This window comes from Pelophylax lessonae (assembly GCF_965119305.1).
Source record: "Pelophylax lessonae genome assembly, chromosome: 1".
In the NCBI taxonomy this organism is placed as follows: Eukaryota; Metazoa; Chordata; class Amphibia; order Anura; family Ranidae; genus Pelophylax; species Pelophylax lessonae.
Window position 1 is genome coordinate 861685373 of NC_138768.1, and position 72089 is coordinate 861757461.

General features: G+C 43.8%; 2 protein-coding genes across 2 annotated transcripts in view; both read right to left on the bottom strand.

Moving 5' to 3' along the window:
• Positions 1-7682: 7682 nt before the first annotated feature.
• On the bottom strand, positions 7683-54502 carry LOC309550086 (proteinase-activated receptor 1-like; the record flags this gene model as incomplete). The annotated part of the gene is made up of 2 exons (XM_082250548.1): positions 7683-8707; positions 54442-54502. The coding sequence occupies 2 exons, from the start codon at positions 54500-54502 to the stop codon at positions 7683-7685; spliced, it is 1086 nt and encodes a 361-aa protein (XP_082106674.1).
• Positions 54503-60950: 6448 nt separating this feature from the next.
• LOC309550097 (proteinase-activated receptor 1-like) overlaps positions 60951-72089 on the bottom strand; it is a gene marked incomplete at both ends in the record, with an annotated part of 12293 nt that continues 1154 nt past the window's right edge. Inside the window, one exon of the mRNA XM_082250556.1 lies at positions 60951-61975. Within this exon, the coding sequence (XP_082106682.1) occupies positions 60951-61975 (1025 nt within the window). The remainder of the gene's footprint in view (positions 61976-72089) is intronic.

Here is a 72089-nt window from a genome sequence, read left to right on the forward strand (position 1 = left end):
GTCAGTTAAAGTTGCACAGCGCCGAATCGCAAAAAGTGGCCTGGACGTAAGACAGCAAAATCCTCCGGTGGTAAAGTGGTTAAGCAATGATACATGTACAGTTGTCTCTTGTAGCAACAATATAGCCTACACTAGACAGCAAACTACATGCTGGTCTCAAATATACTGTATATCCTCTAACCCACCATCCCCTTATTACAGGCCCTGCTCTTTGGATACGCCATGCAATGCACCACTAAGAGAGACTTCAGACCAGGCATTTAAAGAAGCACAGACAATCTTTATTGAAGAAATGCAAACATACAGGAACAGTTCTTGTAAAGCAGCTTCTCCTATAAAATCCTGTACAGAGGTGCCCTAGTGCCTATAGGTTGGCCATACCCAAATAGCAGCAAAGGTGTCCATTAGAGACAGAGTCCATGATTGGCATCAATCCTTAGGCAATCAGTGCATCTTAGGTACTCAAAAGGCCTCCCAGGTTCCTGTGACCTCAGGGAACCCTGGCTAGACCCAAGCTGAGGCTTAGCCCAGCAGAATAACAGCCTACATTATGGCAGTGTTCCAGCAAGACTTTCTGCATGGTAACTCACCAGGGAGCCCCTATTTATATAGGATGACCCGAAGGGGGCAGTGGATCTCAGAGCTTTGGCGGGAAAACTTGGCCAGCAACATTAACCTTTTCATTCAGGACCCATTCACCGAGCAGGTCACCATGAGGACATAGTGTTCACAACAACACTGTAAGGGCTTGTTTACACTTGCTTCATATTTAACACACATTAAAGCGCCTTCTGCTTCAACATGCTTTTTGATGTGTTTTTGATGCTTCTGTGAGGCTTTTTTGAAGCTTGGAAAATGCCCTGTGTGTGTGCGTTGATTTTCTATTCATTTCAAAGGAGCCAGTAGAACCCCGGGTCAGTAGTACCCCCACTCAGCAGATCCCCAGATCATTAGTACCCCTGTTCAGCAGATCCCCAGCTTATTAGTACCCTCGTTCATCAGATCCCTGCTCAGTAGTACTCCTAGCTTTGCAGATACCCTGCTCAGTAGTAACCCCCAGCTCTGCTGATCCCCCACTCAGTAGTTACCCCCAGCTCTGCTGGTCCTCCTCTCTCTCTGGTCCCTATCACCTCCTGCTATTTTGCTCCCACACTGTTCACCACATGTGACATCTGCTAGTTTCTTCTGCTCGTGTCCCCCAGCTCTGCTGATCTTCTGCCACTCAGTCCTATCTCTCCGGTCATCTTCTGCTTCCCATGGTATACACCACGTGTGCCGTCTGTTAGTTGCTCCACTCTAGCCCGGACCTCGCTCACCTTCCTGCTGCTCCTCACTGCACATCAGATGTGACTTCTGCACCAGACACTCCCAGAATATATACACATGGACCGACTGCTGATGATGCCTTTCCGGTTCACTTGTAGGTTTTCCAGTGCATCCTGGGATTTCTCATACCTGAAATACCTCCAATACAAAGCGAAGCTAACGCTGAATAAAAGCCCCTCAAAGGGTTCAGGTGTCGTAAGCGAGCGTTATCATAGACCTCTATGGAGGCTTTGGAGACGCTCTGAAGCTTTAAGAAAGCAACATGGGGTATCATGTCTGTAAGGTAACCATTTTATTTAGTGACAGGAGCTTTGATTGGCATTCGCAGTGCTTTAACAAAGAGTGTCCAATACCACATTTTGAAGCAAGTGTAAACAAGTCCTAAAGCCTGTTTCACACACATTTTGTCTTGTGTGAGATAAGTGTGAGCAGCAAGCTTTGTTGAAGCTTTTAAAGTACCATTTAGCTCCAGTTTGCAAATGTTGATCACAGATCCTGATGGAATCACTGATTTCCAGTTTAATCAAGCTGCTAGCCGGCTTCAACAGCATGTTGAAAGCCTGCAGAAGTCTGCTAGCAGCTTGTTTAAAGTGGCAGTCAGCACTCCTGTTGGGACATTTACAAACAGGTGCTGAAGGGTATTTTAAAGGCTTAAAGAAGGCTTCACAAAGCTGGCTGAAAACTTTGCAAAAGCTTGCTGAAAGTTTTATAAAAGCTTGCTGTTCACACTGCTCTTATACAAGCTGAAGACCGTGTGGTATCGTCTGTTTGGTTATTAACGTATATACAGTACATACGTCTTGGTTGGGAAACGCCCACTGGCTGAGCCAAACCATAGTACATTAGATCATACAAACCTGCACCAAATTGTTTGCTTGTTGTACTTAATTTATGGTATCATAGGGATGGGGAGCCTTAAGCCCCTTTCACAGGGGCTTTCCGATCAGGTCCACCTGTCAGTTTTTCAGGCGGACCTGATCGGATCCTCCATGCACCCCTATTGAGCAGCGGATGCCAGCGGTGACATGTCCGCTGACACCTGCTGATATCCGATCCTGTCCGTGAAATCCGGACCGTTAGAAACCCTATTTTCCATCCGTCTGGAGGATCGGATCGGATAAGATCTGATGAAAACGGACAGGCGGTCCGTTCTCATCCAATCTCCCATAGAGGAGAACTGGGATCTGACAGTTCAGTCTCTGCAAAGTAAGCAGAGACGAACCTGTCATCCACCTGCTCAGTGGGGATTGGCGGATTGATCCCCACTGAGCAAATTGGACTCCGTCAGACGCACCGCCCATGTGAAAGGAGCCTAATTCACTAAAAGAAAGGAGTAGAAATGCTCACTTCCCATTTAACCACTCCCAGCTAGAGTAATCAACACCTCAACTAGGTGAACCTGCAAATGTAAACTTACAGCTAGATGCAATAGTGAATTCCGATTAGAGTATACCAATTTGCGGTCGCGCTTTTCATATACGGAAATTCCTATATTCTGAATCAATATTACAGAGCAATGTCAGCTATTATGGTTACATTTATTTTTTATGTATAGTTATGTATCTCTTATGTGTTTTAATCTTTAGATTTATTATTAGCCAACTACAGAGCTCTCTAGATAACAACATTCATTTTTTATTCATCCTAAACATTCAGGCATACCTTCTTGTACTCAGCACATTGGTGTAGTGGTCTTTGCTCATGGACAAAGACTGCTAGGTTATGAGTTCTGGTCCCAACTATGCTAACACCCTGTGTGTGATTATTATTTTGCCACATAGTAATACCTTGGCTACATCACATAAAATTGCATGTGAAATACAAAAAGAAAAACAATATGGGTTCCCCCAAAATCCATACCAGACCCTTATCTGAGCATGCAGCCTGGCAGGCCAGGATAGGGGGGTGGGGGTGGACGAGCGAACGCCCCTCCCCTCCTGAACCATACCAGGCCACTTGCCCTCAACATGGGGAGGGTGCTTTGGGGTGCCCCCCAAAGCACCTTGTCCCCATGTTAATGGGGACAAGGGCCTCTGCCTGACGAACCTGGGCTGTGGTTGTGGGGGTCTGTGGGTGGGGAGGCTTATCGGAATCTGGATTTAACAAGGGGGCCCCCAGATCCCAGCCCCCACCCCTATGTGAATGGGTATCTGGTACATCGTACCCCTACCTATGCACCATAAAAGTGTAAAAAAGTAAAAAAACACAGAACACAGTTTTTGACAAGTCCTTTATTCAAAATAAAATGTAAAAATAGTGTCCCTCGATGTAAATCCACCGTAAAATCACAGCGTCAGATGGGGGTGGCGCCAACGGGTGAAGTAACCGGGTAGCCCCCCCCCCCCCCCGCCTAGAAAAGAGCTGTCAAAGCTCCAAATTGGCATATGGCGGGTAGTCTCAAAAGAGGCAAAGCATTTTTTTTTTCTATTTTTTGGGTCCGGCAGGCGGCATAATTGACAATGGATTTACATCGAGAGGCACTATTTTTTAAATTTTATTTCGAAAAAAAATTGTATGAGCAATGGTATTCTGTGTGGCTTGTGAAAACAGCTGTGGGAGTTTGGGTTAAGATATATGTGAGATGGAGAGCAAGGAGTGCATTATCTACCATTTAATTTCAGATGTCAAACAGCAAAGTGTCTGAGCATGCTCAGCGTAACAAGAGATATATCCCAAATGACAAAAGTCCCTGGGCATACAAAATGTACATGGCAGTATCTCTCTCGAGATAGATAGATAGATAGATAGATAGATAGATAGATAGATAGATAGATAGATAGATAGATAGATAGATAGATAGATAGATAGATAGATAGATAGATAGATAGATAGATAGATAGATAGATAGATAGATAGATAGATAGATAGATAGATAGATAGATAGATAGATAGATAGAATATCTGTTGTGAAAACATTGCAGCTTACTAACATTGTTTGACATAAAAAAGGAATAAGAAGCAAGACAAAAAACCAGCAAACACAATTGTCTTTAATAATTAAACAATTCGTACCACAAATAAAATGTATGCTTTTGCGTAAATAACAGAGATGTAAAATTTAAATGAATAGATGACACTTGCTTTTCTATACACGTACGCCTATTTTTTGCGGCTGAGTACTCGTAATCGCATAGGCAAATTTGCTAATTCACTATAACGGCAGCTTACAATTTCCCAGCCGTAGGTTTGTAACTATTTTTAAGGTCTGAGCATATGTGCTTCTCCACAGTCGTAGGCTGTGGGAGAGTTTTTTTACTTTTCACACTTTCATTGAAATTTTTTTTTTTATACATCACTTTTTGAAAAAGTTTCAAAGCAGAACATGTCCAAACATTATAAAAAAAGAGAAAGGAAAAAGGCGTGCTGCTATGGTGAACTAATAACACAACCTCAAATAGAATTGCAGCTCCCACCAATTCAAGCACTCCTAAACTTATAAATGAAATGAAGTAAAACAAAAGTGGTGCGCTATTCCTGTGTGCTAATTCGATAAATACAACCTCTGTGCAAACATGACTTAAATAAATTGATGACAACATGTGAAATAAATATCAATATATCTGTTAAAAAATGCTTCTATTTCAAGTGTATAAAAAGTCCAATAATAAATAAGTTCATATATACGAAAAAATGTGATACAAAAAAAAAAAAAGTTGATCAAAAAAGTTTTTTAAACTGTGTAAAAAGGAGATGTTAAATTCTTCCACCAGTACATCCAATTGCAGAGCGCGCTCATCTGCAGAACACTAAACTAGCGCAGAGTGTGCACAGAGGTTGTATTTTTTGAACTAGCACACAGGAATAGCCCACCACTTTTGTTTTTACTTCATGTCCAAAAAGTTATACCACATCTGTCAGAACCATTTTGTAATGGAACCGCGACCAACACTGTGTTTGTGGACTTCCATCACTATACAGCTTCCTCCAGTCTTGAACATAGGTATCAGATATTTTAGCCACCCCCATATAAAACTAGACGGAACTTAGCTTGTAGAGAACTGGAATCCACTCCTTTATTGAACAGTCTCACACACAATATATATACAGCACAGGAAACCATCCGCCTCCTGATCAAATTACCACACCAGGTCAGGTGCCTGATTACATTATCATATCCCGATGAAATTGTGTACAGAAATATAAGTAACATATCTAAAGAACAACCAACACAAACAGTATTCCACTTTTCCCCCAGTAACTAATAGCTGACAATGATTCAATCAACCTGAGTCAATTAACAAGCAGACTGTCGTCCTCGAGCTCATGAAATACAATACACATTATCATAAGTGTAAATACAGAACGCACAGTAGATAACAGGTGAGTAAATCAGCATATTCAACAATGTAATGGTATAGTAATAAATGCTATTACTCACTGCGCATATCCCTATTGGAAAAACACTGTGTTAAAGAAATTATATAATATGTAGGTGCATCCACTATACGTGATTGGATTGCTGCTGTGGATAACCCGAAGATATAATGTAGGATATTGGTAATGTATAAAATATTACCCACAGCACATTTCCTGTTACAATAAATAGTGTAAATAGTATGGTGAGTTATGCTGTGTTAATGTGACTATAACAATCAGTGCAGCAAATTAATATATGTACACATAAATATGACACAATAAATAATCCGATATTACTGAAAAGTAAAAAATTGCAAAAATATCATAATAAAATCTTGAATGCAATAATGTGCAAACTGTGCAAAGTGGAAGAAGTTCAAAGAGTTATAAGGTGCAAAAAGTGATGTCCATGTAGTCCAAATAATTTATGATGGTTATCCCAACTGGGTAAGCTAGCTTCAATGACGATGTTCCAAAATAACACTTTGTGCAATAGTGGTGACACCCTCCGTGCTCCTGTGTTTGGTGAAATAAGAAATGCAAACTCACAAGATGGTGTTGACCCCCAATACCTTACGGTAAGTGGGTCAATAAGGCTTGTAGGTAGATGTCCAGCGGGGGTCCCAGCCGTCCGTGCCCGGGTGGTCCTGGATCCTCCTACAGGTGAGTGTTTTAAAACACAAATATCGCACTCCTCATGGTGTAGTAAGTTAAAAATCCATATTTATTTTTAAAAAATGTATATGTAAACAGAGATGCGACAATTGTTTAAAATACAGGTATGTATAAAATCGTTGGTACGGGTATAATATAAAAAGACCACTACGGGAGCCCTACGGGACGCAGTTCTGCTGTCTCCCGCTTGATGCACTGGGCTTCCGGCTATGGCGCAGTATGATGCGGTATGCGTTCCACGTACCAGCCTAGAACGAAGCTACGTGCGGCTCAACTTTGACACGTTTCGTCATCAAAAATTGACGTCTTCGGAAGTTCGGATATTTTATACATTACCAATATTCAACAATGTATGGAAGACAGGTGGCTGAGCTGATGATATTAGCATCTGCTATGAGTCGGACTGTGTGTCTCGGTCTTCCTCCAATCAGTGCAACTCCTCCACAGTTAGTAAGCACCCCCTAGGGCAGTGATGGGGAACCTTGGCACCGCAGATGTTTTTGGAACTACATGCTCATGCACTCTGCAAAGTAGTTGAGCATCATGGGAAAATTCGTTTAAAAACATCTGGGGTGCCAAGGTTCGCCATCACTGCCCTAGGGACACACTTAACCCTTTGATCGCCCCTAATGTTAACCCCTTCCCTGCCAGTGTCATTAGTACAGTAACAGTGCATATATTTAGTACTGATTACTCTATTAGTGTCACTGGTCCCCAAAAAGTGTCAGTTAGGTGTCCAATTTGTCCACCGCAATGTCGCAGTCCCACTAAAAATCACTGTTCGCCGCCATTACTAGTAAAAAATGAATAAATAAATCAAAACTCCATAAAAATATTCCTTCGTTTGTAGACACAATAACTATTGCGCAAACCAATCAATATACACGTATTGGGTTTTTATTTACTGAAAATATGTAGGAGAATACATATTAGCCTAAATTGATGATTTTTACATTTTTTTGGGGAAAGTTTTATAGCAGAAAGTAAAAAATATAGTTTTGTTTTTCAAAATTTTTGCTCTTTTCAGCGCAAAATATAAAAGCCATAGAGGTGATCAAATACCACCAAAAGAAAGCTCGACTTGTGGAAAAAGAACATAAATTTTATTTGGGTACAGTGTTGTATGACCGGGCAATTGTCGGGTAAAGTAACGCAGTGCCGAATCACAATAAATAGGCTGATCATTAAGGGGGTAAAACCTTCTAGTCCAGAAGTGGTTAAGGTCATTCTTTAGGCTGAGCAAAAAAAAACTAGGTCCCAATGTTTGCCCATTTCTGTCTGTTGGACAAGATGTACTGTACAAGAAACAGCATCAGATCCAAGCTCTACATAATAGGGGCAGACGTCTCCCCACTTGTTGTTTTTGAGGAGCTATCTGTCTGTTTATAATCAGCTTTGGTTTTGCCAATACACACTAAGCTCCATATGTACGTCATACATTTTGAAGACGCAAAATAATAGATAACAGGGTCAAGACAATAGCTAATGCTACTAATAGCGGCAGAGATGACGTACGCAAAATACATAGAGTCTCCCAAAAGATTATTAAAGTTCAGATAATTAATTAAAAAGAAGATGTTGGTGGGGCCAAAGCAAATAATAAATTCAAAAAGTACCGTGACGCAAAGGAACACGGATCTGGACCTTTTAAAGGTGCTTTGAGTTTTCGGTGAGCTCAGACTTCGAATGGTTGCAGCGTAACAGAACGTTGTAATAATAAGAGGCAACAAAAAGAAAATTGAAATACAAGCAGTGAAATAATGAAAGAAAAAGCTCTCAATGACTGTATACCCCAATATGTCATAGCAAGTTGTAATATTAAGTTGGTCCACGTGAACAGTTAGTTTTCTTATAAAAAGCGGCACAGCGCTGGCAATGGAAACCACCCAGATGAGAAGACAAACATGCCAGGCTCTGCTCACTGTGCGCCATAAGAGAGACCGTATGGGATGGACCACAGCCAGGTACCGGTCTACGCTGATACCGGTCACAAGCAGGATGGAGCAGTACATGTTGCAGTAAAATGCGGCAGTGACAAAGCGGCACATTCCTTCTCCCATCACCCAATTGTTTCCTGAGAATCGGTAAATGATATTAAAAGGCAGCAAGATGACGAAAAGAACATCAGCCATAGCCAAGTTCAACATGAACACCACTGCTGGTGTCTTCACTTGAATTTTGAACAGGAATATGATGATTGCTGTTATATTTAAAGGCAGCGATAGGAGGAACACAACCGTATAAACTGAAGGTATAAATTTAGTCAACCAAGGGTTGAAGAGAAAAGCCAAGGATTCATCTGAAATGGAGGTCTGGTTGTTTCCATCATTAGCTTCATCATCTTCAAAATCTAAAAAAAAAAACAGACAAAGACATTAACTGAATAGGTAAAAGTATTATATTATCTATGCTACAATGAAATCTCAAACATGAAACAAGGTACTGTCCCACAGTGGCCTGAGGCTGTAAGGAGAGTACTTCTCCAAGATAAAATAAGAGCTACCTTTTGGGTGGATGGCTCTTTGTGGTGGGCATCCATCAAAGTTTAAAATGGGCTACCTGCTTGAACTGCTATCAGAATTTGGTTGAACTCCTATCGGGGGTGTACTGTAACTAGAGATCATGGGGATCCATAGCACAATTTGATGGGATCCGTTGCTGACCTTCCTATTGTCATTACTCTTAACATAATGTATGCCTAAAGCAAAAATAAGTAGTAGGAGAGCTGTCAGTGCTGTGGACAGAAGTTGTTAAGGGAAAAGAGAGGCATTAGTGCAGGTAATTACCTTTTAGCATTCATTTTTCATCTTACACTTCTGTCAGTAGGAGTTCTCCAGTCTTTTTCAGCATTTCAGATCTTAGGAAGTCCTTCCATCCCTTCCACTGCCACAGCATGCAAGAGTTGTAGTACCAATAACAATCACCATAACAATATTTAATATTATGACATAATTGATAAAAGATGGACAACTACTCTATAATAGGGATGAGCTTCGATTTCGAGTTGAACATCGGGTGTTCGTGCGTTTGCTGAACACACGAACAAATGAGGCAGTTCGCGGGAAATTCGTCCACCTAAATGCACTACGCAATTGCAGTGCATTAAGTGTTTGTGATTGGCCAAAGCATGCACCTTGACCTGTATAACAGTACATACAGTTTTTTGGTGCAAAGCACCCGTGACCTGCGCTCGGAGTGGTGTAAACTTTAGTCCACCTTATTGAGGTATTAAGAGCCTGCTGCAGCAATACTGACATTTCTAAAAAAAAAAGAAATGTAATTTAAATTTGCTAGTGGCTGTAATGTATTGTTGGCTCCCGGCAATACAGATAAAAAAAACATGAGAAAAAAACGGCGTAGGATCCCTCAGTCCCTTCGGGTTTGGTATGGATTTGGATCTGGTATGCCAATTTTGTAAATAAAAAAAAACGCGCTAGCGTAAGGTGCAGGAACGAGCCCTGCTGTTAAAAAATTTGATACAAAATTCAAATCGCATGTACTTGTCATACAGGTGCAGAAAAATTGGGCCTTGGGTGTTGGTGGTGCCTGAACAGCCCAACCCCTCGCAGTTACTCTTGCTGGGCGCAGGATCGGGCCCTGCTGTTAAAAATTAGATACAAAATTCAAATCGCATGTACTTGTCATACAGGTTCAGAAAAATTGGGCCTTGGGTGTTGGTGGTGCCTGAACACCGCAACCCCTCGCAGTTACTCTTGCTGGGCCCAGGAAGGGGCCCTGCTGTTAAAAATTTGATACAAAATTGAAATTGCATGTACTTGTCATACAGGTGCAGAAAAATTGGGCCTTGGGTGTTGGTGGTGCCCTAAACAAAAAACATTGTTGGAAGCTAGCATAATCAAGATTCAGAAATAGGATAGGCAGCATATGCAGTCTTCAATGGATGCCATATCCCTAGCAAATTCAATCAGTTACATCAGCATCAGAGGCTTAATAGCTGCTGTTTATCCAGGACTGATTCATTTTGATAACTGTTAGCTGGTCAACAGAGTTTGTGGACAGATGCACTCTTTTATCCATCACAAAACCTCCAGCAGCACTTAATGTCCATTCGGAAAGCATGCTGGAAGCAGGACAGGCCAGCAGCTCGATTGCATATTGAACAAGTTTTGGCCAGTGGTCCATCCTCAAGACCCAGTAACCCAGTGGATGCTCAGTTGTAAAGGTCTCCAAGTCTGCTCTTGCCCCTAGATAATCCTGCAACATATGATGGAGACGCTGCCAGTGGTTGCTTAAACCTAACAGCCCTGGGCGCTGAGGACTAAAGAATTGTTTAAAGGCATCAGTCAGCCAGCCGCCTTCTCCACCGCTCCTCCTTTGGCAGAACGATGCCTCAGAAACTCGTCCAGAGAACGTTAACTTCCCAGTGTCTGGAAAAGTGTTACACAAATTTTTCTTCAAAGCGTCCTCAAGATGTTTTACCCCCTGCTCCCTCTGTGAAGGCAGGATGAGCTCTGCAACTTTACCCTTGTAACGTGGATCAAGAAGGGTTGCCAACCAGTAATAATCCCTGTATGTTATCCTCTACATCCATGCTACCACAATCCCCCTCCTCCTCCTCTGGTCCTTTCACAGGCTTTGCAGAATCAGGGAGCCCATGCAGCGTAAGTTTGAGGAGGCATGTGATTCTCGTCCTCTGGGTCACTAATGATGACATTGTCAGGAGCAACCTCTCCCCAGCCACGTATAACTCCTGGGGTTTCTGGGGAATAAAAACCCTCCCTTGACTACTGTATGTTATCCTCTACATCCATGCTTCCACAATCTTCATCTTCCTCCTCCTGCGTGTGTTGTGGCTCGGCAGGAATGTTATCTGCATAAAGGTGGCCTTGTGAAGGAAGGAAGTTCTCCTCTTCCTCCTGCTGTTCTGCCTCAAATGCCCTGTCCATGATTCCACGAAGCATGTGCTCCAGCAGGAAGACTAGAGGAACAGTGTCACTGATGCATGCATTGTCGTGGCTTACCATCCTTGTGGCCTCCTCAAATGTTGACAGGACAATGCATGCATTCTTTATCAGCAGCCACTGGTGTGGTGAAAAGAAGCCATGCTCCCCTGAGCTTGTCCATGTGCCATACTCACACAGGTACTCATTGATGGCCCTCTGCTGCATGTGCAGCCGCTGCAGCATTGGCAATGTTGACTTTCACCTGGTGGGCATGTCACAAATGGGGCAGTTGGTGGGCAGGTTGAATTCCCATTGAATGTCAGGTAGCCGAGCATTGGCATTGTATGACCGCCTGGAAATGACCACTGACTTTTCTGGCCTCTTCCACAGGCTCCTTGTCTACAGCTACTCATTCCGTAGCCTCACCATCATGCACAGAGGAGTCACCTGAGTTATTTGATCATAGTGTCAGTTACATGATGCTGGAGGATGTGCAGCAATGTGATTGCTCCCATGTTGGTTCCCAGGTTGAGGAAGGGAATAACGTGAGCCTAGATAGAGGGCGTGACAATGATGGACAAGAAACTAGCAGTCATGTTGCCACAGCTGCAACATACTGCCAAGTTTACTCTAGTGATGAAGAGGGAGGGGATGATTAGGTCACTGACTGTACTTGGGTGCCTGAGAGAATAGAGGAGGAAAGTGAGGAGGAGGAGGAGGTGGAACAACTCCAATGAAGCAGGATGTGCTCCAGGGGCCACCCTATTGCATCACACCACAGAGCTCCACAGGGGCAGGGTGCTGCTAACGCCTCGCTGACTTCCAAAAGTTCATTGATGTGGGCTTTTTTCAACACATGTGCAGTAGACCACAGCAATGCTGTTTGCAATCTCTGTCTGAAGAGGATCAAGCGTTGGCAGAACACCAGCCGATTGGGCACCACATGCTTGACAAGACATATGACGACCTGCCATGCAGTCCCTTGACAACAGCACCTGAAGACCAACATCATGAAAAAAGCATACTTCACCTTGCTCCTTATCTTGGATTTCTACCCCTACTATACCTCATTAGGGGTGAGCTTTGTGTTTCATATCGAATATAAGTTCAACTCGTAAAATCGGCTGTTCGCCCGTTCGCCGAACAAATGGGCTTCTTTGCGGGAAATTTGAGCGCCCACATCCATAATGCACAGCGCGCTTGCAGTGCATTATGTGATTGGCCAAAGCATGCACCCTGACCTCCATGCTTTGGCCAATCAAATCATCTCTGCCATGATTGGACAAAGGAAAGCTGCTTGTGTATATATATATATATATATATATATATATATATATATATGCCATTTGAGTTTATAAATATCAGGCCATTCAGTATCTATCAGTCAGTTCAGTATAGACCATATATTGCTATCTACATATATATAGGCCACTTGAGTATATATCAAGCCATTCAGTATCTATTGGTTGGTTTTGTATAGACCATACATTGCTATCAATATATATATATATATATAGGCCAAATTAGTATATATCAGGCCATTCAGTATCTATCGGTCGATTCAGTATAGGCCATACATTGATATCTACCAGTGAGGTGGATGGATTATTTTGGCAAAGGAGAAGTGCTCACTTACACAGATTTAGACAGATTTGTGAACAATATTTGAGAGTAATAGGCCTTTTGTGTACATAGAAAAGTCTTAGATCATTGAGTTCAGCTCATAAAAAATGGGGGCAAAAACAAAAGTGTTGCGTCTATAATTTTGTTCAGTGTATTTAATATTTTATCAAACTGCTGCATCCTCTGGCGTTTCACAGTAGCGCTCATTTTAAGCATTATTCCTCGCATGTACACTATATGTGAGTTCCAAATTGTGAAAAAAATTGTCAACGGAAGAAACATTGTATTAAAAAAATAATTTTAACTGATCTTGGAGGTGAGAGGAACAGGATGGGCTGTCAAGCATTTGAACATCATTTCTCCGGAGTGTTAAATGCCTGCCACCACTTATCTCCCTGATCAGAACAGAAATAAGTGCGTGATCAGGCCAAGTTATGTTTTGGATTTCTGATTTTGTAATCTTTTGAAGAAGCTTTTTGTCCACTAGAAATAGGTCAATTCGGGAATAAGAAAGGTGTGGCTTGGAGAAAAACGTAAATTCTCTCGTGGTGGTGGCACTTCTACACATCATAGAGTTCTGAAGAAAGTATGAAGTTGGCCAAGGATGGGTGCCTAGATTTGTTGGACAAGGTCGATGATATATCTAAGTCCACATCTAGCACTGCATTGAATTCCCCACTTAAGAGTAGAAATCCTTTCCAGACAGAGTTGATCTTTTTCCATATTTTATGTAAGCAGGAACGTTGTTTGTAATTGGGGAGGTACAGGTTGACAATAGTATATGTAATGTTGTCAATTTGAAATACTAATATGAAGAAAAGGCCAGAGTCATCAGAAATGGTTTCCAGAGGTTTAAAAGCAACAGTATCCTTCACTGCGATCAGGACCCCACGTTTCTTTTTGCTCATACTTGACACAAATATATGCATTAATCGCTTGTGGGAAAAGTTTGGCGTTTTCAATTTGTTGAAATGCGTCTCTTGTAGACAGATGATATCGCTGTGAAGAGTGCATGTTTCTCTCCATACAGAATGGTGTTTAAAAGGGCTGTTGAGGCCCCTTACATTTAGGGAGGTTATTTTGAGCGGCATAGTATAGATGGAGGTACGCGGTGTGTGGGTTCACCTGTCATCGAGTACCCGAAGTGAGGTTAAGTGTGCTTGTAGAAAAGTTCATCTGACATGGATATGGTAATTGCGTAGTGTGTTGAACTGGCAATAGAGCAAACGTATATCCAAATGGAGACGTTATCGTTGATTGTAATAGGCGGTAACAGTGTACTAGTGAAAAATTTCTCTAGCGCAGCAGTAAGGTACAAAAATAGTAAAACTCGAACCAAAAGGTTGCATGGGACCCAACGAAAAAAAATAAACAATAGCCAACTGTGGCTATTAGCAGAGTCATTGTAGAAAGGTAGCAGAACTACAGAAAGGTAGGCATTTACTACCAGAGAAACGAAAGACTGCGAATTGACTATCGCTGTATAATCAATTGGGGTAACAGTTAATATGTGTACAGTGAGTGCATGACCGGGGCTGTTGAAGTATGCCTGTGAACTAGCTTAACCACTTGCCGACCGCCGAACGACTATCTACGTCGGCGGTCAGCCCCTCACAGGCAAAGTGACGTAGGTCTACGTCGCTAGCCTGTGAGGGTCTAGGGAGCGAGTGCGCACCGCCGGAGGCGCGCTCCCGCGTGGTCACGGACCCCCCCGCACGTGTGACCGGCGGACCCGATGTCCGCCGGTCACTCTGCGATCGTCGGGGGAGAGGGGGAAAGTTAGGCGGCTTGTGTAAACAAGCCGCCTGTCATTCTCCCCGGTGTATGAATGATGATCATACGGTTCTACTATGTAGAACCGTTGATCACTGTTCATACATCTGAAGCCACAGCCAATCACAGTTAGAATCACGCCCCTAGGGACACACATAGCCCCTCCCTCTCAAAAAAGTTAACCCCTTCACTGCCAGTGTATTTTTACAGTAACAGTGCATATGTATGGCACTGATTACTGCAGTAATGTCACTGGTAACCCCAAAAGTGTCAAAAATGTCAGTCAAGGGTCCGATCTGTCCGCCGCAATGTCGCAGTGCCGCAAAAAAAATCGCAGATCGCCGCCATTGCGCGTTAAAAAAAAAACAACAAAAATAACAAAAATCTTTCCCTTTGTTAGTAAACGCGATAACTTTTGCGCAAACCAATCAAAATACGCTTTTTGCGATTTTTTTTTACCAAACATAGGTAGCAGAAAAAAAATTGGCCGAAAATGTTAAAAAATTTTGATTTTTACATTTTTTTTTGGGGGGAATTTCATATAAAAAATGTGAAAAATATTGCTATTTTTGCAAAATTTACGCTCTTTTTTGTTTATAGCGCATGATCAAAAAAATCGCACAGGTGATCAAATACCACCAAAAGAAAGCTCTGTTTGTGGGAAAAAAAGGACGCCAAATTCGTTTAGATACAGCGTCGCACGACTGCGCAATTGTCCGTTAAAGTCACGCAGTGCCAAATCGCAAAATACCCCCTGGTCAGGAAGGGGGTAAAATCTTCCGGGGCTTAAGTGGTTAAGGTGCATCAAGTAATCATTTCTTCTCCACCCCTTACAGTATGCCATTCTGGATCTTGGTGTTGAGCACTGGTGGAGCGGGCACTTTGTTTGTCTTGGGGATCAAGAAGTTTCCACCTCTTTATTAGGTTTAGACCCTCATCCAGAGTTTTGACTTTATAATCTTTTTCTTATCTTTTGTGATGATTAATTTCAGAGGATGGCCACATTTGTATGGTACGTTGTGACTGTGTAGGGATTTTGTGATCGTGTTTAGGTTTTTCCTGTGCAGAAGAGTATGTTGTGATAGGTCAGGTCAAGAAGCCAAGTGGGCATATTGCTGGAGCATTTTATCCGTGTATCTTGTGGCTTTCATAAATTGCTTTTTAATGTGGTAGAAGTGGATTCTTACCACTGTATCTCTGGGCAGGTTGTCAGGAATATGCGGCAGTTTCGAGAGCCTATGTATGCAATCAATTAAAGCTCAGAAGAGGAGGCTTCAGGAAGAAGAGTAGATAAAATCTTAGTAAAGTAGGCCCTCAGGTCGACATTTTGGAACTGTTTCCAAGATACCACGTATCTTCACATTCTTCCGCCTGGAGAGATCCTCCAGGTCAGCAATTTTGGATTGTAGCCATTACACTTCCTTATTTTTTTCTGTATGGGCATCTACAAGGTCGTTAAATGTTTCAGCAAATTCTCCCATGCAGTTTTTATATGGCTAACCCTGTTGCCCAAATCTTGTAATTCCCCTTTTAATTGGTGCATCAAGGATGCCATGTCAGCTTATAGAGAACAACGTAGAGACACAAGCATTTCTTTTAACGTAGTGTCCATTACAGGCTGATTAAGGCCCCTTTCACACTTATGTGACCTAAAAGCCATGCGATTTTACCTCAAATTTGCCGCAATTATGTGCCCGCAACTTTACTGCGATTTTACCGCGATTTTTCTGCGATTTTGACTGGACTTGAAGCAATGTCTATGTCTTTGGACCTCAAAACGCATTAAAATTGTCCCAAAGTAGTGCAGGGACTACTTTGAAGTCGTTGGGACTTGAAGTCATACAGATATGAACGGTACTCATTGAAAATCATGGAGTACGACTTGTCATGCGACCTTGAAGTCCCAAATCGCAGGACAAGTCACACAAGTGTGAAAGGGGCCTAAGTGTGGGGAAGGCTGAGATGGAGGGATGTGTGCTGTTAAAATCCTCTATTGTAGAGAGTGTATGATTAAGTGCAGTTTCTGCTGTATCCTGTGGGGCCATCATGGGCCTCGATTTAGCTGGGCTTGATGAGGGTGTAAAAGCTTGTGATGAATTTGTTTTAGTGCTCTGGGTATGCTGGGTGCTGCAGCCGCTGGCTTCCTTCTCTCCTCCATCCCCACCATACCACAAAGCTGCTGACAGAGAGCTGGTGCCATCTTGGCTGGTGGAGCAAAGCAGGGGCGGGAAAACTCATCTTCCTGGGTTTCCCCCACTCCTTTCTTCGCTTGGACATGTTCCCGTGGGTGAGGGAGATTTCTGGAGCCGGATCCCTGGGTGAGTGTTCCAGAATAACAGCCTGTGTGCCCCAGTCTGCTCTCTATGTGCAGAGCCGCTTTAGCGAGCATCCAAACCATTTGACTGCCAGACACGCCCCCCCCCCCCCCTTTATAGGTAATTCTTTAGTCTGAATTAAAAAAAAAGATCCTGGTGTTCTTTCTTCCATGGACCACAATATAATGAGAATTTTTTCCCCCCGCTGTCTACCAGTGTATTGGGGCATACTTCTTCCTGCTGACTACCAATGCAAGGAGTATTCATCCTCCTACTGACCATCAATGTAAGAAGGCATTCTTAATCCCACTGACCACCAATGTAAGGAGGCATTCTTCTTCCCACTGACCACCAATGTAAGGAGGCATACTTCTTCCCACTGACCACCAATGTAAGGAGGCATACTTCTTCCCACTGACCACCAATGTAAGGAGGCATACTTCTTCCCACTGACCACCAATGTAAGGAGGCATACTTCTTCCCACTGACCACCAATGTAAGGAGGCATACTTCTTCCCACTGACCACCAATGTAAGGAGGCATACTTCTTCCCACTGATCACCAATGTGTAGCCAAGTGAAGACATTGCTTCCAGAATAGTTACGGCTGACATACTGTTCTTTTAAATTGGTTGCTTATTGTGGGTTTCTCCTAAAAGAGTGGTGTGTTGGATTGTGGGAGATGTAGTCAAAAGGAGGACGAAGACTGTGGAAAGTGGGTTGGCTTGAACTATACTCCCAGGGAGCTGCAGGTTCCGCGGAGGATTATGGGAGAGCAGATAAATAAGGGGTGGGGTAGGATGTTCGCTCTCTTGCCTCAGGGACTGCGTGTGGGGTGAATGAGCTGAAGACCCGCTGTGGGGAGCAGAGTGAGCAGAGGCCATGGCCTAACATGGAAACACCTGGGAGAGGTGGCGGATGTCACTGAGGAGTGACTGATCCAGTGCGGAGACACCTGGAAGAGGTGGCGGATACCACAGAGGAGCAACAGGCCTGGTGCGCGACGACTGCTGGACAGAAGTGAGAGATATCCAATTGTAGTGAGCGCAGCAGCTCACGGACAGAGAGAAAGGGCCTGTGACGCAGCACAGAGACAGGGAAGGCTTTGATATAGCGAAGCGGTTCCCATAGGACACTTCTGAGCTTGGATAGTGCGTAGCAATCCGGGAGGCCGCCTCTTTACACATATAGCGATCTATACTGATTTTATCTGAGGCAGAACCTGGATTACAAATACCCCCTTTTCCCTTTGGATTACAAATATCATTCGTTGAATGATTAGAGTTCCTACTGCCGGCGAAGATTAACAAGGCCTTGTCAGGAAGAAACTCATTTAGTTCATGGATAAGGGGGCCCCCTATAGGTGATAGAGTGCACTCTTTCAGGTTAAGATTGAAATGTATATGCAGCTGAGTTAGTTAGACCTATCTATAGTTAATATAGCGACAAACGTCTGATTGTCACTCTCACACATTAATAGGAGAAATTGCATTAATACTGCATACATATTCAAATATTTCTTCAGTTAGATATTGTTATATCTTTTCATAGTTTGTACTATTGTTACATGGGATTCTGAGTCTTGGGCTTCACAGTGATTCTGAGACTTGAAGATTCAGAATACAACTGTTGCTCTTATTGCTTATATTTCCTGCTGTGTTGAAACTATATCTGTTTTAACTCCTTCTCAAGTCAGTAAACTGATATATTGATATTCAAGTGTCATTATTTTTTCTCTGAACTACCATGTCACAACCAATAGTGTCTAGCGGGTTGGAGGTGCCTCAGGGTCAAGGGAGTGTGGAGGAAACAAACATACTCAGCAGCCACTGTGGGGGTCGAGCTACAAATGTAAGGAACATGCTTCCTCCTACTGACCACCAATGTAAGGAGGTATTCTTCCTTCCACTGACCACCAATATAAGGAGCATTCTTCCTCCCACTGATCACAAATGTAAGGGATATTTTTCCTTTCACTGACCACCAATGTAAAGGGTATTTTTCCTTCCACTGACCACCAATATAAGGGGCAATCTTCCTTTATTTGACTGCCAATGTAAGGAGGCATTCTTCCTCCCACTGGCCACCAATGTAAGGAGGCATTCATCCTCCCTCTGACCACCAATGTAAGGAGGCATTCTTCCTCCCACTGATCACAAATGTAAGGGATATTTTTCCTTTCACTGACCACCAATATAAGGGGCAAAAATCCTCCTTTATTTGACTGCCAATGTAAGGAGGCATTCTACCATGTCACAAACAATAGTGTCTAGTGGGTTGGAGGTGCCTCAGGGTCAAGGGAGTGTGGAGGAAACAAACATACTCAGAAGCCACTGTGGGGGTCGAGCTACAAATGTAAGGAACATTCTGCCTCCTACTGACCACCAATGTAAGGAGGCATTCTTCCTCCCACTGACAACCAATGTAAGGAGATATTCTTCCTCCCACTGACCACCAATATAAGGAGCATTCTTCCTCCCACTGATCACAAATGTAAGGGATATTTTTCCTTTCACTGACCACCAATGTAAAGGGTATTTTTCCTTCCACTGACCACCAATATAAGGGGCAATCTTCCTTTATTTGACTGCCAATGTAAGGAGGCATTCTTCCTCCCACTGGCCAACAATGTAAGGAGGCATTCGTCCTCCCTCTGACCACCAATGTAAGGAGGCATTCTTCCTCCCACTGGCCAACAATGTAAGGAGGCATTCATCCTCCCTCTGACCACCAATGTAAGGAGGCATTCTTCCTCCCACTGATCACCAATATACGGGGTATTTTTCCTTTATTTGAATGCCAATGTAAGGAAGGTATTCTTCCTCCCCCTTACAACCAATGTAAAGTGCATTTTTCCTCTCTCTGACCACCAATGTAAGGATGCATTATCCTCTGAGTGACAACCAATGCAATGGAGCTTACTTCCTTCTACTAACCACCAATGGAAGAAAAGAATGTAGACTCATGTTCTACCTAACCATGCCCTTTTAAGACACAGTGACTGCTCAGTGTGTTTTAGCTAAGGTTACTCTTCAGTTTGGCCAAGGGTGTCCTTAGTCAGTTAGAATCCTTGCAATGATCAGCACCTGTCTCCTCCAATGGGCAACAACCCAAAAAAAACAAAAAAAAAAAATCCAATAGCAGGGCATCACTCTTCCTTACTTACAACGTAAATGTGTATCTCATTTAAGGCTAAAATATACTGTATATGAATGAAACCATAACCAGAGGTAGCACCCTCCTAGGTAGTAGGATAGTTACTGTAGGTGTGTTAGTGTGCATTTTTTAAATTTAGTTGCCACACTATAGTCAGTGTGGCTGTAATTTTGGATAATTTAAAAACACAGTTTGGCTCACTGTACTCACCTTGCTTTGTGCACTGGTCCAAATCATTTGGTGGAGGGGGGATTATGGTGTGGGGTTGTTTTTCCGGGGTTGGCTGGGCCCCTTAGTTCCAGTAAAGGGAACTCTTGAGATGTCAGCATTACCAAGACATTTTGGATAATTTCATGCTCCCAACATTGTGGGAACATTTTGGGGATGTCCCCTTCCTGTTCCAACATGACTGCGCACCAGTGCAAAAAGCAAGGTCTATAAAGACATGGATGAGTGAGTTTGGGGTGGAGGAACTTGACTGGCCTGCACAGAGTCCTGACCTCAACCAGATAGAACACCTTTGGGATGAATTAGAGTGGGGACTGCAAGCCAGGCCTTCTTGTCCAACATCAATGCCTGACCTCCCAAATGTGCTTCTGGAAGAACGGTCAAACATTCCCATAGACACACTCCTAAACCTTGTGGACAGCCTTCCCAGAAGAGTTGAAGCTGTTATAGCTGCAAAGCATGGGCCAACTCAATATTGAACCCTACGGACTAAGACTGGGATGCCATTACAGTTCATGTGCGTGTAAAAGCAGGCATCCCAATTCCTTTTAGTAATATAGTGTATACAGTGTTAGAGATGAAAGTCTTATACTATGATGATATGAGTAATAGCCATTGTGGCAATTGCCTCTGTTGGGGTTTGCCACTTTGCATATAAAAACTAAACAAGATATTCTAGCTCCCATCTAAGTGGCACAGCTGTCATCCCGTTCTATCCTAGAGCAACACAAGTTAATGGTGTCAGTGGAGCTGGTCATTAGCATCAGTGAGGAAGGTTCCTTTAGTTTTTCAGTGGAGAAGGGGCCTTTACATTGGTGGTCAGCGGAGAAGGCATTTTTGCATTAGCAGCAATAGAGAAGGGCACCCTAACTTTGGTGGTCAGTAGAAAAGGGTACCTTACATTGGTGTCTATAGAGAAGGCCACCTTATATTGGAGCAGAGAAGTGCCTCTTACATTGGTGTCGGTGGAGAAGACCACCTTAACCACTTGCCGACCGCACGACTACGACTATTTACTGCGGCGGTCAGCCCCTCACAGGCAGAGTGACGTAGGTCTACGTCCCTAGCCTGTGAGGGTCTAGGGAGCGAGCGCGCACCCCGGGAGGCGCGCTCCCACTGCCGAGTGGTCACGGACCCCCCCGCGCATGTGACTGGCGGACCCGATGTCCGCCGGTCACTCGGCGATCGTCGGGGGAGAGGGAAAAAGTCAGGCGGCTTGTGTAAACAAGCTGCCTGTCATTCTCCCCGGTGTATGAATGATGATCATACGGTTCTACTATGTAGAACCGTTGATCACTGTTCATACATCTGAAGCCACAGCCAATCACAGTTAGAATCACGCCCCTAGGGACGCACATAGCCCCTCCCTCTGAAAAAAACTTCACTGCCAGTGTAATTTTACAGTAACAGTGCATATATATATAGCACTGATTACTGCAGTAATGTCAATGGTAACCCCAAAAGTGTCAAAAATGTCAGTCAAGGGTCCTATCTGTCTGCCGCAATGTCGCAGTACTGCAAAAAAATCGCAGATCGCCGCCATTAAGCATTAAAAAAAAAACAACAAAAATGACAAAAATCTTTCCCTTTGTTAGTAAACTTGATAACTTTTGCGCAAACCAATCAAAATACGCTTTTTGCGATTTTTTTTACCAAACATATGTAGCATAAAACAAATTGGCCGAAAATGTTAAAAAAAATTTATTTTTACATTTTTTTTGGGGAATTTCATATAAAAAAATGTGAAAAATATTGTTATTTTTGCAAAATTGACGCTGTTTTTTTGTTTATAGTGCATGATCAAAAAATCGCACAGGTGATCAAATACCACCAAAAGAAAGCTCTGTTTGTGGGAAAAAAAGGACGTCAGCGTCGCACGACCGCGCATTTGTCCGTTAAAGTCACGCAGTGCCGAATCGCAAAATACCCCCTGGTCAGGAAGGGGGTAAAATCTTCTGGGGCTTAAGTGGTTAAATTGGTTTTATTAAGAGAAGACTCCCCCTTGTTGGTGGGGAAGGACCCACACAGGGTTAGTGGAGCATGGCCCTCTTCCTTTGGTGGTCAGAGGTTTTTTTTCCATTATGCCAAACAGAAGCTGCAGAAGAAGCCCTGACTCTTCTTTCACTGAGAGTACCCCAATCAGTAATTTTTTTTTTTATCTGTGTAAAATACACAGGCTCATTAGAGGAAGCCAATGCTGTAGTTGGCACCTATATTTTGTCCACTGGAATGTTCATTATTTCAGCTCAGTTGGATGGATAATGCAATTGCTTTGAAGATTGTACACCTCCACCAAGTATAGTACAGGATAAAAAAAGACTTAATTGAAGAGTTAAAGTGCATCATTAGGCTCTGGACCAACAATCCACTCCATTAGGTATCAGACATGTTAATCACAATAGACACTAGATTAAGAAATGTCAATACATACTGTAAACTTACCATTAAATCCTATGGAACCAACTAGATCTGAAACAAATAAAATAAAAGTACTTTTATTGTTGATTTGAAATTGCCTATTTACAACATGTAAGAGCGGGCGAATCTCCTAAGTGACAGACAGTGACAGATTGCAGGGTTCAGCATAGCTGAACATGCGATCTGTCCCTGTGTCACTCAGTCACCTCCCCCCACACACGTCAGTAAGCACCAGGCATACATTAACCCCTCCCTCTCCAATAAAATTAACCCCTTCCCTGCCAGTGTCATTTTTACAGTAACAGTGCATATATATAGCACTTATTACTGCAGTAATGTCACTGGTACCCCCAAAAGTGTAAAAAATGTCAGTCAAGGGTCCAATCTGTCCGCCGCAATGTCGCAGTACCGCAAAAAAAAAAAAAAAATCGCACATCGCCGCCATTACTCGTTAAAAAAAAAACACCAAAAATGACAGAAACCTTTCCCTTAGTTAGTAAACGCAATAACTTTTGCGCAAACCATTCAAAATACGCTTATTGCGATTTTTTTTACCAAACATATGTAGCAGAAAACAAATTGGCCAAAAATTTAAAAAAAAATTGGTTTTTACATCTTTTTTGGGGGGAATTTCATATAAAAAAAATGTTAAAAATATTGTTATTTTTTCAAAATGTTTGCTTTTTTTTGCTTATAGCGCAAAAAGTAAAAATCACACAGGTGATCAAATACCACCAAAAGAAAGCTCTGTTTTTTGGGAAAAAAATGACGTAAATTTCGTTTGGGTATGGCGTCACACGACTGCACAATTGTCAGTTAAAGTCGCACAACGCCGAATCGCAAAAAGTGGCCCAGACGTAAAACAGCAAAATCCTCCGGTGGTAAAGTGGTTAAGGAAGAACCCCAAGGCCGAGCATCTAATTACTGCTGCTTGCGTGGGTGGGATGTGTACTGTGGAAATTACATGGGATGAATAGGAGAGGGATGGGACTGGGAACCATGGGGTAGGGGAGAAAGAGGAGGGGGTAAAAAGGGGGTAAATGATTAGGGATGGGTAGAGGAGAACTGGAGTGAAACTGAGGGATCCTGGTCTGTAGACAGACAGGGGGACAGAGGGACAGACAGGGGGACAGAGGAACAGACAGACAGACAGGGGGACGGACAGACAGGGGGACAGAGGGACAGACTGGCAGACAGAGGGACAGACAGACAGGGGGACAGACGGACGGACGGACAGGGGGACAGAAGGACGGACAGGGGGACAGACGGACGGACAGACAGGGGGACAGACTGACAGACAGACAGGGGGACAGATGGACGGACAGACAGACAGGGGGACAGATGGACGGACAGACAGACAGGGGGACAGATGGACGGACAGACAGACAGGGGGACAGACAGACGGACGGACACACAGGGGGACAGACAGACGGACGGACACACAGGGGGACAGACAGACGGACGGACACACAGGGGGACAGATGGACAGACACACAGGGGGACAGATGGACAGACACACAGGGGGACAGATGGACGGACACACAGGGGGACAGATGGATGGACACACAGGGGGACAAATGGATGGACACACAGGGGGACAGATGGACGGACACACAGGGGGACAGATGAACGGACACACAGGGGGACAGATGGACGGACACACAGGGGGACAGATGAACGGACAGTCCAGTGTTGCCAACCGCCCGTAGATTTACGGACAGCCCGTAAAAAAAGGGCACTTTTCTCCTGCCCGTAAATGCCCGTAGCAGGAGAAAAGTGCCCGTAAATCTACTGCGGCGGCGGCACTGTCAGAACTGCGCATGTGCGGCGCGCAGTTCCGGAGATCCCCGATCAGACTGCCAGACTCGCACTATTCGTTGGACGAGTGCCACTGCACTGCCCGCCTGCGCCCGCCCCTGCCTCCGCCCCCGCCATAATTTAAGTTTTCCCGCCGCCGCTGCAGCCGGCCGCGCCAGCTACAATGCAGAGTCACTCACTCTGTCTATCTGGAGTGGACTAGGAGATGCTGCCGCTAGATGGATGCCTGGTGGAGTGGACAGAGCAGTTGCAGACTGACAGCCGAGGCAGAGGACTGGTAAGTGCTGGGGCTCCGAGCCTCCGACAGCTAGCAGGAGCAGACTGGAGTAGAGAGATGAGTCAGGGGGCAGAGGACATCAGTGTCCTGCTCCTGTGCCCCCTTCACCTCTCCACAGGCAGTGTCACAGCTTCACTCTGCACTAGTAATGTCACTGATGTTTGTGGCTGTGGAGAGGTGAAGGGGACTTAGGAGGAGGACACTCATGTGGAGAGCTCTGACCATCTCCTGTACCATGTACACAGTCCCTGACCACCCCTCTGTACCATGTCCGCAGTCCCTGACCACCCCTCTGTACCATGTCCGCAGTCCCTGACCACCCACTGTACCATGTCCGCAGTCCCTGACCACCCCTCTGTACCATGTCCGCAGTCCCTGACCACCCCTCTGTACCATGTCCGCAGTCCCTGACCACCCACTGTACCATGTCTGCAGTCCCTGACCACCCCTCTGTACCATGTCCGCAGTCCCTGACCACCCCTCTGTACCATGTCCGCAGTCCCTGACCACCCCTCTGTACCATGTCCGCAGTCTCTGACCACCTCCTGTACCATGTCCGCAGTCCCTGACCACCCACTGTACCATGTCCGCAGTCCCTGACCACCCCTCTGTACCATGTCCGCAGTCCCTGACCACCCCTCTGTACCATGTCCGCAGTCCCTGACCACCCCTCTGTACCATGTCCGCAGTCCCTGACCACCCACTGTACCATGTCCGCAGTCCCTGACCACCCCTCTGTACCATGTCCGCAGTCCCTGACCACCCCTCTGTACCATGTCCGCAGTCTCTGACCACCTCCTGTACCATGTCCGCAGTCCCTGACCACCCACTGTACCATGTCCGCAGTCCCTGACCACCCCTCTGTACCATGTCCGCAGTCCCTGACCACCCCTCTGTACCATGTCCGCAGTCCCTGACCACCCCTCTGTACCATGTCCGCAGTCCCTGACCACCCACTGTACCATGTCCGCAGTCCCTGACCACCCCTCTGTACCATGTCCGCAGTCCCTGACCACCCCTCTGTACCATGTCCGCAGTCCCTGACCACCCCTCTGTACCATGTCCGCAGTCCCTGACCACCCACTGTACCATGTCCGCAGTCCCTGACCACCCCTCTGTACCATGTCCGCAGTCCCTGACCACCCCTCTGTACCATGTCCGCAGTCTCTGACCACCTCCTGTACCATGTCCGCAGTCCCTGACCACCCCTCTGTACCATGTCCGCAGTCCCTGACCACCCCTCTGTACCATGTCCGCAGTCCCTGACCACCCCTCTGTACCATGTCCGCAGTCCCTGACCACCCACTGTACCATGTCCGCAGTCCCTGACCACCCCTCTGTACCATGTCCGCAGTCCCTGACCACCCCTCTGTACCATGTCCGCAGTCCCTGACCACCCCTCTGTACCATGTCCGCAGTCCCTGACCACCCCTCTGTACCATGTCCGCAGTCCCTGACCACCCCTCTGTACCATGTCCGCAGTCCCTGACCACCCCTCTGTACCATGTCCGCAGTCCCTGACCACCCCTCTGTACCATGTCCGCAGTCTCTGACCACCTCCTGTACCATGTCCGCAGTCTCTGACCACCTCCTGTACCATGTCCGCAGTCTCTGACCACCTCCTGTACCATGTCTGCAGTCTCTGACCACCTCCTGTACCATGTGCGCAGTCTTTGACCATCTCTTGTCTTTTATCATGTCTGCAGGGGAGTCTGGACTCTGGAGAGGAGTCAAGAGTGAGAGCGCTGCCGGGATGGGGTGTCACGGGAGAAGTCAGATGTGCGGGGCCTGCGGAGTGGAGACAGGGGCCATCTGACTGAGCCCTGCACAGTGCACCTGAGAGGAGGTCAGTGACAGAGCCGCCAGACCAGTCTGATGGGGGGTCACTGATGTAAGGGGGCACTGATATAAAGATCCCTCTATATTAGTAACCTCCCCCCATATCTTAATGTATTCACTCTGTGTAAGGTGGTCTCTGGTCACCAGATTGCCCCCCCACATCAGAGTTCCTGGCATTCCCCTTTACATCAGAGTCTGCAGGATTCTCCCCTTACAGTGCGAAGGGGGAACTCTGCGGACCCTGATGTAAAAGGGAACTCTGATGTAAAGGGGAATGCAGTGGACTCTGATATATGGGGGAACGCTGTGCTGGCTGGGTTATATTAATCTGATCTTCATGTTAATGGAGAAATATGGTTTTTGACTTTTGTTTAACCTAAACACATTGCTAATAGCTCTATCTACATGTTTATAGTTTAAGTATTGATATTTGCACGGTTTAGCACTGAAAACAGCCTGTATATGTACATTTTTGCAGTGCCAGTAAAAAATTGGTGCCGTCCGTAAATTTTGGACGTTCTGCCAGTAAATTTCCCTCTCGGGGGTTGGCAACACTGACGGACACACAGGGGGACAGATGGATGGACACACAGGGGGACACATGGATGGACACACAGGGGGACAGATGGATGGAAACACAGGGGGACAGATGGACGGAAACACAGGGGGACAGATGGACGGACACACAGGGGGACAGATGGATGGACACACAGGGGGACAGATGGATGGACACACAGGGGGACAGATGGACGGACACACAGGGGGACAGATGGACGGACACACAGGGGGACAGATGGATGGACACACAGGGGGACAGATGGATGGACACACAGGGGGACAGATGGACGGACACACAGGGGGACAGATGGACGGACACACAGGGGGACAGATGGATGGACAGACAGGGGGACAGATTGATGGACAGACAGACAGGGGGACAGACTGACGGATGGACAGACAGGGGGACAGATGGACGGACACACAGGGGGACAGATGGACGGACACACAGGGGGACAGATGGACGGACACACAGGGGGACAGATGGATGGACACACAGGGGGACAGATGGACGGACACACAGGGGGACAGATGGATGGACACACAGGGGGACAGATGGATGGACACACAGGGGGACAGATGGACGGACACACAGGGGGACAGATGGACGGACACACAGGGGGACAGATGGACGGACACACAGGGGGGCAGATGGACGGACACACAGGGGGACAGATGGATGGACACACAGGGGGACAGATGGACGGACACACAGGGGGACAGATGGACGGACACACAGGGGGACAGATGGACGGACACACAGGGGGACAGATGGACGGACACACAGGGGGACAGATGGATGGACACACAGGGGGACAGATGGACAGACAGGGGGACAGATGGACAGACAGGGGGACAGACAGAAAAGAAAGAAAGGAGGGGAGGGAGAAAGAAAGGAATGGAAAGAGATGGAGGAAGAGTGCCCCTTAGATCAGAGTACTCACTGGAGTGGAAGGGATGGGTGGATGGAGGGATCAGGATTCAGGCACCATCTTTCCTCTTCTTGTTCCTGGTCTGCAAATTCTTCCCGCCCATACCTCATCTTCTGAGATGAAAACTGTCGGGGAGTGTGGGCGGGGCAAGCACAGGTGGAGAGGTCGGGAGGAGGAGCAGAAGCAGCTCTCTCTCCTCCCCTGTCTGTGGTCTGTGAGGGAGAAGTGTCAGCGCTGCGGCTCCAGTATTTGGCTGTGATCAGGAGATGTCAGTGAGCTCCCATTCCGCGGTGAGCTGCTCCTGATCACAGCCCCGATTTCGTAGCAGATTCTCCTGCTTACAGACTGGCCGGGACTGTACTGATGGCAGGGAGATCCCTGCTGCCAGCCTCAGAGGCGGCTCTGTAACTCGGCATATTAGGCGGCCGCGAGGCCCCTGTGAGTGCGAGGCCTTCGGCGACCGCCTAATTTGCCTAATTAGAGAGCCGCCTCTGATAGGAGGTCAGACCTTAACACTTTTAATTTGTATGTAATCAGGCAGGCCCTTGTACTACATAGTTGAAGGTAAATCTAAAGCAAATCAAACAAAAAAGTTGTATAGTGTGTATCCAGCTTAACAAACATGAATAATAAAACAGGGCTTTTTTTCAGCGGGAACGCGGGGGAACACATTTCCAGTGCCCAGCACTGAATGCATGTAATGGCAAGGGGTGCTGGAGGGTCTATTGATGCCGGCTTCTGAGGGATCTATTTTTGCTGGAGAGGATTTTGTTTTGCAAAGCGGTCTATTGTTGCTAGTGGGGGAATATATTGTTGCTGGGGGGGGGGGGTTATGTTGCCGGGGAGGGGGTCAATTGCTGCTAGAAGGGATCTACTGTTGAGGGAAGGGGTCTGTTGTTGGTGGCTGCTAGACAGTCTATTGGAGCTTGTTACTGGGAATGAATTGTTGCTGGGGTGGTATTTTAAGTGGGAGTCCATTGTTGCAGGGGGGGTCTGTTGTTGCTCGGGGGATCTATAGTTTCAGGGAGGGTCTATTTTACTGCTTGTTATCACTACCAAATTCCACACAAATTATTTAGCAGCACAAAAAGATACTTGGCTCTGTGGAACCAAGGGACGGTGGCGGGAGGTAAGTAGAGTGTGGAGACAAGAAGTGACTCAGAAGGGGAGGGGGGGGGGGGGAAACCTAGTCTCTGAGAAAAATAGCCCTGATTATGAATAGGGATGATCGAACTTTTCAAAAGTTCAGTTCGACCAGAACACCCGAACTCCCCGAAAGTTCAGCCCGGATTTCAGAACCCCATTGAAATCAATGGGACCCGAACTTCGGTAATCAAAAAACACAATTTTGAAGCCCTAAAACCCAATAAATGCCCCTAAAAAGTGCCTAGGGTTCTGGGTCATGCCCCAGGGACTATTAATCACACAAAAAAAAGTTCATAAAAATTGTAATTTTTGATAGAGAGCCAATTATTGAAAAAGTTACTGAAAAAAAAATTAGATTTCTTTGGATTTAGTGTCTGGGGGGTCTAAAAATTGCACCTGTGAAGTTTCAGCTCTGTAGCATGTCCAGAACCAGAAAAAAAAAAAGTTTGTTTGTATTAGAATTAATATAGAACAGGGATATGGCTCCGCTATTTTCACACCTTGCCGGTTTTGTAGCAAGCATTTTTTTGGGCATTTTTTGGGGGTCTTTGGAGGCAGGCATAACATCAGAACTTCTGTGTAGGGGTATATATACACACACACATGTATGTATATATACACATACACATATATAGGTGTGAAAGTAGCAGAACACTATGCTTGCGCTAATGAAATAATTAACACCCATATGGCTTCTCTGCTATAACACCTATATGTGTGTATGTGTATAAATACATATAAGTGTGCGTGTATATATACCCCTATACAGAAGTTCAGATGTTTTGCCTGCCTCGAAAGACCCCAAAAAAATGCCCAAAAAAACGCCTGCTGCAAAAACACACCTGGGCGTTTTTGTAGCTGGCGTATTTTTGGGCATTTTTTGGGCGTCTTTGGAGGCAGGCATAACATCAGAACTTCTGTGTAGAGGTATATATACACACACACTTATATGTATATATACACATACACATATATAGGTGTGAAAGTAGCAGAACACTATGCCTGCGCTAATGAAATAATTAACACCCATATGGCTTCTCTGCTATAACACCTATATGTGTGTATGTGTATAAATACATATAAGCGTGTGTGTATATATACCCTTATACAGAAGTTCAGATGTTTTATCTGCCTCCAAAGACCCCAAAAAAATGCCCAAAAAAAACGCCAGCTACAAAAACGCCAAGGTGTTTTTACTGATGGTTCTGGTCCAATCACGGGCTTTTAAAGCCCATTTCCTGTCCCATTGCATTTTGGTCGGTTCTGGTTGCCGAATTCCGAACTTTTTCAGCAAAAAGTTCGGAATTCGGCCGAATTTCGAATACCCAATGTCCGGATCGAACCGATGGTCGACCCAAACCGTTCGATCATCCCTAATTATGAATACCAATAGATAAAAATCCACCAATACCCGGCTTGCAGAGTGTTTGTACATTCATGCTCTCTGAGATGGCAGAACACAAAACTGCACATAGGCTGGTGAGCTGCATAAGTTTTTAGGCAGTGGGTAATGATTGCAGCTTTTACCCTGCTGGGCTGTTTTGATTTATAGCCCTCCCCTTCCTAAATGTAAGCAATATTTAGAAATATATAGCAATAGTTTGCAATAGGTTACTATTAGATTCTGGTAAGATGAGAGCAGAGAGGGAGGTAACTAGAAGGGTTAATTCACCCACCCCTGGGAGGGGAATTATATCTTATCAAGAGATACCATAATTGAGTGTCACTTTTAATTGTCATGTGATATCATGTGCTTTGCATCATTGCATCCTGTAATCTGGCTTTGTATAAGATGATTATATGCGGAAATAAACTTGGAACATCATACCGACTTTATCATCCCACGGTTTCTGAGCAAATTGAACAGAGGTAAGAGGTTAACTTTAAAGCCTTTGTTTCTAATTTTAGGGACTCGTTAAGGACTGCAATAGTACTACTGGATTGGCGTAGGGCCAATGTGGTGCCTATATTTAAAAAGGGATCAAAGTCTTTGCCAAGTAACTATAGACCTGTTAGTTTAACTTCTATAGTCGGGAAGATATTGGAGAGTTTAATAAAAGACCACATAGATGGGTTCTTGCTGGAAAAAAATATTTTAAGCAACAGACAGCATGGATTCATGAAAGACAGAAGTTGTCAAACAAACCTGATCTCTTTTTATGAGGAGGTAAGTAAAACCTTGGACAGAGGGGTGGCTGTGGATGTATTTTTCAAAAGCGTTTGACACAATTTCCCCACACACGGCTAATGTGTAAGGTAAAGTCTACAGGCTTGGAAAGATCAGTTTGTAAATGGATAGAAAATTGGCTAAAAGATAGAATTCAGAGAGTAGTGGTTAATGATTCTTACTCTGAATGGTCTAAGGTTATCAGTGTTGTACCCCAAGGTCAGTGTTGGGACCCTTACTTTTTAATATCTTTATAAATGATATTGGGTCTGGGATTAAACGTACCATTTCAGTCTTTGCAGATGACACCAAGCTTTGCAGTGGAATACCTTCCTTACAGGATGTCTCCAACTTACAAGCTGACCTCAATGCACTGTTTCATTGGGCAACTATGTGGCAAATGAGATTTAATGTTGATAAATGTAAAGTTATGCACTTGGGGGCTAAGAATATGCATGCATCATACATACTAGTGGGAGTAGAACTGGGGGAATCCATTGCGGAGAAGGATCTGGATGTTCTGATAGATCCTAAGCTTAATAATAGCATGCAATGCCAAGCTGCGGTTTCCAAAGCAAGCAAAGTTCTTTCTTGCATTAACAGAGGCATTGACTCCAGAGAAAGAGATATAATTTTGCCCCTGTACAAATCATTAGTAAGACCTCATCTGGAATATGCAGTTCAGTTTTGGGCACCAGTACTTAAAAAGGATATCGGGGAACTGGAGAAAGTGCAGAGAAGGGCAGCCAAACTGATAAGAGGCATGGAGGAGCTCAGCTATGAGAAAAGATTAGAGGAACTGAATTTATTCTCTCTTGAGAAGAGGAGATTAAGGGGGGATATGATCACCGTGTATAAATACATAAGGGGTCCATATAGTGAACTTGGTGTTGAGTTATTCACTTTAAGGTCAACACAGAGGACAAGGGGACACTCTTTACGTCTAGAGGAAAACAGATTTCGTCTCCAAATACGGAAAGGTTTCTTCACCGTAAGAGCTGTGAAAATGTGGAATAGATTCCCTCCAGAGGTGGTTCTGGCCAGCTCAATAGATTGCTTTAAAAAGGCCTGGATTTTTCCTAGGTGTACATAATATAAATGGGTACTAATATTTATAGGTAAAGTTGATCCAGGGAATATCCGATTGCCTCTCTGGGGATCAGAAATACATTTTTTTCCCCTGCTGTAGCAAATTGGATCATGCTTTGCCAGGGTTTTTTTCACCTTCCTTTGGATCAACTTCGGGTATAGGATTGTGTATATAGGATTGTATGGTTGGGTTTTCTTTACTGTTTTTTTTTAATTGGTTGAGCCGGATGGACTTGTGTCTTTTTTCAACCTGACTAACTATGTAAGCAGAGAATAGAGATCAGGTGTAAGGTTAGAGGTACTAATAGGTATGGTTTGACCTATTAGATGGTGTCAGAGTATGTACTTAGCAAATGAGAACTTAACAGCCATTTGGCTAGAGTACTTTGGGAAGGGTGTGGTGGCTGCCTTGGTGACAGAGTTGGTTAACTCCTAAGTTGCACCTGGGGGTTGCCCACCTTTTAGGACAGATGCCTCAAATGCTGGGAGCCTTCAGGAGATGTGTGCACACAAGGAATATCACGGTAGTATTTAGAAGCTCGTGAATACATGTTTTATAGGTAGGGAATAAGAATAATAGGGAAGAATTATTTATCAGAATTATTATTATTATTATTATTATCAGAAGTATTGTCAGTATAGGTTAGGGAACTCTCTTCAATATGCTCAGAAAAACAAATAATTTCATGTACATTGCTTGTTTATATTTAGAGTAATAAATTCTTGAATTTTGCAGGCTAATACAATAGATTGGCTAAGTAGTTGCATAATAGCGTACTTTTCTGTGTGTAGTGCTTTAAGAGGATTGAATCGCAAATTTGGGCATGGTTTCACAGTTGCTATTTCAGTGACTTCTCCAGTCCAAATGATAAGCTTAGCAAAGCACACAGACATAGATGGCACGCTCGCATAATCTGCTATTTTTGCTTTAAGGATGGACAGATACCACCAAAGCCTGTGTGTAAAGTGTTAAGAATTAACAAACAAAAGTATAAAGTTATTGTATAGATCGCTTAAGGCAACATCACTCTCTAAGTCACCACACACACACAGTGCTGTCTCCTAGAAATGAAAGATAAAAGGAATGTTGCAAAGGGTATCATTTTGTGACTATTTTATAGTAATCCATGGTAGAGTAGAGTGAAACCGGGGTGGATATCTAGCACCCTCCCCCCCCAAACTCTCAAATGTAAAAAAACCCACAAAAATTTGCATGATTTTCAAGAATATTTATTGCACACATTTCACAGCCCTCCATCACAGTGCCCCTTGCAGTCTGCCCCCCGTCTCTCAAATCACAGTTCCCCCTTTTGCACTCTCTGCTTCTTCTGCACAGTCCTACCTTCAGCATAAACAGATAGCTATTACTATTAGCAAGGTGTTTAAGTTTGAGTAAGAGATTGGAGACATGCCACAGAAGATGGTCAGAGACTGCAGACATGATAAAGGAAATGGTAAGAGACTGAGGACATGATACAAGAGATGGTCAGAGACTACGGACGTGATACAAGAGATGGTCAGAGACTATGGACGTGATACAAGAGATGGTCAGAGACTACGGACGTGATACAAGAGATGGTCAGAGACTACGGACGTGATACAAGAAATAGTCAGAGACTAAAGACATGATACAGGAGATGGTCAGAGGCTACAGACATGATACAGGAGAGGGTCAGAGACTGAGGACTAGTGATGTCGCGAACCTAAAATTCGCCGTTCGCGAACGGCGAACGCGAACATCGGCAAATGTTCGCGAACCGGCGAACCGGGCGAACCGCCATAGACTTCAATAGGCAGGCGAATTTTAAAACACACAGGGACTCTTTCTGGCCACAATAGTGATGGAAAAGTTGTTTCAAGGGGACTAACACCTGGACTGTGGCATGCCGGAGAGGGATCACGCAAAAAAAAGTTCTTAAAAATTATAATTTTTTGATAGAGAGCCAATTATTGCAAAAATTAAAAAAAAATAAAAATAAAAAATTTCTTTGGATTTAGCATCTGGGGGGTCTAAAAAGTGTACCTGTCAAGTTTCAGCTCTGTAGCATGTCCAGAACCCCTAAAAATCAGCATTTTTCTTATATTTTCAGGAATACGGCTTCTCTGCGGCTGGCTTTTTCTCTTGCAGGCATTTAGCGGGCATTTTTTTAGGCAGGCATGTCATTTTTTGTATTTAGTGTCTGGGGGGTCTAAAAAGTGTACCTGTCAAGTTTCAGCTCTGTAGCATGTCCAGAACCCCTAAAAAACAGCATTTTTATTATATTTTCAGTAATATGGCTTCTCTGCGGCTGGCTTTTTCTCTTGCAGGCATTTATCGGGCATTTTTTTAGGCAGGCATGTCATTTTTTGTATTTAGTGTCTGGGGGGTCTAAAAAGTGTACCTGTCAAGTTTCAGCTCTGTAGCATGTCCAGAACCCCTAAAAAACAGCATTTTTCTTATATTTTCAGGAATACGGCTTCTCTGCGGCTGGCTTTTTCTCTTGCAGGCATTTAGCGGGCATTTTTTTAGGCAGGCATGTCATTTTTTGTATTTAGTGTCTGGGGGGTCTAAAAAGTGTACCTGTCAAGTTTCAGCTCTGTAGCATGTCCAGAACCCCTAAAAAACAGCATTTTTCTTATATTTTCAGGAATACGGCTTCTCTGCGGCTGGCTTTTTCTCTTGCAGGCATTTAGCGGGCATTTTTTTAGGCAGGCATGTCATTTTTTGTATTTAGTGTCTGGAGGGTCTAAAAAGTGTACCTGTCAAATTTCAGCTCTGTAGCATGTCCAGAACCCCTAAAAAACAGCATTTTTCTTATATTTTCAGGAATACGGCTTCTCTGCGGCTGGCTTTTTCTCTTGCAGGCATTTAGCGGGCATTTTTTTAGGCAGGCATGTCATTTTTTGTATTTAGTGTCTGGAGGGTCTAAAAAGTGTACCTGTCAAGTTTCAGCTCTGTAGCATGTCCAGAACCCCTAAAAAACAGCATTTTTCTTATATTTTCAGGAATATGGCTTCTCTGCGGCTGGCTTTTTCTCTTGCAGGCATTTAGCTGGCATTTTTTTAGGCAGGCATGTCATTTTTTGTATTTAGTGTCTGGAGGGTCTAAAAAGTGTACCTGTCAAGTTTCAGCTCTGTAGCATGTCCAGAACCCCTAAAAAACAGCATTTTTCTTATATTTTCAGGAATACGGCTTCTCTGCGGCTGGCTTTTTCTCTTGCAGGCATTTAGCAGGCATTTTTTAAGGCAGGCATGTCATTTTTTGTATTTAGTGTCTGGGGGGTCTAAAAAGTGTACCTGTCAAGTTTCAGCTCTGTAGCATGTCCAGAACCCCTAAAAAACAGCATTTTTCTTATATTTTCAGGAATATGGCTTCTCTGCGGCTGGCTTTTTCTTTTTTTACTTTGCAAGCTGCTGTGCCACCTTATATATCAGTGGTGGGTGGGCAGTGGCACAGTACACTCTCTGTGGACCTGACAGCAGTCACTGGCACCCAGGCAACTGCAATTAAAAAATATATATATTTTTTTTTACTTTGCAAGCTGCTGTGCCACCTTATATATCAGTGGTGGGTGGGCACACAGTGGCACTGCAGTGGGCACAGTACACTCTGTGGACCTGACAGTCACTGGCAGCCCAGGCAACTGCAATAATAAAAAATATTTTTTTTTTTCAATTTATTGCAACAAGATGCTGTGCCACCGTATATATATCAGTGGTGGGCAGTGCACTGCAGTGGGTACAGTACACTCTGTGGACCTGACACAGCACTCACTGCAATTATGACAGAGGAAAAAAAAAATATTTTTTAAAATGCCAGGTACTGTGCCTGTGCCACCTGAAATGAGTGTGGTGTGCACACAGTACAGTCTGTGGTAGGTCTGTGGCCTCTCACACACAGCGGGCAGGCAACTGCAGTCACAGTGTACAATATATATATATATATATATATATATATATATATATATATATATATAGAAAAAACTCTATTACCTTACTAGCCCTTAAAAGGGCTTTTGGGGACGCTATATATATATATATGTATATATATAAATAAAAAAAAAAACCTCAATTACCAGCCCTTAAAAGGGCTTTTGGGGACACTAGATAGATATATATATATATATAAAAAAAAAATTACACAAATACCAGCCCTTAGAAGGGCTTTTTGGGGTGCTGTCCTTACAGCAGTAGTGGACCAAGAACACTGCAAGACCAGGAACACTGACTAACTGTCCCTAGCTTAACAGCAGCAGCAGCAGCAGCAGCAGCAGCAGCTCTCTCCCTACTCTCACTACACACACTGCTTCAGAATGATCTAAGATGGATGCTGCCCTGGCTTATTTATAGGAGGTGGGAGGGTGTGGGAGGGAGGTATGCTGATTGGCTGGAAATGTGCCTGCTGACTGTAAAGTTCAGGGTCAAAGTTTGCCTCAATGATGTCTTATGGGGGGCGGACCGAACATCGCATATGTTCGCCGGCAGCGGCGAACGCGAACATGCTAAGTTCGCCGGGAACTGTTCGCCGGCGAACAGTTCTATACATCTCTACTGCGGACATGATACATGAGATGGTCAGAGACTGCGGACATTATACACAAGATGGTCAGAGACTGCAGACATGATACAGGAGATAGTAAGAGACTGAGGACATGATACAAGAGATGGTCAGACACTACGGACGTGATACAAGAGATGGTCAGAGACTGCGGTCACGATACAGGAGATAGACAGAGACTGCGGACACGATACAAGAGATGGTCAGAGACTACGGACGTGATACAAGAGATGGTCAGAGACTGCGGACATGATACAGGAGATAGTCAGAGACTGCAGACATGATACAATAGATGGTCAGAGGCTGCAGACATGTTACAAGAGATGGTCAGAGAGACTGCAGACATGATACAAGAGATGGTCAGAGACTACGGACATGATACGAGAGATGGTCAGAGACTGCAGACATGATACAGGAGACAGTCAGAGACTGCAGACATGATACAGGAGATAATAAGAGACTGAGGACATGATACAAGAGATGGTCAGACACTGCGGACATGATATAAGAGATGGTCAGAGACTGAAGACGTGATACAGGAGATGGTCAGAGACTGCGGACGTGATACAAGAAATGGTCAGAGACTATGGACGTGATACAAGAGATGGTCAGAGACTGCGGACATGATACAGGAGATAGTTAGAGACTGCAGACATGATACAAGAGATGGCCAGAGAGACTGCAGACATGATACAAGAGATGGTCCGAGACTACGGATGTGATACAAGAGATGGTCAGAGACTGCATACATGATACAGGAGATAGTCAGAGACTACAGACATGATACAGGAGAGGGTCAGAGACTGAGGACATGATAAAAGAGATGGTCAGAGACTGCAGACATGATAAAAGACATGATCAAAGACTGCAGACATGATACAAGAGATGGTCAGAGACTACGGACGTGATACAAGAGATGGTCAGAGGCTGCGGACATAAGACAGGAGATAGTCAGAGACTGCAGACATGATACAATAGATGGTCAGAGACTGCAGACATGTTACAAGAGATGGTCAGAGAGACTGCAGACATGTTACAAGAGATGGTCAGAGACTACGGACATGATACAAGAGATGGTCAGAGACTGAGGACATGATACAGGAGATGGTCAGAGACTGCGGACATGATACAAGAGATGGTCAGAGACTGCAGACATGATACAAGAGATGATCAGAGACTACGGACGTGATAAAAGAGATGGTCAGAGACTGCAGACATGATACAGGAGATAGTCAGAGACTACAGACATGATACAGGAGATGGTCAGACACTGCAGACGCGATACAAGAGATGGTCAGAGACTGCATACGTGATACAGGAGATGGTCAGAGAGTGCAGACATGATACAAGAGATGGTCAGAGACTGAGGACATGATACAAGAGATGGTCAGACACTGCGGACATAATACAGGAGATAGTCAGAGACTGAGGACATGATATAAGAGATAGTCAGAGACTGAGGACATGATATAAGAGATGGTCAGAGACTGCGGACATGATACACGAGATAGTTAGAGACTGAGGACATGATATAAGAGATGGTCAGAGACTGCGGACATGATACAGGAGATAGTCAGAGACTGAGGACATGATATAAGAGATGGTCAGAGACTGCGGACATGATACAAGAGATGGTCAGAGACTGCGGACATGATACAGGAGATAGTCAGAGACTGAGGACATGATATAAGAGATGGTCAGAGACTGAGGACGTGATACAGGAGATGGTCAGAGACTGTGGACATGATACAAGAAATGGTCAGAGACGACAGACATGATACAAGAGATGGTCAGAGACTGTGGACATGATACAAGAGATGGTCAGAGACTGCAGACATGATAGAAGATAGAAGAGCACTAGGGGGGGGCGGAGAACACAGGGGGTGGGGGGTAGGGAGCACTGAGGGGGCAGGGAAAACCAGAGGGACGGAGAGCATGGGGGGGACTGGAGAGCACTGGGGGGAACTGGAGAGCACTGGGGGGAACTGGAGATCACTGAGGGGGGGAGCCAGGGAGCACAGGGGGGTGGAGAGCACTGGGGGAGCCAGAGAGCATGGGAGGGGGAGCTGAAAAGCACTGTGGGGATCTGAAGAGCACTGGGAGGGGGGCTAAAGAACACTGGGGGGGGGCTGAAGAACACTGGGGGGTGCTAGAAAGGAGGGGGCTGGACAGGATTGGGGGGGGGGACTGGACAGCACTGGGGGGGCAGCAAAAAAGTTGGATAAGAGGAGTGGTGGGGCAGCTGCATACAGAAGGATGGATCTTTCCGTATTCTTTCTGCAGCCACTCAATGCCTGCAGAAGGGAGAAGGGGAGAATCAGGCATTCAGCAGCTTCAGGAGGAATATGGAAAGATCAATTCCTCCATATGCAGCTGCCCCTGCTGCTTCTCCTATCCAGGCACACAGGGACTTACACAGGCACTTACCTTCTTCCTACCCCCTGTGAGCAGCAGGGCTACTGTGCTACTGCAGCTGCCTTCACAGGGAGATACGGGCCGGCTTGGCGGCACCGGTGGTCATCCCAGAGCGACGCCGGACTGACACCCCCTCCAGTGTGTGGCACCCGGGGCTGGCTGCCCCCCCCCCGCACCTCCTGTCGGTACACCACTGCATATAGTGCATGTCAGCAACAGCTAAGACTATATGTTCAGTTTCGAGTTTCTGAAGCCCCTATAAGACAGGAAGCTAGTCCGGATTCAGTTCACTTACGTGGCATATTCCAAGTTGGTTCTGAACTTTTGATGGACATAATGAAGATAGAATTTACCCCCCTCTTGTTCTGGTGCATTCAGGGGATGCCCGGTCTCGGCTCTTACTGTGCGCAGCCTGGAGTTCGATGGCCCCTTCCAAATGCCAGTTTGTACAGCAAGAACACAGGCAGTGTAGAAAGAGGAACTACATTTCAGTCTGACAGGACACAGAGCTGAGAGCCAAGATCAGTCCCGTTATTAATATTATATAGGATTTATATAGCACTAACAGTTTACCCAGCGCTTTACAATAAAAAGGGGGACAGCACAATTTACAATACAGTTCAATACAAAAGGAATATGAAGGCCCTGCCCCTGGAGCTTACAATCCAAAATATATAAAGTGGAGAATATTGCTATGCGTAATGATATTGTATTAAAACCAATGGACAGTCAAGAGGTAAATTACATTATAAAAAAAAAAAAAAAAAAAAGAAGTAGTCCTGATCTGCACCATTACCCATCAGCTACCATTGGTACAAATTGAAATTAATGTCTTTTTGAATATAATTGGGGATTCACTGTAATAATATGCTGAGATATTAGAAGCCCTCAAATGAACCACATTTGTGAATGTACCCATGCTAGTACACCCATGACCCCAGGATTGGCCAGTATGGAGTAAAGCGGATCTCTAAGAGCTTTTTGAATTTAAAACCCTGATATATATTTGTGGAACAGATACAGCAATTGATAAAATAATGCAGTAACATTTACACTGTTTTGTACTATTATTGAAACCTAAAGTTGGAATACCCCATAAAGAATATTATTGCTTGTAGGGTTAGAAGTTTAGAGAAAAACATTTAAGAGAAAAAGGAAGTCTTGTTATAACCTCAAAGGCTGCAATGCACTGTAGATTTAGTTAGCAGAGCTGATGATTTAAAAAAACAACATAGGTTTCTACAATAGGGAAATTATATATATATATATATATATATATATATATATATATATATATATAGGTTTATAGATTTACAGTATGTTTTATTACATGTTATAATTTGTCTGGGTTTTGATTTTTTTTCCAATATTTGAGATTATTGGTAAGTATAGATTGTGTTGGGCACATATTATTAAGCCCATGCCAAAGGCACAGTTTATTTGGAATTATGTATGGGAAACGTGACGTCACTACTAAATTGTATTCATTTAATGGTACCAAAATTCCTCTCCAGAGGAACCTGATCAGATAAATTTTAATCTTAAGAAAAATTAAATTGCAATTTAAAGGAAAAGTTAAGAGTAAAATAATGTTTTAATGAAGGTGTGGAGTTCCTCCTTAACGATAATGTCTTTGTTTAAAAGGTTTTGTGTAATTGTGGAAGTCAGATTTTTCAGTCACTTGAAACACAAGAGAGGTGACAAGCTCTGGACTAAAGTGTAAAGAGTACAGAATATATATATATGTTTTTTTTTTTTTGCAAAATGTCTGTTAGGCTAGAGATAAATCAATATGTATGATGTAGTGAATTAATAATAGCTGAGATTTACAGTTCTGGTTCAATTGTTTGGGTCTGATCTACATCTAAGCCACTAATAAATCATTTTGTTGGAACTATCTGTGGTCCCATGAATGAAGGTTTGGGGGGAATTTTCTGTATCAGATTGGTATAATTGATCTAGACTTGTAGAAATTGGGTGGAGAGTTAATATCTGTCAACAAGATGCCGCCACAACCCCCTGAAAGTTAAATACATCTTAAAATAAACCAAGTCTGACAAGGGAAAAACCATTGCCGACGAGGAGAGTGGGGATTTTATTGTGCCAAAAAATCTCAGAAAAAGGACAATTTATAAAAAAAATTTCAATCATCAATTTTAATGAAAACAGAATAATAAAAACATCCAAATAAACATACAGCATATAAAGGGGGTATCACATAACAAAACACATCCTACAGTGCGGTGGATTGATGCATTTCGCCAGTAATCTGGGTTTCCTCAGGATCCGGATGAGTGACAAATGGTTCAAGAAATATATATATATATACACTCTCAATAAAACCACAAAGATAAATCGCATGTGCCAAGTCACAAGATTTAAAGTAACAGACTGGAAAATAATCAAGTGGTCTTCACAAGGAGGAAAGGCAAACGATCTCCTACATAGAATATTTATCCAACCAAGGATGAATTCAATCAAATAGAAAGTGCAGATGAACACAGAACTCAGAGAGCATATAGCTATCAAGCATCATCAGGGATATTGAGTGCTTATCCAGTAAGGGAATATTTCCATATGGGGAGGATCGTAATGCCAACAAACATCCCTGCTGTAAACAAGCTGGTCCGAGTCATGGTTTTTCAGCAGGGATGTTTGCTGGCATTACGATCCACCCCATATGTAATATGAATATTCATCCTTGGTTGGATAAATATTCTATGTAGGGGATCGTATGCCTTTCCTCCTTGTGTAGACCACTGGTTTATTTTAAGTTGTTCTAGACTTGCTCCAATGTGTATATTAAATGGCATTGGGGTATTTTCTTTTTGTATTTAAAGGAACCTAAAATGAGTAATGATGATGACATTTGATCAATCAATTTTGCTTATTTTACAAGTAAATAGAACTTAATTTTAGTACATATATTATTGATTCTCATCAACACAATCATCTAATTTGTCTACATGTTCTACCCATGACAGTGGATTTCACTAGACATATATCACCGTAGAATACATATTGGTAAATTTGAACTCCCTATAAAAAGTTAGTTATGGAAAGAAAGTTATGGAAAGAAAAGAAATTTGAATTGTTGCGACAATGAGTCATTTGTTATTATTGAAATTAAATTAGATAAAGAAAAGAGGAACTTGGTTTTGAACAGAGATGTTGTCTGTTACAAAAAAAAGAGGAAATGGTTTATTTGTGCAAATGGATTTTAAATGGTATTATTGTGGGAGTAAAATGTTGCTAAGCCCCTGTTACCCATGGAGGAAAGTTGACATAAGTCTAATACTTATAAAAATTTTGCAGAGTGTTAAGATGCTAAGGTTTCTTGCTGAGGAGGTTTGTTTGAATACAGTCTTAAAGCGACTACCTTTTTCTATATCTACTTAATTTATTACTGTTTTAATGTTTATTTTGGGTCAGAATATGTGTTAAGTAGGGTGTTCCGTTCTTGGGACCCCCTGGTTCCAATCTTGCTGCAGTATTGGGTTTGAGAAATATGTTCAGTTAAATATGTATTGAATTAATACAATGCTTGGAAACATGTTATCTCTGCATGCTTAGTGGATTTATGTTTGAATCCTTACAAAGGCAAAACATTATCTTTAACACCTCCAAAAGTTAAGACATTTTATTTAGCAGTTTAGGTGATTCTGTGGTTATTCATGTTGACTGAGGAGTATCCACCCTGCTTCATTCATGCAAATAAATGACCCCCCCCCCCCCCAATTCATGACCCTGTCCGGAGATGCTCTACTTGAAGAAATGACTACATCTTGTACATGGAAATGTTGATGTTCGAAAAAGCCAAAACAGGAGGTCCTAGGATGTTCAAAGATTTTGCCAAGCCATCATCCTGGTATAACATGTCTCCCCTCTTCTTTGCTGAAGGATAAAGGAGGACTCCTGCTGGAAAAGGTTCCTGGGAAAACCTAGAGGAAGAGCCATGATGCCAACCCAAGGCGTGAGATTTCAGCGAACCCCCCAAAGAGGGATCTGAGGTATCAGCCCAAAGACTTAGTCCGAAGGATGCTTTGATGCTTTGCTGGTCATTCTGCATTGAAAGGGGGCACGCTGGTCATTCTGCATTGAAAGGGGGCATGCTGGTCTCTCTGCATTAAAGGGGGACACGGCATGCTGGTCACTCTGCATTGAATGGGGGCACGGCATGCTGGTCACTCTGCATTGAAAGGGGACACGCTGGTCTCTCTGCATTGAAGGGGGGCACGGCATGCTGGTCACTCTGCATTGAATGGGGGCACAGCATGCTGGTCACTCTGCATTGAATGGGGGCACGGCACGCTGGTCACTCTGCATTGAAAGGGGGCACGCTGGTCATTCTGCATTGAAGGGGGCACGCTGGTCATTCTGCATTGAAGGGGGCACGCTGGTCTCTCTGCATTGATAGGGGGCACACTGGTCTCTCTGCATTGAAAGGGGGCACGCTGGTCTCTCTGTATTGAAAGGGGGCACGCTGGTCACTCTGCATTGAAGGGGCCACATTCTACCTTGATTACTGAAGGCCCCTTTCACACTTTTGTGACCTCAAAGTCACGCAATTTTTTACAGCGCTTTTTGCCGCAAAGCAATGCCTATTACATTTTTCTGTTTGCGCCCCCCAAAAGGGGGCATTTGGGTTGGATGGAGCTGGGGTGGGCATATGGGGTGAATGGAGCTGGATGGGGGGGTGGATGGAGCTGGGGTGGGCATTTGGAGTGTTTGGAGGTTGGATGGGTGTTTGGGATAGATAGGTGCTAGGGTGGGCATTTGGGGTGGATGGAGCTAGGGTGGGCATTTGAGGTGGATAGAGCTGCTGGGGGCATTTGGGGTGGATGGGGGGGTATATGGAGCTGGGTGGGCATTTGGGGTGTATAGAGTTGGGGGGGGTGGATGGTGCAGAGTCTGACCCCTGCATTCTGTACTCCTGTCTCCTGCATTTTGTACATTACATTCTCCTGCACTATATACATAATACTGTACGTTATATACTTCTCACCAAAGTCTTCATTGTCTCAACAGTTGCTGGTTGCTATGCAGTCTCTGACTATTTTAATGAAGTTCTTCTTTAAGGTAGGCTGAGCAATCAAAGCATATTTTATGAGTACTAGGAAGTCTGGGTTTTGTTTACCCTATCCCTTAAGCCCCTCCCACTGCTAAGCAATTGGCCACACCCACAATTTGCAGGTTTTGTTTCTCTTTCAGTGTCCCTCATTGCGAAGTTCAAAAGTTGGGAGGTATGCATTAGGTGGGGAAATTCCCAGCAGAGTAAGGTCTTCTCAACAGGATACTTGGAGCCGAAGTGAAGTAAGTCTGCTCACATGGGTGGTTCAGCCACACCTCTCTAATGAGAATTTTTTTTAAATCCTTAACCACTTTACCACCGGAGGATTTTGCTGTCACTTGCAGGCCACTTTTTGCGATTCGGCACTGTGCGACTTTGACTGACAATTGCGAGGTCATGCAACGTCGTACCCAAACAAAATTTACGTCCTTTTTTCCCCACAAACAGAGCTTTCTTTTGGTGGTATTTGATCACCTGTGTGATTTTTAGTTTTTGCGCTATAAACAAAAAAAGCGACAATTTTGAAAAAATAACAATATTTTTCACATTTTTTTTATATGAAATTCCCCCCCCCCCCCAAACAAAAAAAGGTAAAAATCAATTTTTTTTATTATTTTAGGCCAATTTGTTTTCTGCTACATATTTTTGGTAAAAAAAAAATCGCAATAAGCGTATTTTGATTGGTTTGCGCAAAAGTTATTGCGTTTACTAACTAAGGGAAAGATTTCTGTCATTTTTGTTGGATTCTTTTTAACGAGTAATGGCGGCGATCTGCGATTTTTTTTGCGGGACTGCGACATTGCGGCGGACAGATCGGACCCCTAACTGACATTTTTGACACTTTTGGGGGTACCAGTGACATTACTACAGTAATCAGTGCTATACATATGCACTGTTACTGTAAAAATGACACTGGCAGGGAAGGGGTTAATTTTTATTGGTGATCAAGGGGTTAATGTATGCCTGGTGCTTACTGACGTGTGTGGGGGGAGGTGACTGAGTGACAAAGGGAGAGATCGCATGTTCAGCTATGCTGAACCCTGCAATCTGACCCTGCCTGTCACTTAGGAGATCCGCCTGCTTTGTTTACACAAGCGGGCGGATCTCCACACTCGATTCCCCGACGATCGGGGAAGAGCGGCGGTGATCACCGCCGCTCCTCCCCTGGCCCGACTCCCGCTGCAACTGAATACGCCGCCGAGAGAGGGAAATGTCTGGTGACGTAGGTCTACGTCGCCAGATGATAATGAACCACTTTGCCGCAGTACAGTCAATGTGACTGGTCGGCAAGTGGTTAAAGCGTAACTCCACTTTTGTTGGGAAAAAAAACACCCTCTGGGTGACCTGTTGTTATTCTGAAGAAATAATTGTGCCTCTGTGCTGAGTGGGTCTAATGGGAGTGGTTTCATAATTATCTATCAGCTGTGGCAGTTGCAGAGCACTAATGAGAAAATCTGCTGGGCCTGCAACCCTTTAGACGTGTTCCTATTGGGAGGATCTCACCAAAAATGACATTTTTGCTGCAGGGGATGCCAGAAATCTGACTTGTATCTTAGTGCAGACTTTTGGGAAAAATGGTGAGCCAATCACACAAGCAGGAAATTATGTTTCTGGGGTATGGTCAGCACACCATCTATGTACAGAACAGCTCCAGGCGGCCATATTGCATTGAATTTTCAGAAAATTATGAAAGCTGCAGATTGAAAAGGAAAGGTAATTTTTAATAACATTCAATTACAATATGATTTATGTCGCAATTGTATACGCTATATTGTTTTTTCTTTATTTGTTTTCTTTTTCTCCGCGAAAGTGGAGTTACCCTTTAATAAAGGTTGGCAAATGCCCTGCATGTGTTGATTTTTTATTTGTTTTAAAGGGGCCAGTAGAACCCTAACTCAGTAGTACCCCCACTCAGCAGATCACCAGATCATTAGTACCCTCGTTCAGCAGATCCCTGCTCAGTAGTACTCCCAGCTTTGCAGATCCCCCACTCAGTAGTTACCCCCAGCTCTGCTGATCCTCCTCTCTCCTTGGCCCCTATTACCTCCTGCTATATTGCTCCCACACTGTGCACCACATGTGACATCTGCTAGTCAGCGCTCCCATTAGAAAATCTACAAACAGGAGCTGAAGGGCATTTTAAAGGCTTAAAGAAAGCTTCACGAAGCTGGCTGAAAACTTTGCAAAAGCTTGCTGAAAGTTTAATAAAAGCTTGCTGTTCACACTGCTCTTAACCTTCCTAGCGGGATTCCCGAGTGTGGATCGGGGTTAAATTTCAGTGCCAAAAGCGGTAACCATGAGCCACACTCGGGGTACCGCTAGGAAGATCGCTGGATCCTGGTAGAGGGGTTACTTACCTTGTCACCGGGATCCAGTGATGTATCCCAGCGGTGTGTGGCAGCGGATCTTCCTCCCGATGATCTGTGTGCCCCAGCTTCTGTCTCCTGCGACGTGACGTTCGCAGGGGGGTGGAACCGGCGGAAAATTCAAATGTAAAACACACCAAACACACTGATACAATTCAAAATAAAATACATTAACATTAGTTTGCCCCCCAGTGCCCTTTCCTGCAGTTTTACTGTACTTTTTATGTATATATATATATATATATATATATATAAATATATATATATATATATATATATATATATATACAGTGGGTACGGAAAGTATTCAGACCCCCTTAAATTTTTCACTCTTTGTTATATTGCAGCCATTTGCTAAAATCATTTAAGTTCATTCTTCTTCCTCATGAATGTACACATAGCACCCCATACTGACAGAAAAACACAGAATTGTTGACATTGTTGCAGATTTATTAAAAAAGAAAAACTGAAATATCACATGGTCCTAAGTATTCAGACCCTTTGCTGTGACACTCATATATTTAACTCAGGTGCTTTCCATTTCTTCTGATCATCCTTGAGATGGTTCTACACCTTCATTTGAGTCCAGCTGTGTTTGATTATACTGATTGGACTTGATTAGGAAAGCCACACACCTGTCTATATAAGACCTTCCAGATCACAATGCATGTCAGAGCAAATGAGAATCATGAGGTCAAAGGAACTGCCTGAAGAGCTCAGAGACAGAATTGTGGCAAGGCACAGATCTGGCTAAGGTTACAAAAATATTTCTGCTGCACTTAAGGTTCCTAAGAGCACAGTGGCCTCCATAATCCTCAAATGGAAGACGTTTGGGACGACCAGAACCCTTCCTAGAGCTGGCGGTCCGGCCAAACTGAGCTATTGGGGAGAAGAGCCTTGGTGAGAGAGGTAAAGAAGAACCCAAAGATTACTGTGGCTGAGCTCCAGAGATGCAGTCAGGAGATGGGAGAAAGTTGTAGAAAGTCAACCATCACTGCAGCCCTCCACCAGTCGGGGCTTTATGGCAGAGTGGCCCGACGGAAGCCTCTCCTCAGTGTAAGACACATGAAAGCCCGCATGGAGTTTGCTAAAAAACACCTGAAGTACTCCAAGATGGTGAGAAATAAGATTCTCTGGTCTGATGAGACCAAAATAGCACTTTTTGGCCTTAATTCTAAGTGGTATGTGTGGAGAAAACCAGTCACTGCTCATCACCTGTCCAATACAGTCCCAACAGTGAAGCATGGTGGTGGCAGCATCATGCTGTGGGGGTGTTTTTCAGCTGCAGGGACAGGACGACTGGTTGCAATCGAGGGAAAGATGAATGCGGCCAAGTACAGGGATATCCTGTACAAAAACCTTCTCCAGAGTGCTCTGGACCTCAGACTGGGCCGAAAGTTTACCTTCCAACAAGACAATGACCCTAAGCACACAGCTAAAATAACGAAGGAGTGGCTTCACAACAACTCTGTGACTGTTCTTGAATGGCCCAGCCAGAGCCCTGACTTAAACCCAATTGAGCATCTCTGGAGAGACCTAAAAATGGCTGTCCACCAACGTTTACCATCCAACCTGACAGAACTGGAGAGGATCTGCAAGGAGGAATGGCAGAGGATCCCCAAATCCAGGTGTGAAAGACTTGTTGCATCTTTCCCAAAAAGACTCCTGGCTGTATTAGATCAAAAGGGGGCTTCTACTAAATACTGAGCAAAGGGTCTGAATACTTAGGACCATGTGTATATGTGTGTTTAACTTATTTACAGTTTTTTATTATATTATAATTTATGATTTTGTGTTTCAAACTTTATCATACCCGAGATGTTATAAAGAAGAACGCACAGAAAAAAAAATCATATGTAAATACAGTGCCTTGGGAAATATTCAGCCCCCTTGAACTTTGCGACCTTTTGCCACATTTCAGGCTTCAAACATAAAGATATAAAACTGTAATTTTTTGTGAAGAATCAACAACAAGTGGGACACAATCATGAAGTGGAACGAAATTTATTGGATATTTCAAACTTTGTTAACAAATAAACAACTGAAAAATTGGGCGTGCAAAAATTTTTCAGCCCCTTTACTTTCAGTGCAGCAAACTCTCTCCAGAAGTTCAGTGAGGATCTCTGAATGATCCAATGTTGACCTAAATGACTAATGATGATAACTAGAATCCACCTGTGTGTAATCAAGTCTCGTATAAATGCACCTGCACTGTGATAGTCTCAGAGGTCTGTTTAAAGTGCAGAGAGCATCATGAAGAACAAGGAACACACCAGGCAGGTCCGAGATACTGTTGTGGAGAAGTTTAAAGCCGGATTTGGATACAAAAAGATTTCCCAAGCTTCAAACATCCCAAGGAGCACTGTGCAAGCGATAATATTGAAATGGAAGGAGTATCAGACCACTGCAAATCTACGAAGACCTGGCCGTCCCTCTAAACTTTCAGCTCATACAAGGAGAAGACTGATCAGAGATGCAGCCAAGAGGCCCATGATCACTCTGGATGAACTGCAGAGATCTACAGCTGAGGTGGGAGACTCTGTCCATAGGACAACAATCAGTCGTATACTGCACAAATCTGGCATTTATGGAAGAGTGGCAAGAAGAAAGCCATTTCTTAAAGATATCCATAAAAAGTGTCGTTTAAAGTTTGCCACAAGCCACCTGGGAGACACACCAAACATGTGGAAGAAGGTGCTCTGGTCAGATGAACCCAAATTGAACTTTTTGACAACGATGCAAAACGTTATGTTTGGCGTAAAAGCAACACAGCTCATCACCCTGAACACACCATCCCCACTGTCAAACATGGTGGTGGCAGCATCATGGTTTGGGCCTGCTTTTCTTCAGCAGGGACAGGGAAGATGGTTAAAATTGATGGGAAGATGGATGGAGCCAAATACAGGACCATTCTGGAAGAAAACCTGATGGAGTCTGCAAAAGACCTGAGACTGGGACGGAGATTTGTCTTCCAACAAGACAATGATCCAAAACATAAAGCAAAATCTACAATGGAATGGTTCACAAATAAACATATCCAGGTGTTAGAATGACCAAGTCAAAGTCAAAACCTGAATCCAATCGAGAATCTGTGGAAAGAACTGAAAACTGCTGTTCACAAACGCTCTCCTTCCAACCTCACTGAGCTCGAGCTGTTTTGCAAGGAGGAATGGGCAAAAATTTCAGTCTCTCAATGTGCAAAACTGATAGAGACATACCCCAAGGGACTTACAGCTGTAATTGCAGCAAAAGTTGGCGCTACAAAGTATTAACTTAAGGGGGCTGAATAATTTTGCACGCCCAATTTTTCAGTTTTTTATTTGTTAAAGTTTTAAAATATCCAATAAATTTAGTTCCACTTCATGATTGTGTCCCACTTGTTGTTGATTCTTCACAAAAAAATTACAGTTTTATATCTTTATGTTTGAAGCCTGAAATGTGGCAAAAAGGCGCAAAGTTGGCACTGTAGTTGGTTTGGGCTGCTCATTCTTAAGAATTACATGCAAAATAATGGTGCCGCTTTCAGCACCTAAACTCCGAAAGAATCATACCGCCAGGGAGGTTAAACAAGTTGAAGACCATGTGTTACTTTCCGTTTGGTTATTAACATATATACATACATCCTGTGTTCTGTTCTCACTACACGTATGCCCTTTGGCGTGTATGTAGCTCAACATACATTAAACCTTCAATCCTATAATAACCAGTCTGTCTGTAACTTTAGGCTTTATTACAATGAACAGATGGTGGTCACATAAGAATAAGATATGGATAGGATATGAGTACCAGATAGGACATATATGGTGAAACTAGAAATAAACAGATAAGAACATACAATCAGTACATGAACATAAACAAGCTATGCACTGAGTATACAGCTAACAGTACACAGGCATACCAGCGATGCTTCCTAGAAGGATTCAGGAATTTTCCACAAGAACATGAGATGCAAGTCTTGCTTCTCCATGGTGTCTGAAAATTGAATTTTTCAGTAAGAGGTCGAGCTAGTTACCAGTGATAAAATTAGAAACATGCACCATGGAATACTGTCCATCAGTCGTCTTTTGTCACAGTGGCATCTTGTGGACAATATCGGAATTACAAGTTCCAAAGATATTACTTCTTCCTTAGGCTGAAGGCAATGACATCCTGGTTGTGGAACACCCACTGATTAGTTCATACAAACCTGCACCAAATTGTTTGCTTGTTGTACTTAATTTATGGTATCATAGGGATATTAAGTTTATTATTTTTCCCTTTGTGTATGTAAAAATCTTATATATATTTGCTTCATTCTAGTTAAGAGTTACATAGTATACATGTTTGAATGGTCCTGAAGAAGCCGGAGTTCCGCAAAACTCGTCGACCACACCAAGCTCTCATTGAATATATACCTCTGTGTGCTCTCATGATATGTACTCTCTACTGTATGGTATAAACTGCATTGTTGTATGCTATAAGGCATCTTTTATCTGTATAAAGTTAACCCCTTCTGGACTGGAAGGTTTTACCCCCTTGTTGACCAGGCCATTTTTTGAGATACGGCACTGTGTTACTTTAACTGACAATTTTGCGGTTGTGCGATGCTGTACCCAAAAAAAAAATTGATGTCCTTTTTTTCCTCACAAATAGAGCTTTCTTTTGGTGGTATTTGATCACCTCTGCGGTTTTTATTTTTTATGCTCTAAACAGAAAAATAATTACAATTTTGAAAAAAAAAAAGACAACATTTTTTACTTTCTGCTATAAAAACACAGCTAATAAAAAAATGTATTATATTATATATATTTTATTATTATATTTATTATATATTTATAAAAATCTAATTTTTTCATGAATTTAGGCCAATATGTATTGAGCTACATATTTTTGGTAAAAAAAAAATAACCATATAAGCATATATTGATTGGTTTGGACAAAAGTTACAGCCTCTACAAACGATGCAATATTTTTATGGAATATTTATTTATTTATTTATTTTTTTAACTAGTAATGGCGGCGATCAGCGATTTTTAGCGGGACTGCAACAATGCGGGGGAAAAATCAGACATTGACCCGACACTTTTGACACTTTTTGGGACCAGTGACACTAATGGCACTTTTCCACTGCAAGTACCGGCTCGGCTCTACTCGGCCCTGCTTGGTACGGTACGGTACGGTATAGGTTTGCTTTTCCACTAAAGTAGTACTAAAGTTAAGTGGGTGGGATAACAACAGGGTGGGTGGGATTCTCTGACCAATCAGTGGCTAGTAGTGACTGCATGCAAAGGATTGTGGGATATGGTACCAGTTTGGTACCTGTTGGAACCACAATCGAGTAGGTACTGTTTTTTCAGAGCCGTACCGTTCGGTTCCATGCAGTGGAAAAGCAAACCTATACCGTACCGTACCGAACTGTTCCGACACTATACCATGCGGTACCAGCAGTGGAAAAGCACAAAAGCGTGCCGAACCGTTACGGTTCCATGCAATGGAAAAGCGCCATAATACAGTGATCAGTGCTAACAAAAAAATGCCCTGTTACTGTATTATTGACACTGGCAGGGAAGGGGTTAACATCAGGGGCGATTAAAGGGTTAAGTGTGTCCCACTGATCGGGGGAAGACAGAGATCCATGTTGCTGCTTAGCAGGAACAGAAGATCTCCATATTGTCCACTTGCAGAACAGCAATCTGCCTTGTTTACATAGGCAGACCACCGTTCTGCTTCTGCTCGGGGATGATTGCGGGTGGCCGCCGGACATGGGGTCCCCCTGACCCCTTTGATTGACATCCCCGTTAGCCAATCATGGGACGATCGCGTCTCCAGTGGCGTGATGGCACCATCTAGTGGCTATTGAACGAAACGACGTACAGGTACGTTGTTTCACATAATAGCACCACTTTGCCGCAGTATATACACACCGGCTAGTCCTTAAGTGGTTAATAAAGATTCTTTTTAATCTATATGCATTGTGTGATGTTCTCAAAAGCAAATGTAAAATCCCACCCCTTTTACCTGTGCCCTTTCTCTTTTCTATTCAGTTTATGATGATGCCAATGGGAACACGATATGATATGGCATCTCATGCTCAGTCCACACTATATCTTTCTTACAACGAAGACCGTGTGAAACAGGCCAAAGGCTGGGTACACACTACAGTTTTTTTTTCGGGTTGCACAAGAAAAAAACTGTCAGCTCCGGTCGGAGTCGCAGTACTAACCATGCAAGGTTAGTCTGGCAATCTCCCCAACTGAGCTGTTGTGTTCTGACAGGAAGACTGACCCCCACCCTGCCAGAACACTCCGATCAATGCTCTCTGCTATTGTCTGAGAGCTCTGATCGAGAGTCGGTCGGCTGCTAATTTTCCAGCATGCACGTGCGACAGAACAGGGCAAAATGTCGTTTTTTTTGAGCTGGCAAATGCCTCCCGACAATCTGCTCATGTTACCGGGCTTAACAGTTTTACAGGAAATACAGCAGACTTGACCTAGATAACTGCAGAACCTGAGTCAGCATAGAAAAAAACATGAACGTGTCAGAGAAATGGTCGTGGTGTGACTGGCAACTCCGCCAGTACCTGTGATGGGGGCATTAGGCACTTGCCCGCGCGTATGCTCACTGACAGAAGATTGGCGAATAGGTGCACGCCAGTTCGCCGCGGGTTGCGTACACGAACACGTGTACGTGATGGTGCACGTATTACGCCATAGACTCACCCAATTACTGGCCCATATAAGAACTCCGCTTAGCCCATCAAATTGCTGGATTGTCTTCAGCTCTCCCTGTGTCCTGAGCATTTGCTATCTTCCTTGGATTTCCAGTTTTGACCCTGGTTGGTCCTGACCTGTCTGCTCTCCTCTCCTGGCTTTGACCCTTGGCTTCGTCTGACCTTCCCTGCTCCAGTTTGGCTCTCCTGCAATTGATCCCGGCTTGGCCCACGGACTTGCTACCTATCTGCCTTCCCACCTATACCAGATCGTGGCCTACCTATGGACTTTCTTCTGCCTACTCCCTGCCTTCCTGTTATGACCTTGGCCAAGCTCCTGTTGCCGCTACCTGCCTGAACCCCTGGATGGTCTTTACATCTGCTGCCTGGTTGCTCCAGTTTTCCAGCCTTCCTGAGGACTTCCTGAGGATTCCAGTCCAGCACCCTTCTGGAGACCACCGGTCTTCTCCCAGGACCCTGTTGGCAACCAGTGCTTCTGTGGGCGCTACATCTTCTGTCCCAACCTCAGGGGTGTGCCGCACTCAGCCGCAAGGGAGCCCTCTCTGCATCTCGGCCTCGGATCAGGTACATGATAGTATAATCCAGCCATGTTAGAGGCCGACAGAGGTGCTTCCCCACTCGAGGCTTTGTGCCAGCAAGTTACCGCCCTCACTCAGGCAGTACAAAGACTTCAGGAAGGCTACTTTCAGTTGGAAGGTCGCCTGCAACATCTGACAGTTTCGCCTCCTGCAGACTCCAATCAACCGTCTGCGAGCACCTCTTCAGCTTCTTCCCCACAAGGGCACACCAGCTCCACCCACTCCATGCTAGTCCTGCCTCCTGAACCACAGGTACCCACGCCTGATCGATTTCTTGGAGATCGGAAGAAATTCAGAGCTTTTAAAAATGCCTGCCTGTTATACTTGGCCTTGCAACCCCGGACTTTTTCTTTGGACTCTGTGAAAGTGGGGTTCATCATTTCCCTGTTGTCTGAAGAACCCCAAACCTGGGCCCATAACTTGATGAAACAGAAAAGTCCTGCTTTTAGCTCTGTGGACTCTTTCTTTGAGGCTATGGCTCAGCTTTACGATGACCCCCAGCGCACTGCCACCACGGAAATCGTTCTGCCCACCCTGCAACAGGGTAAGCATCCAGTAGAAGACTACACTGTGGAGTTTCTTAAATGGTCTTCTGACACTGGTTGTAATGAGGCTGCCCTCAAGTATCAGTACCGCCAAGGACTTTCCGAGGCTTTAAAATATGAATTGGCCCGAGTTGAGACCCCTGCTACCCTAGAGGGTCTCATACAACTCGCCATTCAGCCAGACAGACATCTGCGGGACTGGAGCGTCTCCAAGCGTTTTGGCCTACCTGGATGCTTCCAAAGGTCCCTTCTATTACATCAGCACCTCCAGTCTCCCCCCTCTATGACAGTATCTGATGGGGAACCTATGCAGCTGGGCTTAGTCCGCTCCTCTCTGACTCCTGATGAAAGGCAATGTCGTCGGCAGGCCAACCTACGCCTTTACTGCGGTGGGGCTGGACATTTCCTTCGGAATTGCTCTGTGAGACCCAGTAAGTCTTATCCACAGACCCCTTTGAACTGCAGAGTTTCTGGACTTTTGTTCTCTCATCTTATTCTCCCTATCTCCCTACAGGTGGCAGAAGGAGAGGTCCAGCTTCAAGCAATCGTTGACTCTGGGGCCTGCAGCTGTTTTCTGGGCTTTTCCTTGGCCAAAAAGCTCCATATACCACTCTTCCATAAAGCACAAAGACTCGAAGTTCATCTCGCTGATGGCTCCCTACCCAGTTCCGAACCAGTTACTCAAGAAACCAGACCCATCCTTACCACAGCAGATTCCGGTCATCAGGAATTCATCCACTTCAATGTCCTTTGTTCCACCATGTTTCCCATCATTTTGGGTCTCCCTTGGCTGCAAGCCCATAATCCCCAAATCAATTGGGCCAAGAAAGAACTCTCCTTCTCTTCTGCATATTGTCAGTAGCAATGTTTCATCCAAGAATCCAGTGGCCCCGCTAGCTGCCTGACTGTGCAATCAATACCCGATTCACCACTGAACGTCCCATTGGCCCGTTTGAAGTTAAGAGAGTAATTAATCATGTGGCTTTTGAGCTGGCACTTCCTAATTCTCTTAAGATACACCCAGTTTTCCATGTTTCTTTGCTCAAACCGGTTGTCCCTAGCCCATTCCCTGGGAGAGACGAGCTACCTCCACCTCCAGTCTCGATCGAAGGGGAGATGGAATATGAAGTTGAGTCAATTTTGGACTGCCGAAGGAAATTGTCCCTGAAGACAATTCTTGGGAGCCCGCCAGTAACCTGCATGCCCCCAGGTTGGTGCGAGAATTCCACAGGAAATTCCCAGGAATTTTGGCCCGGTTGAGCATCCGGAGGCTGCCCCTTTGGGGGGGCACTGTCAGAGAAATGGTCGTGGTGTGACTGGCAACTCCGCCAGTACCTGTGATGGGCGCATTAGGCACTTGCATGCGCACTGGCAGAAGATTGGCGAATAGGCGCACTCCTGTTCGCCGCGGGTTGCGTATGCAAACGCGTGTACACGAGGGCGCACGCATTACGCCATAGACTCACCCAATCACTGGCCTATATAAGAACTCTGCTTAGCCCATCAAATTGCTGGAATGTTTTCAACTCTCCCTGTGTCCTGAGCTTTTGCTATCCAAGCTTTTTGCTTGTATTTCCAGTTGTGACCCGGCTTGTTCCTGACCTGTCTGCTCTCCTCTCTTGGCTTTGACCCTTGGCTTCATCTGACCTTCCCTGCTCCAGTTTGGCTCTCCTGCAATTGACCCCAGGTTGGCCCACAGACTTGATACCTATCTGCCTGCCCACCTATACCAGATCTTGGCCTACCTACGGACTGTCTACTCCCTGTCTTCCTGTTATGACCTTGGCCAAGCTCCTCTTGCCGCTACCTGCCTGAACCCCTGGACGGTCTTTACATCTGCTGCCTGGTTGCTCCAGTTTTCCAGCCTTCCTGAGGACTTCCTGAGGATTCCAGTCCAGCACCCTTCTGGAGACCACCGGTCTTCTCCCAGGACCCTGTTGGCAACCAGTGCTTCTGTGGGCGCTACATCTTCTGTCCCAACCTCAGGGGTGTGCCGCACTCAGCCGCAAGGGAGCCCTCTCTGCATCTCGGCCTCGGATCAGGTACATGATAGTATAATCCAGCCATGTTAGAGGCCGACAGAGGTGCTTCCCCACTCGAGGCTTTGTGCCAGCAAGTTACCGCCCTCACTCAGGCAGTACAAAGACTTCAGGAAGGCTACTTTCAGTTGGAAGGTCGCCTGCAACATCTGACAGTTTCGCCTCCTGCAGACTCCAATCAACCGTCTGCGAGCACCTCTTCAGCTTCTTCCCCACAAGGGCACACCAGCTCCACCCACTCCATGCTAGTCCTGCCTCCTGAACCACAGGTACCCACGCCTGATCGATTTCTTGGAGATCGGAAGAAATTCAGAGCTTTTAAAAATGCCTGCCTGTTATACTTGGCCTTGCAACCCCGGACTTTTTCTTTGGACTCTGTGAAAGTGGGGTTCATCATTTCCCTGTTGTCTGAAGAACCCCAAACCTGGGCCCATAACTTGATGAAACAGAAAAGTCCTGCTTTTAACTCTGTGGACTCTTTCTTTGAGGCTATGGCTCAGCTTTACGATGACCCCCAGCGCACTGCCACCACGGAAATCGTTCTGCCCACCCTGCAACAGGGTAAGCATCCAGTAGAAGACTACACTGTGGAGTTTCTTAAATGGTCTTCTGACACTGGTTGTAATGAGGCTGCCCTCAAGTATCAGTACCGCCAAGGACTTTCCGAGACTTTAAAATATGAATTGGCCCGAGTTGAGACCCCTGCTACCCTAGAGGGTCTCATACAACTCGCCATTCAGCTAGACAGACGTCTGCTGGCAACCAGTGCTTCTGTGGGTGCTACATCTTCTGTCTCAACCTCAGGGGTGTGCCGCACTCAGCCGCAAAGGGAGCCTTCTCTGCATCTCGGCCTCCGATCAGGTACATGATAGAACCCCTTGGAAGCACCTGCATACAACCTAACGTCAGGTTCTCAGTTAATGAGGGACTGTTTCTTTGGCACAAGAACAGGTCCAGGATAGACGGAAGGAGCTTCTGTAGCCATTTAAAACCCGCCTCTTACACAACCCCATGCAAATTTTGGGTGGAGCACCATTCATTTTTTGGAATGATCAAATTATGCCACAATGTTCTCATTTTTTTGCTGTTAATTAGATGTTAAAGTCACTTATCCATAAAGTAGAGTGCCAGAGTCATTTTAATCATTTGACGACCAGCCGGCGTGTATTTACTGCGGTAAAATGTCGCTATTGCGCGAAACGATGTATCTGTACCTCGTTTCGTTCAATAGCCACTAGATGGCGCCATCACGCCACCGGAGGCATGATCTCACTGTGATTGGCTAGTGGGAATGTCAATCAACGAGTTCGGGAATGACCGAATGTCCACTGGCCACCCACGTTATCCCCAGGAGAGGCAGAACGGCGACCTGCCTATGTAAACAAGGCAGATCGCAATTCTACAAAGGGGCAAGATGAAAATCTTGTGTTCCTGCTAAACAGGAACCCGGATCAGTGCAACACAGTTAGTAAGCACCCCCTAGGGCGGTGATGGCGAACCTTGGCACCCCAGATGTTTTAGGAACTACATGCTCATGCACTCTGCAGTGTAGTTGAGCATCATGGGAAATGTAGTTCCAAAACATCTGGAGTGCCAAGGTTCGCCATCACTCCCCTAGGGACACACTTAACCCTTTGATCGCCCCTGATGTTAACCCCTTCCCTGCCAGTGTCATTAGTACAGTAACAGTGCATATTTATTTTTTTCCACAAAAAAATTGTACAGTAAACCCCCGCTCCATCGCGGTTCAGTTTTTGCGGTCCCGGTATATTGCGTTTTTTTTTATAATGTTATTTTACTATATAAATCATTAAAAATGAAATATTTTTGTGTTTTCCAAAGCTCTTGCTATGTCTCTCAGTATCTTTAATGTGTTTAAATGAGTTTCTATTGTTTTAAAAGTCTGTTTAAAGACCTTAAAATGCTTTTACACGTACAGTGACAGTAAAAAACCATGCCTACAATGCATTTTAATAGGGTTTTTCTATTTCGCGGATTTTCACTTTTCGCGGCTGGGTCCGGAACGTAACCCCCACAATGGAGGGGGGTTTACTGTATTGTCAAATAACAAAGAGTGATATAAAATGTCAACTTTAGTCCAAAACAATTAACTGTTACATCATGTTAGGATTATAAGTAGAAAGAAGAAGAAAGAAAACCTATCTAGTTTCAGTACGTATCTTGCATGGTAAGTAAACATAAAAACATCCAGGTAGGTAAACCTAGAAACATCGAACCCGATTTCCAAATACAATTCTGGCTTTGTCATGAAAGGTAAAAACTACCGATAACATCATTCAGAAAGCAAAGTGGAAAAGCCATGCTTGGGGGTTGCTATCTCGTGGATTCAGTACGTCCAAGGGGTCTAGTATAGCGATCAAATAGCTATATTCTCATGTGAATTTAGTATCCAGGGATTTATTTAGTGTGAACTAAAGAAGTATAACGTAAGTCTGAAGTGGAGATCTAAACGAGTCAGTTGCATAATTATATAAGGGTCTGGATCAGGGAATGAAAGGGGGGGGGGTGTAAGAAAAGGGAGAAAAAAAAAAAAGTGGGGTGGGGGGAGTGAAGTGATATGAGTCCATCAGTGAATATTTTGAGCACTGATCACTGTATTGACCGATTTGTCCACCGCAATGTCGCAGCCCCACTGATCGCCGCCATTGCTAGTAATAAAAATAAATAAATAAAAACTCCATAAAAATATTCCTTTGTTTATAGACACTATAACTTTTGCGCAAACCAATCAATATACACTTATTGGGATTTTCTTTTACCAAAAATATGTGGCAGACCTCCATATCTTTTGGTCCTGTCCTAGACTGAGGGATTTCTGGTCCGCGGTTGGCTCCCTTCTTCGGGACCTCACGGAACACGATATCCCAGATACCCCGGCATTCTTTCTCTTGTAATTATCGAGCATACCGCTGCGCAAGTACAAAACATCGATAGTACCTCATGTCCTATCCGCAGCGAAGTCATGCATTCCAATCTATTGGAAGACTTCCCAAGTACCTACCATCAGGGACTGCATGCGAAGGTTGGAGGAAATCAATAAGATGGAGGACCTGACCCTCACGGCGCTACATAGACGAGACGAATACGTGAAAATATGGGGATATTGGAATACGTTCCTTCTCTCAGACAGGGGGAAAGCCCTGATATGCTCATGAGCCCCTTTGGTGCAGATGGCTAGGCAGGGGGTGTTGGTCTGGCGCTGTATCCCACTACCCCTGCTCCCTTCCCTCCCCCCTGCCTTCCCTCCCTCTCTCCTTCTTCTTCTCCCCTTTCTTGCCCTCACCCTGCTACATTTCTATCATCTTACACACTCTTCTGGCATTCAGTGCCACTACGTATACTAGGTCTGCTGAGATTTGCCTTCCCATGATGTACCACTTACCTGTAACATGTACTTTGTAGCATTCCGATATGTTCGGGTATATTGACTGACTCAGGGTCACGCAGTAATCCCCCGCTACGGTGGGGTTCGTATCTGATGTCCTCAACTAATACCTAGTAAATTCTCTTGTCCCGATGTTTCTGTACCGGGTTTGTTTATCTCACATTTTGCTTTACATTTGGTGTTGGACTATGTACAATGGAAGTTCTGTATGTATCCGGTTGTTATTTTTTTCTGCCTGATTGTTTAAAATAAAATATTTGAAAAAAAAAAAAAATATGTGGCAGAATACATATTGGCCTAAACTGATGAAAAAATTAGATTTTTTAATTTTTTTTTGACAATGTTATATAGCAGAAAGTGTTTGCTCTTTATTTTTTGTTTATAGCACAAAAAATAAGAGGTGATCAAATACCACCAAAAGAAAGCTCTTTTTGTGGAAAAAAAAAAAAAGGACATTCATTTTTTTTGGGCACAGCATTGCACGTCCGCGCAATTGTCTGTTAAAGTAACGCAGTACCGTATCGCAAAAAATAGGCTGGTCATTAAGTGGGTAAAACCTTTCGGTCCAGAAGTGGTTAAGGTAATTCTTTAGGCTGAGCATAAAAAGCTAGGTCCCACTGTTTTTTGCCCAACAGACAGAAATGGGCAAGATGTACTGTATAAGAAACAGCATCAGATACAAGCTCTACAGAGTAGGGGCAGACGTCTCCCCACTTGTTGTTCTTGAGGAGCTATCTGTCTGTTTATAATTAGCTTTGGGTTTGCCAATACACACCAAGCTGTATATGTACTTCATACATTTTGAAGACCCAAAATAATAGATAACAGGGTCAAGACAACAGCTAATGCTACTAATAGTGACAGAGATGACGTACGCAAAATACATAAAGTCTCCCAATAGATTATCAAAATACAGATAATTAAGTAAAAAGAAGATGTTGGTGGGGCCAAAGCAAATAATAAATTCAAAAAGTACCGTGACGCAAAGGAACACGGATCTGGACCTTTTAAAGGTGCTTTCAGTTTTCGGTGAGCTCAGACTTCGGATGGTTGCAGCGTAACAGAACGTTGTAATAATAAGAGGCAACAAAAAGAAAATTGAAATACAAGCAGTGAAATAATGAAAGAAAAAGCTCTCAATGGCTGTATACCCCAATATGTCATAGCAAGTTGTAATATTAAGTTTGTCCACGTGAACGGTGAGTTTTCTTATAAAAAGCGGCACAGCGCTGGCAATGGAAACCACCCAGATGAGAAGACAAACATGCCAGGCTCTGCTCACTGTGCGCCATAAGAGAGACCGCATGGGATGGACCACAGCCATGTACCGGTCTACGCTGATACCGGTCACAAGCAGGATGGAGCAGTACATGTTGCAGTAAAATGCGGCAGTGACAAAGCGGCACATTCCTTCTCCCATCACCCAATTGTTTCCTGAGAATCGGTAAATGATATTAAAAGGCAGCAAGATGACGAAAAGAACATCAGCCATAGCCAAGTTCAACATGAACACCACTGCTGGTGTCTTCACTTGAATTTTGAACAGGAATATGATGATTGCTGTTATATTTAAAGGCAGCGATAGGAGGAACACAACCGTATAAACTGAAGGTATAAACTTAGTCAACCAAGGGTTGAAGAGAAAAGCCAAGGATTCATCTGAAATGGAGGTCTGGTTGTTTCCATCATTAGCTTCATAATCTTCATAATCTAAAAAAACAACAGACATAGACATTAACTGAATAGGTAAAAAGTATCATATTATCTATGCTACAATGAAATCTCAAACATGAAACAAGGTACTATATCCCACCGGGACACATTCAGCTCGCAGCAGCGGCGGTTACCATCCGACCTGAGCACACAGGATAGAGGTACTATGCAATTACCCTATAAAGGCTGACTTACTATCCCCCCAGGATCCCTGTACCTTCTCCTTCCCTCCACTTCTTGATCTTTCTGGATATCCGGACAATCCGGCCCCCCCCTGATCTACTAGCAACTGTCTCCTGTGCTTTGCTACTTGCCTCCCTCCCCCTCTCCCTCTCCTCCCTGAACTAGCCTTTGGCTCATATCCTTGTGACAATCCTGGCCAGGATACTCTCCTTTGCACTGTCCATCCTCGGTTTCCTATTCCTCCCTTGCTTACCTACTACTTCATAGGAGGAACCTGTGCACTGTAGCCAGTACTGGCATACACAGTTCATGCATGCAGGGTTGACACTGTCATCGCCTTCCCCTTGATCTCGCTACATACTATTTGTAACATAGCCTCCACACTTGGCTATCGGTCAGCGTGATCACCGTGACAGTGCCATCCCCCCATTGGACGTCCATTTGTTTAATTGTTTGTATTATTATTATTGTGTATAAGTTCACCATGCATAACATTATTTGTTTGTCACCCCCACTGGGTCACATTCACTATTATTAACTTTATTATTGTGTTTAATGTATCACATAGGTTACTGCATCACCGCTATTACTCAATGTAAAGCACCACATACCTCTGCACTTCCCTGTCTGAACCTTAATTGTTACTTGCATTTATTTATAACCAAAATAAATAAAATTTATTTTGAACTAAGTGCCCTGCGATTTCATTCTGTCCATCCCTCAAAGGCTCTCTTTTCTGTCCACTGGCCTTTCCCAGTACACTTTATATGCATACTGTCCCACAGTGGCCTGAGGCTGTAAGGTGAGTACTTCTCCAAGATAAAATAGGGGGTGGAGGGCTCTTTTGTGGTGGGCACCCATCAAAGATTAAAATGGGCTACCCGCTTGAACTGCTATCAGAATTTGGTTGAACTCCTATCAGGGGTGTACTATAACTAGAGATCATGGGAATCTATAGCGAAATTTGATGGGATCCATTGCTTACCTCCCTACTGTCATTACTCTTAACATAATGTATGCATAAAGCAAAAATAAGTAGCAGCAGAGCTGTCAGTGCTGTGGACAGATGTTGTTAAGGCAAAAGGGCATTAGTGCAGGTAATTAACTTTTAGCATTCATTTTTCATCTTATACTTCTGTCATTAGGAGTCTTTTTCAGCATTTCAGATCTCAGGAAGTCCTTCTATCCCTTCCACGGCCACAGCGTGCAAGAGTTGTAGTACCAATAACAATCACCATAACAATATTTAATATTATGACATAATTGATAAAATATGGACAACTACTCTATAATAGGGATGAGCTTCTAGTTTGAGTCGAACATAAGTTCGACTCGAACATCGGGTGTTCGTGCGTTTGCTGAACACACGAACAAATGAGGCAGTTTGCGGGAAATTCGCCCACCTAAATGCACTATGCATTTGCAGTGCATTAAGTGTTTGTGTTTGGCCAAAGTATGCACCTTGACCTGTATGTTTTGGCCAATCACAGCACAACGTCCTGTCAGAGCCATGATTGGCCAAAGGCAAGGTGCCTTTAGCCAATCATGGCTCAGGGGCTAAGTCTACGCCCCACACTATATAAGGCTGCTCACACGGCAGCCATGTGTAGTGTGTTAGAGGATGAGATACGAATAAGATTAGGCAGGTAGTTAGTGGATTGTGCATTTTATATATTAATAGATCAGCCAGTGTAGTTTATATATATCAGCTATTGCAGGATATATCAGCTTGTGCAGTATATAGTGATGAACCGAACACCCCCCCAGTTCGGTTTGCACCAGAACACCGCGAACAGAGGAAAAGTTAGTTAGAACATTTGAACTCCACTGAAGTCTATGGGACTCGAACATGAAAAATAAAAAGTCCTCATTTTAAAGGCTTAAATGCAAGTTATTGCCCCAAAAAAGTGTATGGGGGTCTGGGTACTGCCCTGGGGGACATGAACTAATGCAAAAAAGTTTTTAAAAATGATCGTTTTTAACAGGAGCAGTGATCTATTGATTTTAATGATGCTTAAGGTGAAACAATAAAAATGAAAAAGTCCTTTAAATATCATGCTTGGGGGGTCCCCTCAATGTGCCTGTAAAGTGGCGCATTTGTGCAATGTATGGAGCCTGCTGCAGCAATATGGACATTTCTAAAGGAAAAGAAATGTCATTTAAACTTGCACGCGGCTCCAGGCAATACAAGGGTATGGATTTGGATCTGGTACAACAATTTTATTAAAAAAATAACGCGCAAGGCACAGGAACGAGCCCTGCTGTTAAAAATTTGATACAAAATTCAAATCGCATGTACTTGTCATACAGGTGCGGAAAAATTGGGCCTTGGGTGTTGATGGTGCCTGAACACAGCAACCCCTCGCAGTTACTCTTGCTGGGCCAAGGAAGGGGCCCAGCTGTTAAAAATTTGATACAGAATTGAAATTGCATGTACTTGTCATACAGGTGCAAAAAAATTGGGCCTTGGGTGTTGGTGGTGCCCTAAACCAAAAACATTGTCTGAAGCTAGCATAATCAAGATTCAGAAATAGGATAGGCAGCATATGCAGTCTTCAATGGATGCCATATCCCTACCAAATTCAATCAGTTACATCAGCATCAGGGGCTTGATAGCTGCTTTTTTAACCAGGACTGATTCATTTTGATAAATGTTAGCTGGTCAACAGAGTCTGTGGACACACGCACTCTTTAATACATCACAAAACCTCCAGCAGCACTTAATGTCTGTTCGGAGAGCACGCTGGAAGTAGGACAGGCCAGCAGGTCGATTGCATGTTGAGCAAGTTCTGGCCAGTGGTCCATCCTCAAGACCCAGTAACCCAGTGGATGCTCAGTTGGAAAGGTCTCCAAGTCTGCTCTTGCTCCTAGATAATCCTGCACCATATGATGGAGACGCTGCCAGTGGTTACTTAAACCTAACAGCCCTGGGCGCTGATGACTAAAGAATTGTTTAAAGGCATCAGTCAGCCGGCTACCTTCTCCACCTCCTCCTTTGGCTGAACGTTGCCTCAGAAACTTGTCCAGAGAATGTTAACCTCCCAGTGTTTTCTTCAAGGCGTCCTCAAGATGTTTCATTTCCTGCTCCCTCTGTGAAGGCAGGATGAGCTCTGCAACTTTACCCTTGTAACGTGGATCAAGAAGGGTTGCCAAACAGTGATAATCCCTGTATGTTATCCTCTACATACAAGCTGCCACAATCCTCCTCCTCCTCCTCTGGTCCTTTCAAGGAGCCCATGCAGCGTAAGTTTGAGGAGGTATGCGATTCTGAGTCCTCTGGGTCACTAATGATGACATTGTCAGGAGCAACTTCTCCCCAGCCACGTATAACTCCTGGGGTTTCTGGGGAATAAAAACCATCCCTTGACTACTGTATGTTATCCTCTACATCCATGCTTCCACAATCTCCCTCCTCCTCCTCCTGCATGTGTTGTTGCTCAGCAGGAATGTTATCTGCATAAAGGTGGCCTTGGGAAGGAAGGAAGTCCTCCTCTTCCTCCTGCTGTTCTGCCTCAAATGCCCTGTCCATGATTCCAGTTTTTTTATTTTTACAGTTTATCAGACAGTACAGTGAAGTGTAGTCAGTAGGGATGATCGAACTTTCGAAAAGTTCGGTTCGGCCAGAACACCCGAACTTCCCGAAAGTTCGGGTCCGGATTCCAGAACCCCATTGAAATCAATGGGATCCGAACTTCGGTAATCAAAAAACACCATTTTGAAGCCCCAAAACCCAATAAATGCCCCTAAAAAGTGCCTAGGGTTCTGGGTCATGCCCCAGGGACTATTAATCACACAAAAAAAGTTCTTAAAAATTATCGTTTTTGATAGAGAGCCAATTATTGAAAAAATTATTGAAAAAAAAAAAAAGAGATTTCTTTGGATTTAGTGTCTGTGGGGTCTAAAAGGTGTACCTGTGAAGTTTCAGCTATGTAGCATGTCCAGAACCAGACAAAAAAAAACATTTTTCTTAGAATTTCAATAGCGCAGGGATGTGGCTCCGCTCCTTTCACACCTGGGCGTTTTTGTTTCAGGCTTTTATTGGGCATTTTTTGGGCATCTTTGGAGGCAGGCATGACATCTGAACTTCTGTGTAGGGGTATATATACACACACACACATATATGTATATATACACATACACACATATAGGTGTGAAAGGAGCGGAACACCATCCATGCGCTAATTAAATAATTTGCAGGGATAGGGTTCCGCTCCTTTCACACCTATATGTGTGTATGTGTATATATATACTGTGTATATATATATATATATATATATATATATATATATATATATATATATATATAGATGTGTGTGTGTGTATATATAGCCCTACACAGAAGTTCAGATTTCATGCCTGCCTCCAAAGACGCCCAAAAAATGCCCAATAAATGCCTGAAAAAACACACCTGGGCGTTTTTGTTGCAGGTGTTTATTGGGCATTTTTTGGGCGTCTTTGGAGGCAGGCATGACATCTGAACTTCTGTATAGGGGTATATATATACACACACATATATGTATATATACACATACACACATATAGGTGTGAAAGGAGCGGAACCCTATCCCTACAAATGATTTCATTAGCGCATGGATGGTGTTCCGCTCCTTTCACACCTATATGTGTGTATGTGTATATATACATATATGTGTGTGTGTATATATACCCCTACACAGAAGTTCAGATGTCATGCCTGCCTCCAAAGACGTCCACAAAAAAGCCCAATAAACGCCTGAAACAAAAACGCCCAGGTGTGAAAGGAGCGGAGCCACAACCCTGCTCTATTAATAATTCTAAGAAAAATTATCTTTTTTCTTCTGGTGGTCACCCTGACATGGATGAGTTCGGTCACCCTGGCATAGCAGTCAGAGTCAGTTCACCCTAAACTACATTACGGTCACCCTGACACTTAACACTTTCCCTACAGAAACTATATTTTTTAATCTAACTATAGTGGTATATAGTACCCTAACTACACTGCATATCCCTTTCCTCACACTAATAATTGCTAAATGACACTTTTGCAGCAGGAGTAACAGAACTGCTCCACTCTCTTCCACTGCCCCTGTATTACAGTGCTAGAGATTTGGCGGGGCTATGTTATATACTGGGGGGTGTATTCACTACTGATTGGCCTCTGGACCCCCTAGTCACTCCAATCACATTCCTAGCATACTCCTGCCCCCTCAATTGGATTTTCCTGACGTTTCTGGTCCAATCACGGGCTTTTAAAGCCCAGTTCCTGTCCCATTGCATTTTGTAGCGGTTCTGGTTGCCGAATTCCGAACTTTTACCGCAAAAAGTCCTGAATTCGGCCAAATTTCGAACAGCCAATGTTCGGGTTGAACCGATGGTCGACCCGAACCGTTCGATCATCCCTAGTAGTCAGCAGTGTAGTCTAGTTAAGACATTGCTAGCAGTCAGTAAGGCAGGGAGAGAGATTTGTGCTTTTTACACATTAAGAGATCAGATAGCGAAGTGTATTCAGCAGTGCAGTATATACCACAAAGTAATATGTGTATATATATATATATATATATATATATATGTATATATATATATATATATATATATATATATATATATAGGCACTTCAGTTTATATCAGGCAGTTTAGTATCTATCGCTCAGTTACGTATATAGCAGCAGGGCAGTATATACCACAAATTACTATATATATATATATATATTTGCCACTTGAGTATATATATATCTCAGGCCATTCAGTATCTATCGGTCAGTTCTGTATAGATCATATATTGCTATCTACATATATTTAGGCCACTTGAGTATATATCAAGCCATTCAGTATCTATTGGTCGGTTCAGTATAGACCATACATTGCTATCAATATATATATATATATATATATATATATAGGCCAATTGAGTATATATCAGGCCATTCAGTATCTATCGGTCGGTTCAGTATAGACCATACATTGATATCTACCTGTGAGGTGGATGGATTATTTTGGCAAAGGAGAAGTGCTCACTAACACAGATTTAGACAGATTTGTAAACAATATTTGAGAGAATCGGCCTTTTGTGTACATAGAAAAGTCTTAGATCTTTGACTTTAGCTCATGAAAAATGGAGGCAAAAACAAGTGTTGCATTTATAATTTTGTTCAGTGTATTTAATATTTTATCAAACTGCTGCATCTTCTGGCGTTTCACAGTAGCACTCATTTTAAGCATTATTCCTCACATGTATGCTTTATGTGAGTTCGAAATTGTGAAAAAATTGTCAATTGAAGAAACATTGTATTAAAAAACCATTTTAACTGATCTTGGAGGTGAGAGGAACAGGATGGGTTGTCAAGCATTTGAACATCATTTCTCCAGAGCGTTAAATGCCTGCCACCACTTATCTCCCTGATCAGAACAGAAATAAGTGCGTGATCAGGCCAAGTTATGTTTTGGATTTCTGATTTTGTTATCTTTTGAAGAAGCTTTTTGTCCACTAGAAATAGATCAATTCGGGAATAAGAAAGGTGTGGCTTGGAGAAAAACGTAAAGTCTCTCGTGGTGGTGGCACTTCTACACATCATAGAGTTCTGAAGAAAGTATGAAGTTGGCCAAGGATGGGTGCATAGATTGGTTGGACAAGGTCGATGAGACACATCTATCACTGCGTTGAAGTCCCCACTTAAGAGTAGAAATCCTTTCCAGACAGAGTTGATCTTTTCCCATATTTTAGGTAAGCAGGAAAGTTGTATGTAATTGGGGAGGTACAGATTGACAATAGTATATGTAATGTTGTCAATTTTAAATACTAATTTGAAGAAAAGGCCAGAGTCATCAGAAATGGTTTCCAGAGGTTTAAAAGCAACAGTATCCTTCACTGCGATCAGGACCCCACGTTTCTTCTTGCTCATACTTGACACATATATATGCAGGAATGGCTTGTGGGAAAAGTTTGGCATTTTCAATTTGTTGAAATGCGTCTCTTGTAGACAGATGATATCGCTGTGAAGAGTGCATGTTTCTCTCCATACAGAATGGCGTTTAAAAGGGCTGTTGAGGCCCCTTACATTTAGGGAGAATAATTTGAGCGACATAGTATATACGCGGTGTGTGGGTTCATCTGTCATCGAGTACCTGAAGTGAGGTTGAGAGGGCTTATAGAAAAGTTAATCTGACATGGATATGGTAATTCTGTAGTGTGTGGAACTGGCAGTAGGGCAAACATATATCTAAATGGAGATGTTATCACTGATTGTAATAGGCGGTAACAGTGTACTGTTAAAAAAATTCTCTAAAGCAGCAGTAAGGTACAAAAATAGTAAAACTAGAACCAAAAGGCCGCATGGGAGCCAACGAAAAAAAAAAATAAACTGTAGCCAACTGTGGCTATCAGTAGGGATGATCGAACGGTTCGGGTCGACCATCGGTTCGACCCAAACATTGGCTGTTCGAGGTTCGGCCAGGATTTAGAACTTTTTGCTGAAAAAGTTCGGAATTCGGCAACCAGAACATACCAAAATGCAATGGGACAGGAAATGTGCTTTAAAAGCCACTGATTGGACCAGAACCATTAGTAAAAGCCAATTGAGGGGGCAGGAGAATGCTAGGAATGTGATTGGAGTGACTAGGGGGTTCCTAGGCCAATCATTAGTGAATACACCCCCCAGTATATAAGATAGCCCCCGCAAATTCCTAGCATTGTAATACAGGGACATGGAAGAGAATGGAAGCAATTCTGTTAATTTTGCTTCAAAAGTGTCATCTAGCATTTATTAGTGTGAGGAAAGGGATATTTAGTGTAGTTAGAGTGCTCCTTTACACTTTAGTTAGATGCAAAAATTTAGTTTCTGTAGGGAAAGTGTTAAGTGCCAGGGTGACCGTAATGTAGTGTAGGGTGAACTGACTCTGACTGCTATGGCAGGGTGACCAAACCCTTCCATATCAGGGTGACCGCTATAGAGAAAAGATCGTTTCTCTTAGGTCACATTCAGAGCACTGATATGGCTTCTCGCCTGTCAGCCTGCTTTTTGGCTGCAGGCGTTTATAGGGATTTTTTGAGGACATGTTTGGAGTCAGGCATGACATCTGAACATGTGTATAGGGGGTATATATACACACCCATGTATGTATATATACACCTGCACATATATAGGTGTGAAAGGAGCAGAATACTATACTTGCGCTAATTAAATAATTAACACCAATATGGCTCCGCTCCTATAACACCTATATATGTGTAAGTGTAAAATACATATAAGTGTGTGTGTGTACATATATACCCCTATACAGAAGTTCAGATGTTTTGCCTGCCTCCAAAGAACCCAAAAAAATGCCCAAAAAAAACGCCAACGCCAAAAAAACGCCGTTTTGTTTTTACAGCTGACATTTTTTTGGCATTTTTTGGGGTCTTTGGAGGCAGGCAAAACATCTGAACTTCTGTATAGGGGTATATATACACACATACTTATATGTATTTTACACTTACACATATATAGGTGTGATAGGAGCGGAGCCATATTGGTGTTAATTATTTCATTAGCGCAAGTATAGTGTTCTGCTACTTTCACACCTATATATGTGTAGGTGTGTATATATACCCCTATACAGAAGTTCAGATGTCATGCCTGCCTCCAAAGAACCCAAAAAAATGCCCAAAAAAAATCCTGCAATAACACACCTGGGCGCTTTTTTTTTGGCGCAGGCGTTTTTTTGGGCATTTTTTTGGGTTCTTTGGAGGCAGGCATGACATCTGAACTTCTGTATAGGGGGGTATATATACACACCTACACATATATAGGTGTGAAAGTAGCAGAACACTATACTTGCGCTAATGAAATAATTAACACCAATATGGCTCCGCTCCTATCACACCTATATACGTGTAAGTGTAAAATAAATATAAGTGTGTGTGTGTGTGTGTGTGTGTATATATACCCCTATACAGAAGTTCAGATGTTTTGCCTACCTCCAAAGACCCCAAAAAATGCCAAAAAAAACGCCAGCTGCAAAAACACACCTGGGCGTTTTTTTTTTTGGCGCTGCCGTTTTTTTTGGGCATTTTTTGGGTTCTTTGGAGGCAAGCAAAACATCTGAACTTCTGTATAGGGGTATATATACACACACACTTATATGTATTTTACACTTACACATATATAGGTGTTATAGGAGCGGAGCCATATTGGTGTTAATTATTTAATTAGCGCAAGTATAGTGTTCTGTTCCTTTCCCACCTATATATGTGTATGGGTATATATACATATAAGTGTGTGTGTATATTTACCCCTACACAGAAGTTCTGATGTTTTGCCTGCCTCCAATAACCCCCAAAAATGCCCAAAAAAACGCTTGATACTAAACAAGGTGTGAAAATTGCGGAGCCATATCCCTGTTCTATAAGTGACCTAATACAAACAATCTTTTTTTTATGGTTCTGGACATGCTACAGAGCTGAAACTTCACAGGTACACTTTTTAGACCCCCCAGATACTAAATCCAAAGATTTTTTTTTTTTTAATTTTTTTTTTTAATTTTTTCAATAATTGGCTCTCTATCAAAAATGACAATTTTTAAGAACTTTTTTTGTGTGATCAATAGTCCCTGGGGCATGACCCAGAACCCTAGGCACTTTTTAGGGGCATTTATTGGGTTTTAGGGCTTCAAAATTGTGTTTTTTCATTACCGAAGTTCGGGTCCCATTGATTTTAATGGGGTTCTGAAATCCAGGCCGAACTTTCGGGAAGTTCGGATGTTCTGGCCGAACCGAACTTTTAAAAAGTTCGATCATCCCTAGCTATCAGCAGAGTCATTGTAGAAAGGTAACAGAACTACAGAAAGGTAGGTATTTACTACCAAAAAAAAATGGTTGAATAAAAAAGGTGTAAAGAAAGGCCGCAAATTGACTATCGCTGTATTATCAATTGGGGTAACAGTTAATATGTGTGCATGACCATGGCTGTTGAAG